The 72,089-nt window shown below is 38.2% G+C and overlaps 1 protein-coding gene across 1 annotated transcript; it reads left to right on the top strand.

Moving 5' to 3' along the window:
• The first annotated feature begins 20,250 nt into the window (after positions 1–20,250).
• Positions 20,251–22,838, top strand: nanos1 (nanos homolog 1). Its single transcript, XM_084429507.1, has one exon. The coding sequence runs from the start codon at positions 20,394–20,396 to the stop codon at positions 21,081–21,083; it is 690 nt and encodes a 229-aa protein (XP_084285633.1). The 5' UTR covers positions 20,251–20,393; the 3' UTR covers positions 21,084–22,838.
• Positions 22,839–72,089: the final 49,251 nt, after the last annotated feature.

Consider the following 72,089-nt stretch of genomic DNA (forward strand, 5'->3'; position numbering starts at 1 on the left):
GGCAGCCATACGGGTCGATATGAATTGACCACCTGTCTCTAATCAGGAAGAGCTCATCAGATAAAGCACGAAGAAATGAAAAGAGACAGTATTTCTCTGTTCCAAAACCTAGTGAACTGCGAAAGGATACGGCATTTTTTAGGCATCTCAAACTACATTTACTTCCAAACTGTAAATAAACTGAATATAGCAAAAAAAAAATAATAAAAAAAAATAATAATTAGGGTATAAAATAGAATAATATCTTCGAATTAGCAGATTCTAAGATATATTGCATGTATCCTTCATGGATTAGGGAATTACATAATGCATTGCATTGTCAATTATTTATCTATTTTATTAAATATGGAAAGTTTAGGGGGGAAAAAATTATTACTTAAATTTATTTAAATCATTCTGTGGTGCTGCCTACATAGACTGTTCCCTAAAGGTTGGGATGCTAAAAATGCAGCGAGGAAGCTCACTATTTTTTTGTGTGTGTGTGAGAGAGAAAGAGATGTAGGGAGGGAGAAAAAAAAGACCCTGAGGGGAAAGAACAGAACTGAATCAAGGACAGCGGGAAGGAATATCTGTGCAAATCAGACCCAAGTCACAGCAATGAAGGTCTAAAATGAGAGCCAGGGCAGTACACGCTGAACTACCTATGATGGATCACACCTGTCGTACTTTCCAGCTTTCGTGTCATTTCTTCGAGCACCTGACTGATGCATTGTGGTTATCCAACATGGTAAACTCATCTAGCAGAATCTAAAGAGCTCATTCGCAGATTTGGGTGGAACTAATGCATGTTTTGGAATCTGGTATACCTTCAGGAAATCAAACCAGCATTAATGAGCACATACTCAAAATATTTCCATTGGGGTTGGGGGGGAATCAAGGCCAGACAAGTGACTTGTCAATGACAAGGACATGCAGGTCTATAGGGATTGCATTAAAACAGGTGATTGCAAGCATATTGCAACATCACAGACACACAACAGAAAGATAATTCACAACTGAGATCACTTATAATCAAAAGTGGCTTTAATTTTTTTTATAATGTTACAAAAATTATACTTTAAATAAATGAAATCTGAATCAAAGAATAATAACATCAATAACACAATGCAGCACAACTATTTTCAACATTAACAATAATAATATGTTTCTTGAGCAGTAATGGCTGCTGAAAATTCAGCTTTGCGTCACAGAAATAAATTAAATTTTAAAGGTGAACTATGCAGGTTTTTTACCTTAACTGAACAGCTTTGGAGTCATTGGAATGGTTATATTACTTTTTTCGGGTTGAATGGTGGTCGTCTCTCACCCCCCTATCATCTGTGAGCGTCAGGAAGTATCGCGTGATATCAGGTCTCGCGATGTAACAAATTGCTTTATGGCAAAAAAAATCTGCTAAAATTCTGTCATTATTGCGCTCCTTCACGCTGTTCGAACCCGAATGATGAAGACGTCTTAAAGAATGTCCCATCTGCTTTGATGTCGTTGATCTACTAGCCTCTGAGAGTCGCCAACGAGTTTTTCGACAGTGTTGTCAAATATCTATTCCGAAGCTGTAGGGGGAGCTCTATAGAGAAACCTGCGAGAATACAGCGAAGAAATTCCCGAAACTGCATAGCCCTGCTTTAAAATGAATTCAAATAGAAACAACCATTTAAACCGTAATATACAGAGTCCTTAAAGGGACATGGTGAAAAAAAGAGGTGGGAGGAATATATTATTTGGCAATGCTTTTGCGTCCTCACACAAATGTTTTACATTCCCCCAAATTTTTTTGCATTCGCTTGCAAAGAACACAAACGTTTAACTTCTGAGCAATAACATTTTCTTCTAGTCTAGTTCTAAAGATGAGCGAGATACAAACTAATCTAAAATGCTCTTATCTAACATGGGAGAATATTCTCTTCAGCTCTAAGGCCACATTTACACTGCAGGTCTTGATCACCAATTCTGATTTATTGACTATAGCCGCTTTCCGACCGGAGGAACCTTTTCACAGTTCCTAGAACTATTGGCTAAAGTACCCGGATGTCGGCGTGTTCGCACCGCAGGAACTAGGAACGATTTTAGTTCTAGGAACTCCATTTGGAGGAACTAATTTAGGTCCTACTTCAGAGTAGGGTCTAAACCAGCACTATAGGAACTACCCGTGACGTTAGTGTACGCTGATGACCGAACGCACGCGGAACACCAGCACCCGCCATTTTTTAAAACAGCTAGAATGTAAACACACAGATTATAGCCTATATATTTACTCCAGAAACTAACTATACAAACATGGAAAACAGTGATAGATGGGCCTCTAAACCTTTATGCTGAAGAGAAAATCCAACGCAACTTTGAGGGGACCAAGCCAAACATGATTGTTTATCTGCCCAGCTAGCAACACTGGACATCAACCACACGGCATAGGCTAATAACCTTTTTTTCATATACTTGTCTACTTTCTATAACAGTTCTATCTAATAACATGTTAAACAGTACTGTTAGACAGATCGCTAACTAATAAACACAGAGAATGCGAGCATTGTTTGCTCTGAGTCTGGCGTTCTCAGCGCCGCCAAAATAAAGGTCTGTCGCGCCGTCAAAATAAAAGTCGCCGTGCTTGCGTCACGCCCTTACCCCTCCTACCAGTTCCTATGGCCACTTGGCCAGTGCGAACGCAAACAGCAAAACCGAGTTTGGGGGAGAGTAGTTCATAGAACTGTTTAGAAGTGGACAGTTCCTATAACTAAGTTCCTGTAACTATTTGGTCGGAAAGCGGCTTATGTCTGATTTTTTGAAAACCAGCTTACATCTTCTTTAAAAAATGACCCATACACAACCCAAGGTAGACATACTGACAGCTGAAAGGAAGTAAAAACAGTGCGATTTGCAACGGACACAGATCTTTAAAGGTCAGCAAAACATTGGGTTGAGCCTTCGTCCTCCATTGCACTATTGAGAGGCATGTGAGAGTCATGTGATCACAGTTGGTGTCCACCTGAGTTGACGTCATTCGCCATCATGGTTTTTTCAATGACGTACGACTCGCATTGACGGGAATATCTGATCTGTCGGCTTACATTGCAGATGCAAATGCACTTATCCGATTCATATCAGATTTATTTCCTTGAATGAATGACACCTGAAACTGATCTGAGAATATCGGAATTCATGTACTTGTTTTACTGCCTACACGTTCGTGGGTCATCATATCCGATCTGTGTCACATGGGAGTAAAAAAATCTGAATTAGGTCACTTTAAACATGTAATGTAAATGTGGCCTTTGATGCCAGCGGACAACATCTCATAGACTCAGGCTGTGTCCCTTTACGTTAGTTTCTGTCGTTCCGTTTGGACATACAGTATCCAGTACTACCTATGATAGTCTGAGAGTTAACACAGAGGTTACGTTTAATTATTAGCCACGGATCCCCACGCGTGGAATTTTCCTCCCCTCGTGAAAAGACAATTAATTGCATGAAGCTTAAAGCTCATTACGGGGTTTATTCTGCCCAAAGCCATGCTTATCACCATCTATGATAATGACGTATCCCATAATCCTTAGAATGATGGACATGGAGAATTCATTATGTTTTGCACAATGTTGACATGGGAGAGCCTCGTGTGAGGTGGGAACAGATCTATTTGTATGCCTAGATAATATTCTGTACGTGAAAATAAAGATCTGCACTGCTAAATTGCATTGATGTTTTGTCTGCGTCCAGGTTGAGTTGTTCTTTCATTTCCTTGTAATTTCCTTCGTATGCAGTGAAATAGACACATTTTGATGTTTATTTTGAAATCTTTATTAATGTTCTTTGTGTTGCCCTTGTTTGTACTGGCACATTGGGATATAAATAACTACTAATAAATCTTACTTCTTATTGTAAATAATTGATTCTTCATTGGCAAATGGTTCCATGAAGAACCTTTAACATTTACGGAACCTTTCCATTCCACAAAAAGGTTCTATATAGTGGGAAAAGGTTCTTTAGATTATTAAAATATTATTCACACTTAAAAAAAAAAAAAAAAAACATGGTTATTTTAAGAACTGTTCACTGAAAGATACTTTGGAATCCAAAATGGTTATTCTATTGCTGCATAGTAAAAGAAGACCTTTGGAAACTTAATTTCAAAGGGGCCATTCACACAAAATGTGTTTTTGCGGTTAAAATGCGAGATGCATGTCGCAAAAAACACATTTTAACTTCGTGTCATGCGCGAGATGCTGCAAAAGACGCGAGAAGCCAGCGCAAACGGCGAAACGTGTCCGTCTAGCGCATGCTTGCACAGAAAAACAATGGAAAAGTAGCGCAGTGGAATAGAAAAACATGTTCTGTTTGTTCTGAGAGTGTTTGAAAAAGAATGCTTACATATGTAGTTGCGATGACTTTATGTCCCACAGCTACAGTACTTGCATTTGCTCATTAAGCTGCAGTAACTGTCACTACATTTGGCAGATTTGTTTAAAATGGCTGAACTATAGCTGTTTAAAATGGTCTCACACCCCTCTGTTGAGTGGTCTATTTATGAAGTGATGCCACAAAAACGAACTGCTAAATATGTGGATTCCCTAACCTTTGACATTTGACCAATACAATCTCTATTACCGGGCCATTACACAAGCATTGACTGAAATTTTCTTAACAAGTATATCCACACTGCTCACTTTAATGTGGCTTATGCTAAGGTGATTGGATGTGACATGCACGCTGTGGTGGACTTTCAGGTTGACAGCTTTGGTTGCGGGGCGGACAGGAGGTTGAGGTGGCTCCAGACTCCCAGCGGGAGCAGAGCGCTTTGAAAAACCTTCACCTGGAAACAGCTGCTGTTTCCCACGACAACAACAACCTGTCCTTGAGAATCTCCGGTGGCTGAACGGATCGAGTTCTCCTCACAACAGCAACGGACCAAACCCGATACCCGGCGCTTTGTCCGCCGCAGTTCCGAGCTTTTAGCGCACAAGGTCGAAGGGTAAATTAGCTTTAGTCAAATGCTAAACGGAGGGGAGTTTTCTTTCACTCCCTGGGAACAACAACTTGTACAAAGGTGCGCAAGGAGTCAAATGTTACCTCGCCACTTAGGTGGTTACGCCGTCAGCCAACTGTGGCGAAAAACAGCAGCAAATAAAGCTATTCAGCCCAGTTGGAGCGAGGAGAAAGGGAGGATGTTTATGGAAACGGCAGCCGATTTAAATGGAGTGGAACAGGTGATGGACAGCGGTGGGATTTAGGTGGTGGGGGATGGACACAAAAACAGAGGAGAGAGAGAAAGAGACCAGACAGAAAGACGAATCCTGCAAAAAAAAAATGTCACCACACTCTCTAATAAGACTTTAATCAATTACCATACAACAGAAATCTTGGACTAAATCATTTCACCAAGAAGATGTCACATATTGGAAGATATTTATATTCACACACACAGGAGAACTTCTCACGAAAAACCTCAACCTAATTCACAAAGGGCTTTCCGCACACGCTTTCCTTACAGCCTTTCATCACTCTCGTCCAACTCGCAGCTTTCTCAAACAATGCCAAGTGTGGTTTCAGTTGTTCCTATATATTTCTTGAATTTAGAATACATTTTATTATGACATTTTTGGTGAATCGTGTTTTGTTCTCAAAATCATTGCACATTTCACGCACACATTTGTGCGTACGCATGCGTAGTGAGTGAGACCCATAGAGTGTAAAGTCTGATTCCCGCTGAAATAAAGTAATTTTACCGTGAAATATTTATTTAGCAAAATTTGATTAAAAATAATATATATATATATATATATATATATATATATATATATATATATATATTTAGCCAAAGTCATGGGATTGATTCCTAGGGTATGCATGAACTAGTAATGCATGGCTTGAATTCAATGCATGTTGCTTTGGATAAAAGCATCTGCCAAATGCATAAGTGTAAAATGTAAATATTTAAGATAGAACTGAATCCTGAACTGCAACCATCACACCGAGGGTAAAAATTCACCCTGTGACAAAGCAATGCTTTTTTTCTGGCCCACATCAGTCAAATAAATAAATAAAAGAAACTAAAAGAAAGAAAGACAAAATGGGAATGAGGCTGATGAAATTAGTCCCATGTTTGGTGTGAACAGAAATGTGACATCAACAATATTACAGGTTGGGGAATAAAAAAGATTAGAAAATCTATCCATCAAAGCTGTAAAATGGATTCCCAGCAAGTTCAAAATGTATCTTGACAAACTTTGCTGTTTTACTTCATACAAAGATTATATGTAATCATAATCTTTGGATATTATATGTATTGGTTTGAGTTTGTTTTAAGTTCTACTTCCTTACATTCAAATTTGAATTGCAATTCTGCATCCTATTTGCTATATCTCAATTGAACTGGAATTTAAAAGACACTGTCACTTCGGTTCTGAATGGTATGAGTATATGTACAAATTTCATGTGCATATAGTCATGTTTTGGGAAGCGGGTCTTGCTGTAGGGAATTGAAGAGGAAGATTGAAGGAATTGGGGAGTTGTGTGATTAAACTGGCAGAGCCCTGGAGAGGATTCAGTCGGCCTCGATTGGCAGCGAGAGAGGTAGAATGGGTTATGACAGGAACAGCAGCGGTAGCAGGGCTTTCATCTGGAAAAGGTCCTCATTAGAGAGGGAGACGAGTATGAGAGCGCAGCTGTGGTCTACCTACACATACATACACACACACACACACACTCGCAAGTTCCACTCAACTCTACTGCACACCAGCTCAAACTCAATAAAACACTTTCCTAAAGATGCAGGTTCCAAAAGAAACTGGCATATAGGACTTCATCACTCCTGATACACACACACAGACACACACACACAGGTAAATAGATTTCCTCTGGGGATAGAAATGGGGTGGTCAGAACACTAATGATGGTGAGATGGTGAAAGGTGAGCGGTCAGGTTTCTCTCCGCTAGATTACACAAGTCATTAGGAAAACGTCCAGTCACACACAACAAAAACCGTGTGTGTGTGTGTGCGCGCGCGTTTACTTAGCTATCTAAATAGGGACATTACATAGACTTCTATTGTTTTTATGTGCAGCTAGTTATACTATAACCTAACACTAACCCACACCCACTAACCTTTCTGCATTTTTATAATAAAAAAACTAAAACCTGTATTTACTTTATTGTTATTATGCCACTTTTTACAAATGAGAACTTCGCCAAAAAGAGGTTTTGGGAGTTTTTGTCATGTTTAGCTCAATTCTGAGTACAATTTTGTCCCCGAATTATGGTTATCCAGGTACAAGCGTGTGTGTTGCCCCGTGATCCCTACATTATGGGGACGTGTCCTCACAAAGATGGCTATATCTGAAATTCTTGTCCTGATGGGGACATTTGTTGGTCCCCGTGTGGAAAACAGCTAGTTAATCATACTAAGTGATGTTTTTTGAAAATGTAAAAGTGCAGAAAGTTGTCTGTGATGGGTTAGGTGATCAAATATACAGATTTCTTTCATTCACCTTTGAACTGCTCTGTTGCGAAACCTTCACTGGCATCATGTTAAGGTGTCATGCATGCTAGGATATGAAAGGTAAAGAAAAGAATGATAGGTAAAGAAACCCACAGTGACAAGACACAATCAGACCAAATGAGAGTGTGCCTGTCAAAATGTGTGCTGCATTCAGGGTGAATAGTTTTGGTGACATAGTGAGCCTCTTTGTAGGCAACATTTAAAGGCATCATATTTATGATTCTGACATAAAGGCAAAAGTATGATGCTTAAGAAACATGTATTATTATCCTACAGCATTTATTTGAAATATAAATCTTCTGTAACATTATAAATGTCACTTCTAATCAATTTAGTGCTATATATTTTATGCTTATTCAAAAATCAGCTCTAAATGCAATAATACTCAGTGGTGCGTAAACTCTCCTGTGCATTTTATGGGAATAGTGCTAGTTGTATGACGCACAGAGCATCCCAGATCGATCACTTTTGAGTTTCCATTTCAGTTAGGAGGCTGTCTATAAGTCAGCTGGTTTTTGAACAGAGCTTACATCATTGTCCCAGAGAATGACTGCATGTTAACATTTTATAATTCGCTTCATGACATTTTAGCAAGCAGATCAAATTTTAACAAGCAGACATTCCCTGAGACATTGCAGTCCATAATCCAGCTGTGTGCTGGCTGGACTGATTCTCTGAAGAAAGACTCATTGGATTGCCAGGCTCTGAGCTCAGGTGGTTCTGGGAGGAAGATGAAAGGATTGAGGGGGAAAGGTTAGCTGCCTTCCCTGTCTAATGCAAGGTAACAAAAGCACCATTGTGAGGGTGTCAGGTGCATTGTGGCAGCCCTGCGAGGCTTTAAGTGAAGCAAATTCAAACAATGCATTAAAGGACAGGAGAGCGAGAAGAAGGCAAGAGGGGAAAAAAAACAGCAGGGGCCATTTTAAACAGACTCGACAACAGAGCATTCGATGGGGAAAAAGCAAGGTTTTGAAGGATGTTAGATTACCTGGAGGAATGCCATCACTGGAATTAAACCACTTCCAGGATTTACATGCATATGACATTTTCTATTGAACCTCTTGGTGCACACTATGTGCAATTTCATGAACTGACAGCAATGCACATGCACATATATATGATATGCAGCAGATGCATGCGCCAAAGTGGGACAGAGTGACTGTCAGGCACGTCCGAAAGTGAGTTTTGATTGAGTAACTTGTAGATCTGTTCTGACTCAAGCCACACACTTTTCCAGATGATTCAGTCCAATTTGGTGAACTCATTCCTTTGCTACCTGGACATCACTAATTAACAGCAAGAAATGTCAGTTAAAGTTGATGTTTTTTAAGTGTTTTATGCAATTTAGTTACGTTTCAGCTATAGCATTTGGGATTTGGATTTAAAAAAAAAACACTATTTGCAAGTACTGTGAACGTATTCCTATTAAGGACATTTTTTTTATTTATTTTTTTAATGTTTTTTATGTTTTGGGATTTACAGTGTGGCATTGGCAAACAATTAAAATGATCTCCACTCAACATGCTGCATAATTTGATGCATCATTCATATCTGTAACACGACCAGGATAAGTTACACAGTGAAGTTCAAAAGGTTAAGGATTGCTCAAAGACCGAACTGTATACAAATATGAGCTATAATAGTGATCTTTGCCTGATCAAGCACTGCATAAAATCAGCTTACGTCACAGAGACACAACTGGGCCAATTAGGAGTTATTTTCAGGTGAAATGTGCAAACAGGTTTGAACACAGCGGGAAGGATTATGCTTCATTTTTCCCCACTGCTCCGAGAACACCTTAAGTGACTTGTGCTTTGTGACATGTAAGGAGTTCTTTGTGCTGGCGTTGAGGTGTTAAATGAATTCATCACGCTCGCTTGTGTAATTGCATATATGTGCCAGACAACACACACTCACACACACACAGGCAAAACGGAGTAAAAATGAGGATGAATGTTTTGCTGCTGTTTTTCTGCAGTTCTCTTCCCTCCACTGATCCCGGGTCTGTGATTCCAAACTCCCTGCCATATTGGAATATTAATAGCCTTCATTACATGAAATCTGATTTCATTGTGGTGCTGCAAAAGCTCGTAACATTTTAATTAACTTATTGAGCATATGGCCCAGCTCGCCGAGATGCAGCATTGCAGGTATTACAGACTCTCTGCTGCTCCTTTAAGAGACAAATAAACCGATTCAAAGGGTGAATATCAACAGAGCCCCATGTTCAAGATGTGATTTTTTTAATTTATTTTTTTATAGTACATCTGCAGCATAAACACGTCTCTGCAACAGCAGGCATGAGATCTGCGCTGGAGTCGTTAGGATTTTATGCACGAGTGGAGAACTAAATGTCCTGTGTATCTCTGAAAAAAAAACAAAAAAAACAACAACTGCATTTAAAACAATCACACACATCATCATCAGGTTTGAATTAGAAACAAACACGGCAGAATAAATCAACTCTTTCATGCGGGAACGGCAGCTCATTTTCACAGTTTTGTGAAATAATGCAGCCAATGTAGCTTCAGTTCAGCATGCAATAATGAAAGGGTGTGTGTGTGTGTGTGTGTGATCGACCCACTTGCTTTATTGGCTCTATTCAAAACTCACCCAGGCAGTTATGCTCACTCAGTCAGGACCTTGGATATGAACCAAACAAATGCATGCTATTATAAAGAGCTATCTGTGAGCTAATATGCAATTTTATGTGGCAAATTATTTTGGATATGATCATAAGAAACATCAGGGTTCTGCCATTACATATCCTTTATTTAATTGCATTCTGTTGAGAACAAACTCTATGGAAACATATTCTCATGTAAATGGCTAATCGGTAATGTAATAATAATAATAATAATAATAATAATAATGTAGCCTACACACATTATTAAATGTATGTATGTAGATTGTAAATTCTGTCATTTTTTTCCTATAATTTAATTATTTACCATTTACATATTTTCTATTTATCATACAAAATCTATATTTTGTTCCATAAAACAAAATGGGAATTTGAAGAATCTCCATGCATTTCTTTTTACAGCGACAGTTCATTGTGACCAAGTCTCCAAAAGAGACATAAAAATATACGACCACATCCTCCAGTGCATACACTGGTGTGCTATATTCCAAATGTTCAATACAAAATCAATGTGTGCCAACAGAAAAGACAGAATTTTAAAGTGCCCCTATTGTGCTTTTTCGGATGTTACATTTTATGTAGCTGTTTGTGAATGTAAAAGGTCTGCAAAGTTGATCAAAGTGAATGATATTTGGAGTTATTGTCTCCCAAAAGAAAGAACCAATTCTGAACTGCCTGAAACGAGTCATCAGTAATTCCAGTCCTGCTCGAACCCATGTAGATTTGTAACACATTTGCATAATGCCAGTCTATGGTCTTCATTGGCTGTCTAATCATGGCCCTCAAACACTGTAGTTTTAGCTGAGGCCTGGAAGAGTTTGGTTTGTGTTGTGGACGTGTCGAGAAGACGCTGTTTTCTGCTCTGCGAAAGCAAATCCACTTTGCATTTCTAAAGGATGAGGACTCGTGCTCGAAATGATACGGTAAAACCGACGCCAACATTACTGTTCGTATCACTGTGTATCAAGTGCTAGGAAGGCAATTCGTTTCCGACATGAACTGTAAGCAGTCGACCAATCACAACAGACTGGGCCATCTGACCAATCAGAGTAGAGGAAGCTCTCGGAAAGGAAGGGTTCAGAGAGACCGAATCCTTTATTGAACAGTTTCAGACACTTTAAGAAAAGAGGTAATTCTGCAATCTATATTATGAGAAAGCAAAAGTGTTTTTTGACCTTGAATCCATGTAAACCTATTGTAGGAGACTCCAGAACAAAATGAGGTATCTTTAAAATAGCACAATAGGGGCACTTTAAAGCATTTTTCACAGCAAAAATCTGTTTTTTAGTGTCTCACAACCAAACATCTTTAAAATAAAACCTGCTACCATATTTAATTTGAGGAAGCTTTTAAGTGAATAATATATATATATATAAATACACAGAAAAAAAAGAGAGTATATGGGTTTGGAAAGCCATATGAGGTAAAGTAAATAATGATTGAATTTTCATTTTCTTTTAACTGCTGCCTTAGGAAAATGTAATTATAGATTTGCAAACACGCAGCCCATTGTTTTTTGTTTTTTTTGTGTACCCACCTTTTGTATACTCTAAATTCTTGCTTCTGGTGTGGTTTGGGTTATTGTTTACAGTTTACTTTAGATGATAGCAAGACTCAGCAGGAATGCACTGAAGCACACAAAAGAGATGCTGAGAAGTGCCTGCAGAAACAGTTCTTTAGTTTCCAGAAACCAGACTGGAGATTGTCTGTGAGATGCATACAAAATAACACACTATGACATGCAGTTTAATAAATTAACCATCCCATGAACATCACACTGCTGGAAACACTTGAGCCAAGGTGGTTTTAACTGGTGGTCTGTTGCTAAAGCAAGGTGGTTGTTGCAAATTAACCATTGTAAATGTCACAAGATAGTGTTGGCCCGGAGACTTTAGCATCTTGTATGTGCTGATTTCCACAGACACTCATTCCTGCATGTCTGAAAGAAATTAAGCTGGCAGAGCCTGAGCGATTTGTCCTAAGCGTGAGAACCCAAAGGACGAGATCATGCAGAACGAATTTAGCTTCCTGATTAGATTAGCACATATGCCACACTGTTGGAAGTGAAGGCTATTTGTGTCATCAACACGGTGGAGAACTGGACAGATAGTGGAGGAGACCAGCCCAAATACATAGCAAGTGGTGAAAAATGACTTTTTTCCCCTTCAAATTGAGCCCATAATCATCCTCATGTTGGTAATCGATAATGTAACCAGCAGGGATTAGACTTAATCTGTACCGTCACACATATCAATAAAAGAACAAGCAGCATGACTTGAGAGCGCTGGGAGAAAGAGAGAGGAGAGGAAGAAAGGAATAGAGAGAGGAAGAAACAAGGAATAGAAATGCTACAGCCAGTTATAGTTTTTGAGGTTGACAATGCACCACTACATAACCTGACCAGACATCTCATTAACGGACCTAATCATCGGTGAACTCTCACTATACATATATATATATATAGTGTGTGTGGTTTGGGTTATATATATAAATCAGTAAACCAGTAAATGTATAAACATCCTTTAAATTAAACATATTTTCAGAATTTTCTATGTTAATGTAGGTTTACTTGCACATAGGTTTTATTCTTTGTTTTTTATTTATTTTTTCCTGAAAATGTATTATCTTCATAATTTGAGAACAGGCTGACACAAAATGGCCACTGATGATTAGGTCCATTAATGAGATGTCTGGTCAGGTGATGTAGTGGTGCATTGTCAACCTCAAAAACTAGAAGTGGCTGTAGTATTACTATTCCTCGTTTCTACATATAATATAGTGTAAATACAGCTGTAAACATTGTACAACATATTTAAATTTTACTACAGTGTAAATACATGTGTAAATGAGATGTGGAGTGTTTTGTGATCCAATCAAACCACATTTGGAGGTAGCCAGAAACACATGTGACCACAATGCATGTGTAATGTAAATGCTAAATCCTCCTTGATGTGTCCTGGACAGCTGTGAAGCACCGCCTACTTATCTGTCAATTAACCACTGTGCTAAAGCATGGGTTTTCAAAAATAATCATCTGCTCTAAAACGTTGGAAAAACCCATATGCACAAAACTTCTCCAGCTTGCCTGACATCAACATTCAGTGACACAGATCATGTGAAACGAATATAGGCGAGACTAAAATAACAATGAGCGTTCTGCTTGATTTGATTGTAAATATGGAAATGTGTTTGGAAAGCAACAGTGTCGACCATTGTGACATTAGACACTGTGTGCTTTGTCAATATGCAGTAACCAATTATATTATTGTTAACTAAAACTATTAAAATTGGTTCCCTTTTGAAGTGGAACTCTTCGCTGCGTCGTTATTCGACGCTATGAGAACACTCATAATAAGGCACGTGTGTTAAACGCCAATTTCTGATTGGCTACTGCAGTCATATGACGTCACAGGCGCACTGGCTGACTATAAAAGGGCGCCTAGAGAACATGTCATCAGCTTCATATTGTCTGAAGGAAGACGTAGGCATGCCGGATGTATGGCAACATGACGCAGCGTCTCAATACCCTTCTCAGGGAACTCGGGAAGACTTCTTGAAATCCACTTGAAATGAATGTCACCACCAGCGATCTGTCTATATGGTATGGTATGGTATGGTAACGCCATATGTAAACAGGGCCTACATCGTGCGCTTTAGCATTACCTCAGCAAACCCTGTTCAATATACAAGCTAAATGTGATGATTAAACTCAGAGAAAGATAGCACCAATTGCAAGTGCACAAAACTAGTATTTATAAAGTGCTTTAAATCCCATTTGTCAGCTTCTGTTGACTGGGCTGCAATTAGAACCAGAGCCGCATATGAAAGTCAGGTTATGCATCAAGCTAATGCGAGCATTACACTCCGAGTGATGGGCGCAACAATATATCTCATTAAAAGTAAATGTTTCCCTTGGTCAGCAACTGCTTGTGCACTCATCAGTTTGTCAGCTCAAACCACTAAATCAGTTTGCAGCCATAGACGCCATACCGGTGCCATAGATCATTCACAGGCTAATGTGATTCCCCGTACGGCGCGGGCAGGCTTTCTCCAGACAGGGGCTGAATTAGTGCCGTTTAATGGATGGATATTAATTCCTTTGAGTCACAACAAAATTAAGTAATAATGTGACCATTAATATTTCAGTCAGAGAAAAAGAAGCCTCCACCAAGATCTTCAATCATTTGTAATATTGGACATACTGTAGCTTGAGGGGAAGGAGAGAGATGCCAGGAACATATTACCCAACTCTGCAACTATTTAAACGATTCCATCAACTCAAGGGTAACAGCATAAAGGAGGAAACTCTGACGGAGCAGAAACTATCTCGATAAGAGTCTTCCCGCTCTGTCCTGCTATGTACTGCATCATTTGGTGCTATAGAGAGCAGTGTCCCGTGGAGACTCCCGGTTGGATATACCGCTGCATAATTGATGATGCCGATAAATCAGACAGTCATACCAAGGGAGAAACTGAGCCTGTACTAATTTCTCATCCTGTCTTATGATGTAATGTTGCAGCATTATGAATGTAGCGCGGTAATGACGCTGTTTTATTTCTGATACATGGATAAGCCGCTAAGAGTCACGCCACAGAGGACATTTAGCATTTTAATATCTACTGCTAATTTGTAAAATCACCTTCTGATACACTTTCAGTATAGGCTCCAAATTTAGACATTTTTCAAAAGAAATAGTGATTGTGAGGGAAAACTTAGCGGTGCGTATTAAGGCCAAGTGTGCTGCACAAGTTCTGAAAAGGTAAGCCAAAGAATTTTGATCGCCCCCTGGTGGCTGGCCGCAGTAATAGGTCTTAAACCCTGCCCTCTCCATGTAATCGAATGGGACGCGAGCCAAACTAAAAAAAATCCAATTACACTTCAAATATTTGTACCAGTAAGTTTGGTTTTAGATAGTTAGCCTATTTGATGCTATAAAACGGGGGTGTAACATCATGATTGACAGCTGTGCTTGTGATTGAGTCTGTGGGAGTGTGTACGGGACCTTGATGCCGCGGCTCCACCTCAGGATCACTACTTTGCAGATTCAGGCTCCGAATGACGTAATTACATGTTATTTTGCTTAGTTGTCTATCATCGTGGGAGAATCGTGATTTCCTTTTTTCAAATAAATCGTGCAGCTCTACATAACACCCAAAGAAACCACCTAGCAATGCCCAAGCAACCACCCAGCAATGACATATGAGGACCATTGTTTGGACAAGCAGCACTCATATGTTCTTCAAAAAATTCAAAGTATAGTTGACTTTAGATTTGAATTTTTACCTCATACTCAAAGGCCTAAATGTATACTTTCAACTTTCTGTATTCAAATAATAATAACCAAAAATAGCAATGCTGTACAAAAAAAAGAAAAAAAAAAAAGAAGAAGAAAAAATGATATAACTGTTCATTATAAACACTCAGAGTGCTTGTTTTAACTGTCTTGAGATCTCTTCACATACAACACACAACTCTGAAGTCAGCGGTGTGCAAACACCTAAAGGGTCTTTTTGAAACAAACGTTTGCACCTGTTGCCCTCCACATGCGACACAGCCCAAAACCTCAACCAGTACCAAAGTGGTCAAAAGTCCAGACAATGCAGTGCTCAATAAGAAAGAAAAGCCACTAAGCCGAGTGCAAATTTACACAAAGCACATCTTCTTCACCACTTTCCGCTCGGATAAGCAGCAAGGTATTCGGCATTCTATTGAATTCCCTCTTTAAATAGACTTAATCCTCCGCTCTGGCAGAGGTTCACAGAGCTCTCCTCCACTTTTAATTAGACGTACAGTGGCTGGCGATGGTAGCCGTGCTGGAGGAGCCCAGTGTCCACATTCCTGAAGGAATATAATTAATCAGAATAGAGGAAGGTCTTTTGTACTCCAGCATGGTTGAGTGTGGCCTCTGCCCACGCTGTGGCAGGAAACACTGCTATCGATAGAAATCTTACTCTTATGCTCCTCCCTGCAGGGAATACTAATGCTCTTTGTCATTACATAGATTCTTACTTCATTACTTAGAGTGTTCTTATGATGTTTCTTCTCTAAAAACTTTGAGTCATCAAACATAAATACTACAGCAACCTGAAATGCAGTTAGGTTCAGGTAATGAGTCACCACTGAAAAATGAGTGTTGCCATATAACAATCTTGGATAAGAATGATAATTATGCTTTTGAATCATAAATGGGTCATTCCTGTTATGCCGTACTATCTGAACTCTTTTTTTAACCTTTAAATAATGCTTGCATATTTTAAAGAGGCTATACTGGATGTAAGAATTTTTATGTATTGATCGCTTTTTTATTAGTAATGTGTGAACATCTTTTAACAAAACTTCCTACTGTAGGTTGTCTATGAAAGCCTGTAGATTGGGGTGGCCAATCCTGTTCCTTGAGATCTACTGTACCATTCCTGCAAAGTTCAGCTCCAACCCTGATCAAACACATCTGAACCAGCTAATTAAGGTCTTTAGGAGCACTTGATAATTACAGACAGGTGCAAATTTCAGGATAATTGCAGAGCTGGTGCAAACTTATCCACATAGCCATGATCAGATTCTTTCTTAACTGCTGTTTTCCCACGCTGTCATTTTGGTTTTGTGTTTATGTTGTTATTGAGAGGAAAACGCGCAGCACGTATTTACATATTACTCATCTAAATGTCCCTCTCTGCAGCGTGGAGTCTGGATGTTCATTAACAGTATATTGCAATTCCAACTTCTTTTTATAAGCAAAGAACAAAAAAAAGAACTTTGCCGTGGGTTTGCCTTTTATAATGTTCAGTCTCTTGAATGTTAGGTGTACACGAGCATGAGCAGTAAATTGCTAAACTGCAGTTAATTTAATGGCCACCGGTGTCGCTAATAACAAGGATTTCTGAATTCTACACGAAGTCCCTTTGATGCCTGCTACACAGTTTGTGATTTCGGCAATTCTATAAGATCATTAATACTTCAATAAACTTGGGTACGACATGTACGTATACTGTACGAGGATTAAACCTATTGAATCGTAGGCTACGACACAAGTTGGCATAGAAGATTGAAATGTCACCAGCAAGCGCTTGTGGTAAACAGATAGAGCAGTATGAATCGTACTTTGGCAGTTGTGGGTTTTATGTGTGCTGAAAAAAGAGGAGGAAGCGAAAGAGGAGAATATGGGCGCGGTCATGGCTAGGAAAAAGAGGCCAACTTGACAGACCAGGTTTTTTCATGATAAGCTAGTGCCACACATGGGGACGTGGCTAAAATGCAATGCGATGCAATGTAGTTGAATTTAAAATTCACCTCTTTGTTTACTTATGAGATAAAAGAAAAACAATAACTAATATGATTTCCATCTCACACACACACAATAAACCATTGTAAAGACATTGTAGATTACAAATATTGTTGGTTCTTTGACAAATTGCTTATTCTTCTTGGATAAAAGTGTTTGCTAAATGCATAAATGTAATATAAAATGAATACGTACCCCGATGACAAAGATGAAGACATGAAAACTGCATTGAAGGAATGACCCGTATATCGTCCTCAGTGATTATTGTAATTCACAGCTGTGCCCTGCTCTCTATTTCTGGCAGGGCCACAGCAAGTGTAAGTGTTTACTGTATTGTTCTTAGATCGTGTTATACAAGCTGCTGCACTCCAGCATAGGCCTACTCGATGACGTAATGCCAATTAGATGCTCCTCTGAGCTCACACAGACCCCCGGTGGTCGGACTGAGGTACTGCGTGTTTCAGGTGTCCTGTCTTAAAATAAGTTTATACCTAATTGCACGAGCACGTGAGTTGTGAACATAATTTCCTGTCTCTGGTAGGCAAGCTCTGAATCAATCATTTAATATAACCACACTTAATTTATTACAGTGATGTTCTGTGGCAGGCACACTAGGCTATTATTTATGTGTGGGGTGCAAAATCAGCTGCTGTGCACCTGTGTCCCCAAATCATGGGGTCTTGAACAAAACACAAAAATGCAAATTAGCCTTTTGTTTACCCAGAGATGAGTTAATTTGGCGAGACGCTCATTACATGTCTTTCTGGACCGTGTGGGCTGAGCCGGATCCAGGACAGCTCTGAGCCAAGAGCCTGTCGAATAATGACCCTCAACCATTGCAGCTTTTCACACAGAGTCAAGGCCACAGCAGGAGGAGCATAAAAGATCTGCAGGCTCCGAGCAAATATACTGACATCTGAGCTGGAGCCTTTCAGTTCGCACAAGATACACAATCCTGAGTCTCATTTATAGTTGCATTGGATGTGCTGTAGTTTTTTTTATATCTAAACCACTGGTGCAGTGGTCAGCCTACTTAGATTGTTTTACATCATATTATTCATGATAGAGTACAATCAGAAGAGAATGCATCATATTTTCTTCTTGTACTAAACCCCGTCCCTTCCCCATGTACATCCTATGTACTTATTATAGTAATAACTCTGTAATAACTAGGTACTAACCCTGAACCTTTACCTAAACCTAACCCATGTAGTTTAAGTACCTTCTATTACCCAGTACTTTCTTAGGTAAGTACACTGTAAGTACACATACTGTCAAATAAAGTGCAACCACTACTTCTAATCTTATGAAATAAGTTCAGCTGATAACATAAACTACAAAGCTTCAGTAATGTCTCTCAAATTGGTCAAAGAAACATATTAAAAGGGAAATAAACAATAATGGTAACACTTTACAATAAGTTTTGTTTTTGTTAACATAACATGAACTAACCATGAAAGACTACTACTTATCTTAGTGTAACTTCAACATTTACTTAAACATTGCTATTTATGAACTAACAATGAACAGTTGCATTTTTATTACATAACCGTAATAAAAGATGAATAATTACAGCAACAAATGTATTTCTCATTGTAAGTAATGGAACCTTATTTCGAAGTGTCACCTCTAGTATTCCTTAAAGTCAATCTGAAATTTGAATATCATTCAGACTGAATAAGTGTCTGAAATATGTAAGAAAAAACATGCTAATCGACAGTAAAATCGACTCTGGCCCGCAGGTGCGCACATGGCATGTTCTCAAAGAACAAAGAGCCCATGTGCGCCCAAGACCCTCTGTTTCTAATGACACACGTGTAATCTGATCCGGTCCCGTAATCCTGAACACATACAAACTGCAGCTCCTTTCGCTGCACTGTAAAGCCTCGGCACTGCACACAAAGCCCAGTATCTCACACCAAAGAAAGAAGCTACTGTGACTGTGAGATGTCACTGAGGCGAGAGAGGAAATCCCATGGAATAATGTATCATCTGTGAATAGACTGCAGTGGTCATTTTCCCTTCATATTTTGCCAGAGGAGCATTCAATATTTGAACGAGAGCTGAATCTGTTAAACCTTACATTATGCAACTATGCAGCATTAATACTTTTTTTTGTCCAGATTTTGTCCTAAGTTCAAAAACATACAAAAACAGATTCTATTTTTTTTTTTTATTTTTTTTTTTTTATTAAAACTCATTTTGGGTGGCGTAACTGCCTGAAGACTGTAAAAATACTCTTTTAAAAAAGTAAAAATATTTTGTATAATCCTTCATTATAGTGTATTTCAAAACTTAGAGATGAGTTTATTTTAGAATATTATTAATATTTTAAAATATTGTGTTAGTCACAAATCTTAGTCAGTATGGCATAATCAGTATACAGGAAGCCATTTTGTAGTCATGTGACCATAAAATAGAGAGAGAGGACCCCTTTAGACCCCTAAATACGTTTCACCACTGGGTCAAAACGTATTTAGTCCTTTATGCATGAAACCAACATGAATACAAAGGTTTCTTTCTTATAATTTGAAAAATATGTGTTTTGGGGCTTTTAAAAATTCTTTTTTATCATCTTGGACATGATGACCCACTGACCCCTTAAATTAAGAAAGAAAGAAAAAAACATGTGATATGAATGGTGTAATCTCTCTCTAACAAGCACTTATTGGGCTATTTTGCCATCACAAAGCAGTGCCTGGTGTCATTCCACTGCAGTGAACAGTCACTGGTCATGCAGGAAGAAAACACGCTGTGGATCTGCTGCTCAGAAACTTGGTTTGAAAAAGAGCCCCGCCCTCCTCCTGCCTCTCCTGGAGCCTTATAACCAGATGCCTGTTCTTCAGACGCACATACCCAAGAAACGCACTGGACTTGAGCACACTTACGATCCCGGAGAGCAGACAGAAAGAAACGAGACGGAATATACGCATATCGCATTTGTTTTACTCTGAGAGAAGCATTTTGGCTGAGCGAAGAAACATGGATTTTTTGAACCACAACTACTTGAGCGCGCGCACCTCCTACGATTACACCTTCAATTTTTGGAATGACTATCTCGGCCTCTCCACGCTGGTCACCAAGAACAACAAGCACAGCGTCCCCCAGAGTCCCAACTCCATCACGGAGTCCCTGAAAGCCACTCTGGGCTTGGACGACAGCCCTCCGTGCCCGTGCGTAATCGCGGCCGGCGGCGAAGGCGACAGCGGTGGACACCTGGACTCCTGCTGCTGCCCCCCGCCCACCTCCATCCTGGACCTGAAAGAGCGCTTCTCCATCCTGAGCCCCTTCCAGAACCAGGGCACAGGAGGGCTGCTGTCCTCCTCCCAGGAGCGGGAGATGGGCATCGGAGGAGGCTTCGCGGGATTTGATCTGTTCGGCGTGGAAAGGAAGATGAGGAAACCGGCCGCGCGCAACAAGCAGGAGCCAAAGATCTGCGTCTTCTGTCGGAATAACGGCGCGCCGGAGGAGGTGTACGGCTCGCACGTCCTGAAAACCCCGGACGGGAGGGTGGTGTGCCCGATCCTGCGGGCGTACACATGCCCCCTATGCAGTGCCAACGGGGACAACGCGCATACAATAAAATACTGCCCTCTCTCCAAAGACCAGCCTGCCCAGAGAGTGCTGAAGGGAGGCAGAGCTGTGGGTGGTAAGCGAGTGAAAATCTTCTAAAAAGACCCCTATAGACTTACATGTATTGCACTGAACATTTTCTTTCAGATGACTGTTCTGATTGACTGGCTTTCCGAGTCTTAACTACTAGGCAAACAAATAAGATGATATCAATGTTTTTGTTAAACGAAAAAAAAAAAAAATCTCTTATATTTTTATAGATACTTTATTTCCATAGTTTTATTGCATACTTTATTCATAAAAAGCTATTTTTTTCCTTTTCACGCATAGGTTTTAGATGTTTATTCACGATTCATAGTCACATTTTGTGTGAAATAAGATGTTATTTTTGTTTAAAATGGGGAAACGTGAATGTTGGCAGCAGAGGAGTTGCTCTTCTGTTCAACTCAAGTATTTTCTTTACTGTAAGCTAAGCTTGCACCTCGTTTTTGTCTTTAAACCAAAGTTTAGTTTGCCATTAAGCGATTTTAAAGAATGTTCCACATGTCTTCATTTATGAACTTGAGTCCCATTCCGCTCTCTCCTGAAAGTCCACTCCACAGTTTCCTGACATTTGCGAGCACGGACGCGCAGAGCAACACAATAGAGGCTCTGTTGCGCGTTCATGTTGTCAGCATAACTTCATAATCGGCCAAATTATTTCCAACCCCACTGACAGAGTCGGGCATTTTACATTGCAGAGTCCATGTTACAAGTGTTACATGTAACCATATTGATAACAATAAGTGAATTTCATGCAGCTTAAAAAGGCAGTGTTGCTCGTTAGTAAACATGAACGTTGTAATGTAAAGTGTGACCGCAGGCTATTCTTCTGTATGAGGTGCCCTTTCAATGTTTACACCCCGAGGAAGGGGAACACACACTGGAGGGAAAAAAATAAAAATCCTATGGGTGCCTCTCTTCAGCTCGATACAAAGTCCACCTTTCTCCAAAACATCCTGGGAGAGCAAAGGGGAAAGGGAGAGGTTTATGAAAAACAAACCAACAACAAATCAGTTCTCCATGGTCCATGGTGGAATAAAGCACGTATGAATGTTCTTAATAAAAAGCTTTTTTGTAAAAACAATGTATTTGCCCCTTTTTGCATTATGTACAAGAATAAACCCCCCCAAAAAACAAGAACAAAAAAAGGATGCAAACATGAATGTACAATTTGACACTTGCAGGACTGCACATTTCTGACAGTTGTGTTTACCAAAGGAATTCAATTTTAATGAAGTAAGGAACATAGATTTGCTGTACTGTAAATAATTACAGAAAAATGGAAAATAATTAAGTGATGTCTATTCAGTATTTTACTTTTAAAAAGTGACTTCAGAGGGAACTACCTCACCGAGATTTTGTACTTACATGTAAAATGTCAACAGCAGTTTATTAATATAGTGTACCATTTATAACAAGGGTTTATAATAATATTTTTGATCTTTGTATAACATAATTGTATTTTTTTTCCAGTGCATTCTACGGACGAAAGTGAAATCCCAATAAGCTCTAAGCATTGTTTGCTAATAGGTGACAGCTGTACATAATATTAATAATCATGATGATGACGTCATGCATTTTAAGTTGTTGTTCAATGTGACATTCTTGGTTTGTGAGACAGAGAGACTGAGAATCAAATGTTGAAGACATCAACAAATTTGCCACTTTTGTAATTAAATTAAAAGAGTTAAAAAAAAGAAACACTGTTGGATTTTCTTATTTATATTTTGTCACAATTTCCCTGTATGCTGCTGTGCAGAAATAAAAGAGATGAACTCACTAGACAAATAAACAGCTTGTGAAACGGTTTAACTGGTGCTTTCATGTTGTCGTCCCTACGGATTGTGTTTAGCAGGCCCATGTGAGCCTGTGTCATTGTCACAATAAGGGTCTTTGTGAATCCCACCTCATTCCCATCACCACTCAAGACCTCTCTTCACCTACACAGGCCTTTCCCCTCTTCATAAATGTTACAAAACAGAAACAAAGAAAAGGAGAACAAACGAGAAGTTTCTCTGATCGTTTTAAACAACCCATGAAACAAGCATCTCTACCCATTAAAGCATCTACTGTATATGCACGTGTAATTTTAAAAAACTAGGTATCATACAGTTGTAAAAATGGCAAAAAAAAATCATACACTAAACAACTGAGGATCACAGACTTACAGAAGTTCTTACAAACATAGAAACATGTGCCTTGTGGTGCATTACAAAGGAAAATGTGTTAAGTTCGACTCAAAATATTAAACATGTTTGATATCCTCCGACTGAATGGAATCAGTTTGAATAAATGGGCAAATGTCGCGTAGTGTATTCCAGCATTAAATCAAATAAAAATATACACTTTACAGCTTTTATCTTCTACCAAAACAGACCAAAAATGTTGATTTCTCATGTTGCACTGCACAGATTTGTGTCCTATCAGATGCTCTCTTGAATAACAATGGCTCTCCCACCATCACCTGCGACTAACTAACAATATCAAGACAACTCGTGATTTTTTACAAACATTTTCGATATTCCTTATCCTTACTTCCTGTTTCAAAAGGAAATACATCCACACGGGACAGAAAAGCAATTTCAGTGCATGGTTTGCTGATGGTGATGTCATCACACAACCTCAGGTCCTCTCAGAGAGGGGCGTCCGGGAGTGAACAGAGGGCGTCCAGATCTTTCCCTCCATCCCCTCTCTCATTTTCCCTTTCTCATCTCATTCAGAGACACACACAGCTGAGACACTTCATTAAAAATGGATAAATACAAAGTGCAATAGGGATTTTTTATTACGGCAGACAGTTGCAGAGAAGCCCGGTGGGTATCTCTCTCTCTCACACACACACACACACACACACACACACACACACACACACACGTACACGTCTGGATAACAGATTTTATTCCCCTGTTACTGCAGCCCATTTCCAATGCAGCAGGAGGATTTTCATAATTAAGTTAGTTCCACCATTTATACCGAGAGAGTCTCATATGATTTTAGCCAGAACAATGGAGAAGGAAAGATGGCTTTTATTACAACAGAGCCTTGAACTCACTCCCCTCTGATTTCTCTTCTAGACAGTTATGGATTAATGGAAGGTTTTGCACTCATGTAAGTTTCTAATCTCCTTTGTGTGTGTTTTTCGAGACTTGAGACCACATACTGATCATCTTATGGCATTTGAACAGCATTGAAATTATTAGAGAGTCTGTGATAACTGTATTAAATTTCACTAATCTAGAGGCACGTTTCATTCTTTCTATATTTCTTTAATTCAATCATCAAAACAAGGCCTGATCCATCTGTACTCTCTTGGCTTCTCAAAACATGCAGTGGCACCAAAAATTATTTGAACACCTTTACTGTAACTTATAGTCCCCATGTAGTCAATAATTGTATACATTAAAACTCATCTTTAATCACTAAAATTAAATACTGAACGTTTTTTTCTTATATACAAGGTTCTATGAATATGCAAATGAGCCCCGGCCCCACTCACTCACACCAGCCCTGATATCCACTCGTTGACGATCACATGTTGACATGATTGGTTATAAGGTAGTTTGTGACGTCAGAAACACTTTGAGACTGTCTTTGGTTCACTGCAGTTTTAAGGAGAATATAATCAGCAATGGTGTTGACTTATGAATTTGCACATGGTTTGTCTTAAAGGAGAACTCGGTAACTCTAGCGAACTCTAGTCACTTCTTCGCTGATTTTCCCTTTTGTTGTCGCATGTTTTCCCCACGAGATCCCCCTACAGCTGTGGGAGGGTGTATATTTCACAACACGGTCGTAAAAAACTCACTTGCGGCGGCCTCCTCCCCCTCTCTACCGCTGCTCATGTGTGTGTGTTTTGATCGGAGCAAGCCAACTGTATCGTGTGGAGCTAGGTCTACCGAGGTGGGTAATCTGGTAATACATCATACATGCGTGTTTGTTTATGTCGAATTGCCGTAAAGCAATTTGTGTTTCGCGCTCGTTCTCGTTCTAGTTCTCGCTTCTCACGAGACTTCCAATTTCTATCTTGCCGGGACGGTAGTGCCCAAATTGCAAGGTTGGTTTTCCGCCTTGGAACGCTGGGGGGAGCGGGGAAAGTCACCAATATCACCAGAACAGGTTGTTTAACCATCCAAATGATTTCTAGACAGTTTTATTAAGTTAAAAAAGTTACCAAGTTCTCCTTTAAAGCGTATTAAAAACACCACATATAAACAACATTAAAAGCTTGAGTTTCACCACAAGGGGACTTTAAAAAGTATAAATATCAATGCATTAAAGGCCAAACTATCAATGTGTCATTTATAAGCAAGCAAAATATATTATAAGCAAACTATGTTTGTATAGTACAAATAGTACAAGCAAAATATTTAGTAACAATGAAATGAAATTTGAGGATTTGGCTCTATACATTCATTGGTTGTTGATTGGATAAAGACGGATCTGAATGTGAGCTTGCAGGCATCTAAAAGTAAAGGGTTCAAGCTAACCAAATGGATTGGAGAAGTCCCGCATACCTCACGAGAGAGAAGTCTGTCATTTCACTGGAAGTTATTTTGATTAAAAATATTACGAGATAAGAAAAATCCATAAAAAATTAGACATGCATGGATGAGTCATTCACAATAAGATGAATAACATGCATTTAGAAAATAGATTTCATACCAAAAAAAAATAAAAAATCACATTGACACCAGTTGGTTAACTGTAATAGCAAAAATGGCTGAAGTTAAATTTGTTCTGAGAATGCTCTAGAATCATGTTGCTTTTGGAGCCATTGCAACTCAGATTCTGTATTTCTGAATGCAAAGTAGCCTAACAGATGGGACGATATCTATCACAGCAGTGTGTGAACCCTCAACCCATAGTAGAGTAAAAAGGAAGAGAGGTGACTCAATTCACAAGGAACAACTTTGAAAAAGTGAGGTGTATTTCACACAAATCTCGCTTTGATGGGACCTCCTAACCTGGTGAAAGTGCAAACGGTTGTACATGGAAATCAGGGGTGTGACCTCCGTGCTAACCGGGTCTGTCTGCATGGTATCCGGCCCTGCTTGAGCGTTTCGGGATCTCTTAGACTTGGCTGTGTGCCAGCCAGATGCACTCTGCCCCTGTACTGCACTTCTGTCTCCCGTCGAACGGAAACTTCCAGGGCTTTTTAACAGAATGGAAACATATGTCGGGCTCACATGATCGTGCATGCTTCTGAGGCCTACAGTGGCTGCGTATATTTGGCCAAATGTTTTGGATCAGGTTCGAGATCTCGCTCCAAGAATTTGTTGGGTGGGTGAGCTTGGTTTTAAAGCTCGGTTCGAGACAGTTTCTATAGGGCACGGGGGTTAACTAGACTTCCTCTGCATTCGTCTGAGATGAAAGCACATAGCTGTCATAACCTATTCCAGCAGCCACTGAGCTGACGTGTTTTGCTATACGGTACAACACAATAACAGGAATTCTTCTTCAGGAGGAAAGGGCTCTGCGGTCTTTAAGTCAGAATGCTTTAACTCGAACTCTTAAGTACTGTAACTAAAATGAGTTTTCCTCTCAGAGGCCTCCAAATGATTTCCCATGAGTCCAAGTTTCACTCTGCGGTCGCAAATACACAACAAACGAGCTGACCCGTGATCCATGATCCGTGGAGCCAAAGCATCTATTGCGAGAAACATTTCTTCTGCAACTTTCAAAATCGTTCTGTGTTTGTTGTCGTTTTTCTTAAAAGTTGTTATGAATGGCCAAAACACAAAAAGTTTTCTGTTTTTAGTTGAACATGGTTGTGTAAACGGCCCATTAGCACCGTTGTTTTACATTAACCGTTTCTCGTGTTGCAGGGACCAGGGGATCATGTGACCTCATCTACAGTCAGTCTTGTGGTCACTTACCCTTTAATTCAGAGGCTTGTCTGCTGGCTGATGGGGTGAAGGCATAGAAGGAAAGAAGAAAACAAACACCAGTGGACTTAATATGGAGGGTCTACACACACATGCAAAAATACATGTATGGATGCCTGTTTTCAACCTTCAGAAAAAAAAAGTTCATTAAAAGTTTTAAAAAAGAAGACACAATGCGAGATAAGAAGTCACAATTGTAAGACATTCGATAGCTTATAGACTTGCATGTACACCTCTGACGTGTTCAAGCATAATCTTACATCCAGGACCCAAAACATTTTTGGACACATAAGTCTCACTTACAAATATGAATGCAATTATATTAGATAAAACATACGAATGGAACTGACTTTAAAGAAAGTAGAAGTATATAGCAATAAATCATGTCATAAAAAGATGTTTGAATGTTCTGCACCAGCACTGAAAATCGTTCTTAAAAAAATAAAAAAAACCGACAAGCCCTTTAAAGATTTGAGAGAATAGGCTTTCATGTCAGAACAAACATTGTTTATTAAGATCTTTGCGCTGGGTTTGAATAGTTCAGTTCATAAATGATTCACACAAGCTTGGAAAGTTACTAAAACAGACAAAACAAAACTGTGTTTCTTTTCAGATTTATATTGCTCATGTAGCTCAAACAGCAACAAATGAATTGACAGAGCATACATCTTGAATGCAATTAAAAATATATATATATATATTTATCAAAATGTCTGCAAAATGTATATTAACATTTATTTTAACAGCAAACTAGTAACTTTTAATGCTATAATTACTTTATACTACAGTACATACAATACTGCCCAAAAATGTTGGGTCGGTTAGATTATTATATGTTTTTTTTTTCATGTTTTTTCCTCACCAAGGCTGCATTTATTTGATCAAAAACACAGTAAAAACAATAACACTGTGAAATATTACAATTTAAAATAACTGTTTTCTATTTTAATATATTTTAAAATGTAATTTATTCCTCTGATGGCAAAGCTGAAATGTCTTTACTGTCATTTTTTATCAGTTTGATGTCCTTTCTGAATACAAGTATTGATTTCATGTAATAAAAATCAATCAATCAATCAATCTGACCCCTAATGTTTTAACATTTCCTGTAACTCCAACAGTTGAGCACGGCACTAGCAATGCCAATGTAATGGGTTCGATACATTGTTTACCTTCAATGCAATGTAATTCTCTTTGGATAAAAGCATCTGCCAAATGCATGAATGTAAATGATAGGTAGTTTATATTATAAACAAATATGCAAGTAACTTTTTAAAACCATATTTGAATGCATTCTGAATAATAAAGATGAAAAAGTAACTTGGCCTAACTGATCTACAGTAACTAGTTTTGTCTGGCAGAAAGACTGAGCTGTCATACTCTACTCGTCCTACTGGGGGCGACCTGTATATTAGCACATTCAAATCCAGGAAAATTGTAGGAAAAAGGATTTATAATCCTTGGCTTTATCCTTATTTTTTCTTTTTATAAATGTATAATTATAATAATAATTTTTATTACTGTTGATTTATAATTTCAGTTTTAGGCAGTCAATGAAAGGGAATCAAGGGAATAGATGAGATGGATTTGGATATCAGAAGTGTGTACCATAGTAAACTCTTCCCTTCTGATTCCAATCAGCTGTGGCCTGCCATTGCCATGAGATCAGAGGAATCAGTGGTAAATACATATTTCTGCTTTGATGTTTGGGTACAAAGAGACCTGACTTGAACACGTTGTTCCAATGTTGTTCAGATGCTTTCCAGGTTCATTATCAAACAGAAAGCCCAAATATCAGGCGCACTAATGACGCTTGGCGGAGTGGGAATGACTGTGTCTCTATTGTCTGGTTTATATACACTATCTGGTTTGGGTCAAATCAGTAAATGCTAGATTTATCATCCAGCAGGCAAAAAGTCTGACCAAAGAGTAATAACACACTTCTTCTCAAAAAGCCACAGTATTTGAGTTCATGTCACAAACATTCTACTCACGGTTATGAGTTTTTGTCACAAGACATATATATATAATATACAACAATTATAAAATATTATTCTGTGTAAAATTACATCCAATCATTGTCATGACAATGAAAACCAAAAAAAACATCCCTACAATTAACAAAAACTTTACCGTACACAGAGGAATTAATGCTTTAAAACATTTCTGCTTTTGGGCCCCATTGAATCCCGCAGCAAGAACCTGACGAGGGCCGAGGCGAAATTATCTTCTGTGGTAATCAAATTGTATTGAAGCTTGTAACTTGTACTTATTAACTTGTATTGACTCCAGGATATTTCTTTAAATAGAATTTGAGGTTCTTTTGCTTGACTATACTTTATATTGGTCATTGGGTTCTGGAATGTTCCCACTGAGCGAACGAGAGCTATGATCCCATGTGGTTGTGGTTTGGGCTCTGGGTTGATGGCTGAGCGCTGGAGATGCAGGATGGAGGAAATTACTGCAGCTTCCTGCAATATGGTGCCACTAGGTACACTGAGCACACACACACACACACACACACACACACGGTAATAAATATAGTTCATGTGTAAGTTAAACGAAGTCTTCAAGTACAGCACACAAACCACACACACATCCAGCATAACTGCCTCAAAGTACTCACACTTCACAGTGCGGAAACACACATTTCCCACATAATTGCACCCTGTGCTGCATGAGCACAACACATGCCCTGATACACACACAACGTATGTCTTACTGTGCCATCAGTTAAACCAATACGCACACTTTTCTAGTATATATAAAGGTTTGGTAATTAGTTGTATGTTGTTCTACTTTGGTACTGCACATTGTGAATCTGTGTAAAGTTAGGCCTGATGTTCTTAGCAGACTTTTTTTTTTTTTATTATTATAATTTTTTTTAAAAGCTGATTACAATAAAATGCACAAATCATGTCTATACCACAACAGTAAGCTGACAATACGCCTACACAAAGAAAGCTTAAAGGGATTCACCCCAAATTAATAATAATAATAATAATAAACAATTGTCATCATTTACTCACCCTCATGTTGTTCCAAAACTGTATGAGTTTCTCCTGTTCAACACAAAAGAAGATACTTTGAAGAATCTTGGTAAGACAGTTGACGGTTGCCAAAAATTTCCAAACTATTTTTGTCCTACTTTAGAAGTCAATGGGTGCCGTCAACTGTCTGCTGAATGATGACACTGTTGGCCTGTTAGCTGCTTTTCAGGACGATTTTACTGTTTTTTTCAATTGCTTGAGCACAATTTTGAAAACAGGGCTGGGTTTTTCAAACCCCTTCACACAATTAGCACAACACTACACCAAAGTAGCACAACACCTCCGATCATTTGCAAAATGGAACACTTTCGTCAAAACTATACAATGTCTTATAAACCCTTATTTTGTTGTCATAACGCACAACCATCATATGGTCTAATTCTGTTGGAATCAGTTAAACACTCCTGTGCTCAACCTAAAACACTTTTAGCATTTACACAGCAACACAGTCTCACCCCAAAACGTCATATACTGACGGGTCTTGACCATACGTCAACATACGACGAAAAGGGTACCCCTTTAACGTCCATGAGTGACGGTTCGGGTTATGGTATAGGTTTAGGTATGCGTTAGGGTACCGCTAAAAGGCGCTGCTGGTGCGCTTATGTCTTCGTCTCATATTGACGTTATACTGTAGGGGTACCCTTTTCGTCGTTGTGCAGACTAATGAAAATATAAGTACTCAAGTCAGCCAATACTGAACATTTCAACAAAATTTTTTCCAGTTTTCATACAGTATTCCCGAACATACCCCTGTACTGTAAGCTTACAGTAATACTGTTACATAAAAATACAAATCCAGTTCAGTACTGAATAAAAAAAATAAAAAAAAAATAAACATCTCTCCGCCTAGCTGGATCTGGCCACAGGGCCTTGTCAACATCACAGGCTATATTTTCATTTGCAAGGCAACGTGGGAAGAATATTTTGGAGTGACGAATTCACCTCCCTCAGTATTAGTCCGTGGTTTATTACATGGTCCACAATTGTTTCCAAAAACGAAAAAGAATTTTGTTACACCGATTTGGTTGTCTTCCCTCTCCCTCTCCCTCTCCCTCTTCCTCTCCCTCTTCCTCTTCCTTTTCCTCTTCCTCCACCTTGTTCTCTCCGGATTCCCCCTCTCATCCGCACTCTCCATCTTCCTCTGACACCGTCCATTTTTGTTGAAGACAGGTGAACTTACCAGTTGCCTTTTTATAGTGCGTAAACCTGATTGGTGTGTCTACAATTACAGTTTTTCTCGATTGCTTAAACACATTTCTTGAAACTATGCCTCATATTCTCAAAACAGTAAACACAAATCCATAACGTCTCACCCAATTCCCCAAACATCCTATTTTCAGGTCAAAATGAAGCTCTACACTCAAAACCATTCACTCTTGCTGAAAAACCAAACTTTGCCCTCACACTGGACACACAAGCCCTCAAAATCACACACACTACAACATAGTCTAACACACTGGTGCAATAAATTCAAAACAACATTTCCAAAACTGGTAAGTTATGTTACTTGTGGTTCCCCCCCTCACAAACCTTTTCACATGATGAACACAAAAGACACAACCAATGGATACACTGGCACATTTTTATTCATTCATGTACTACACAGTACAACACACACACACACACACACACACACAAAAATATATATATTTTTTACTCTCTCCTCTATTTTTTTTTTACAGTATTTACTTACTTACAGTAAGATGTGTGTGACCATCATATGACAGTAAAAGAGCACACACAAAACCTTATTCTAATATGGAATTGTATTGGAATGGTAAAGAGTGTTAGTAGGTGACAGGAGGGCCTCGATCCACTCAAGGAGACAATATGATGAACACGTCTAAGAATGTTCCACATATGGTTGAAATACCATCATTTGCCTAGAAAGATAACATTCTGGGAGTCAAGACTATAAAGGATGAAAGGATGCCCTCCCTTCACTGTCACACTCTGCAACCACTCTGTGTGACTGTACGACTGCTGGCCTTTTCTTGCAAGAAAATACACCTCATCAAAGACTATTGGAAATGTTTGTCTTTTATTCAGTGATAGAATTTTGTTTGCCACCACACACCTCCCTGAAGGCTCTCGAGGCGACAGTAAAGCGACTCAAATTTGGCCTTACTCGTAGCCCAGCCTCCCTCATAGTCATACCATTGACAAAGACGTGCAACTGTGGCTTGAATTTCATCTGAGACTGCTTGTCTTCTTGCTCTTCGTCCTCCTCCTTATACCTCCTCGATCTCTTCCTTCATGTCTTTCTGGATCCATTGTTCCAAAACTCAATAAACTGATTTGGGCCCTTTTATCTATCTATTGAAGGATCTGATTGATGTGTGTTAAATTTTGACTCTTAGTGTTTCCACCTGGGTAATTGTGTGCTAACTGAGCTGAAGCTGTGCTGACTTGAGTGAACAATATTGAGTGCTAGTGCTTTATACATGACAACATGGTGTAGGCAATGAGAAATGAAGGGATTTGTGTGTAGAGATTTGCAGTGACAGTTCAACAAATTTGACTCATGTGTCAAAACAGGGAATAGTGTTTATAGTTTAGGGAAATGGGTGTGCTTTTTGATAAATGGCATTATGGTTTTGAAATTTTAGTTCAAAAGCCTGGTTATAGTGTTTAAGCAATCGAGAAAAACTGTAAGCACCAGTGTGTGTGTGCACTCCTGGTGGCTGTGCTTAACCAATTGGTTCATGTGTGTGTTCATTTGAAAGCCTTTGCTTTGAAATTGCAAGGAAATTACATCATGATACATTTCTGTGTCAAATGTAAACAAGTGTGTTAAGTGTTTTGCAAATCACTGTGTGTAATGTTTTGCAAAAAGTGTGAAGCTGACCATGTGCTTACAATCGTGCAAATCTAGGCCTGTGTTTTGCTCCGTGAGTGTAAGGTTTTGCTAATTGTGGGAAAGTTTTAATTTTAGTGTGTAAGCAATTGAAAAAAAAACTGTAATTTGTTAGTATATTGTGAAGCCGCTTTGAAACAATCTGTATCGTATAAAGTGCTGTAGAAATAGAGGTGACTTGAATTGTAAGCCAATTCAATATATTTAAAAAATAAACAGAAATGCAAGGGTGATTTTTTTTTAAAATCTAAATATTGAGGATCAAATTATGCATATTTACACTATAAACAGAAATGCAAGGGACTGTAAATAAATAGATTATTAATTTCTCAAAACAATGAGTTTTGAGATAGTTGGATGATTTTTTTTTATTTATTTTTTTTAATGCGTGTTTCCCAAATGAAACACAAAAGCCATTCATTTGAGTGATGTGTCAAAAGAACTGTGTATAGCATTTTGCAAAAAGTTTGTTTAACAATTGCATGCTTGCAATTTTGCAGATTTGGTCTAAAGATTGAGTGTCTCAAGTACCATGCACTTTTAGCGTGTAAGCAATAACAAAAAAAAGACTGTAATAGAACTGCATGAATTTACTGGATTTAAAGATAGAGCTCTTCTGCCCTCTAGTGTTACTTATGAGGGACATATAGTGAAGCAAAATCTGTATTTGTATTTCTGGAAATACAAAACAAAGAAAACTCATGGCGTGAAATTCAGCACTAGATCGCTAAACAAATGTATGACATTGATCATATTATCTGTTTTGCACAGTCAAACGGTCTTGCTTCCACTGAAACACAATATGCTCTTTGAAACATTTAAATTAAGCTAGACAACACGGATTTCGACTAAATTAACGCATAAAAACACCAGATAATCTGAAAAGTTCAAATGTAAAATCAATTAAACTTCACTCAAAGTGTTACACTGAGGGTTTTTTTTTTTTTTTTTTTTTTTTTTTTTTTTTTTTTGTGTGTGTGTGTGTGTGTTCTAAAAAAAAACTAAAAAAAAACATTCGAGTCAGTATTTGACTTGGTTCACTGCTATAGTAAAGACTGCCTGTGCGGCATCACATGTAACAGTAGATGTCACTGTTGCGCAAGTCATGGTAAAGCGTCTCAACAGACTCCCATATTTCAGACTGAAACACTTTTTCTCAGTCGGATTAACAGTCCTACATTAATTAATTAGGGGAGACTTAACCCTTGTGTGCTGTTCAAAACCCTATAACATTTTTGATGTTCCCGGTCAAAAATGACCTACCTATAAAAAAATAGCTTATAAATCACTTGGTATGCTTGTTGTAATCACTTGTTATATATCATGGGTTACATTTTTTTTTTTTTTTTTTGTCAACTTGTTCTCTTTCAATTAGGACTGGTTTTATATTTCTATTTGCATCTGATTAATCGTAGGCCTCATTTATCTGATAGTTTATCTAACAATTTTCACAATAAAAAAATAAAATAAAAGTGCACTGTTGATCACGCTAGTTTACTTTAATGTTTCACTATGAAGTTTGTTTTGAAAAACTTTTACTTTGTACAAAATGGCACAGAGTTACACTTGTGGTGTTTCAATGGGCCATTGAAAGTGAACGTGACAGACCTAAAATAAGAGACACATTTAGTTTTCAGGAGCATGTTCATTATGTTCATGTACACATATGTGCATGTGTGCTTGCAAACGTCGAGCCCCTGGACCTGTGCATATGTGGATACATGCATACACACGCTACCCAAACACACACACACACACACACACACACACACACACACACACACACACACACACACACACAAACAAACTATTTTGAGTAGGCTATTACACATTCTTTTTCACAAAGAGAAACTTGATCCCGCCCTGAACTGCATCTCATATCCATTCATCCATCTGACATTCATACACACACACACACACACACACAAACACACACGCTTATGCGCAAACTGGATATAGGGGAGCGCGGGGCACAACCTAACGCGGGGTTAGTTGTAACACGCTTGTTTTAAATACTTCCGCACATGCTTGGATGACGAAACTTTGTTTATTTACTAGTTGCCATATCAACACTATATATCAAAAAAAAAATCCGCCAACATTTTTTTTTTTTTTGGAAGATATCCATAGACATTTATTAAACCATAGCAAAAGTGAATTTCTTACTTAAAGGCAGGGTAGGTAGGAATTTTATAAAATACTTTTTTCCAAATTTGTTTAAACTTTCTATATATATCAATACATAATTAAAATGTAAGTACTCTGAAAAAAAAAGAGTATAAAAATCGCGTGACTCTAGACCGTTTAATCTGTGTTAAACACAGCTCATTATTTCCATTCGGGACGAAACAAAGGATTGGCTTAGGCAACTGTCACTCTCTCTCGCAACCATAGCAACCACCCTTTTGCCACGGGATCTGCCCACTTGCGCGCGCACGTTTGATTTGAGGAATTCAAAAGGCACGGAACCTAGGAGCAAAACAATGGCAGAGAAAGAGCAATCAAAATTCACATTACCAGCAAACAAGGCTAAAAAAGGAAGACAAAAGGACATTTTACAAACCTACGTTTTGCATGTGCTTCTGCATGCACTTTTCCAGTCACAACACCGCAATCAGAGGAGGACGCGCTGAAAACTGTAATGCTGTTCTCTTCCTTCATAACTCGTACTGAGAAGGTTTGAGTTGCAGAGGAATTTGTGACTGTTTCACATGTTCAACCACATCAAAGTTTCGTAATTAGTAAGTCCGTGCTTTTTCTCTTTTTTTTCTTATGTGCTGAAGGGCTGCTGTGCCTTGGTGAAACGGTGTTTGTAGCCTACGTGAAGAGCTCTTTTCCAAAACGCCATAAACCTAAAAAGCTGCCTCAAAGAACCAGCAAAAGTAATGATTATGAATATGTAAAATATTGCAATAAGACATTTTAATTGTTTATTAATTTCTGTGTCGGCTGCAAAGATGAAATTGACGATAGGCTATTGACTCGCGATCTTCGCAGTAGTGAACGCACCGGAGAAATGCACATTTATTACATAGTTTTATTTTATTTTTGGATGGTTTTGTTTAGAACCAGATTTCTGTAAAGATATTTCACATTTTTTAGGCCTGTGAGGCGAGGTGATGATATAATCTCCAGTTCAAGCACCTTATGTTGTGATTGATATATTTACTTTTATGTAATAAATCCAGGAAATTGGTTAATGAAAAAAATATTAAAATTAAGATACAATTAAAACAAAACGAAATTCGTTTTAAAGAAAGGCTTTGTGCTTTCTGTTTTGAGGTCTCTGTGAAAGTTTGAAAGTCTTTTAGTGCGCTTTCAGAGCGCTCGCGTCCATAATGGAGAACTGTCACATAATATTGTTTTTCCTCATAAATGCAAGACTTTTTTAAAAAGACAAACCATACATTTTTGAAAAAATAAAAAAGATGGATTTATAGCGTTTTGGGGAAAAAAATGGATGGATTTATAGCGTTTTGAAAATATATATTTTTTTTTTTACTTTGAATTGATCATCAACAATATTGTTGTTTGATTTAATAATCACTGTTGCAAGAGATACCTAGTTCCGTTTTTCTTTTCTTTAGTGAGTGGAAAAAGTAGGGGCTACCTCAGATTCTGTTTAGTTAGCTCGGATCCTTTATTGTTTTTTATTTTTCTAAAGCCTACAATAATAGGTCAAATGCAGCAAGTCAAAAGACCAACTGGACCTTCTTTGCCAGTTTGCACACATATCTTTGAAGGATGGCAAAAATATCGCCTGAATATCGATATCGAGATATTGGGAAAAAATATCGAGATATTCATTTTTGTCAATATCTCCCACCCCTACATGCAGAACACCATATATGTTATGAATCTTACACGAAATTCATCTTCATCACAATGTAACTGATGGTAATGGAAAAACGTGTATCAATGCAACCTGTTTTTAGCTTTGCCTTATAGATATAACTACCTCGTTAGCGAATCAAAAAATATATATTTTAAACTTTACCAATATCAATATGCTAGCTTGATAGTGAGTACTAAAATACATCTTATTTGTTTATATTCATAATGATAAAGTTAGATTTTTTTTATTACATGTGATTCGGACATGATGTCACTACATGCACTGTGCTCCTTCCTCTCCGCTCGTCTCAGGTAAATAATGCGTCTTCCAGCTCAGCGGTCGGAGTCGCACGTTCATGTGTTTTGGGGGCGTGGCTTTGGAAGGAGCCCAGAAGGGAGGGGGTGGAGTGAATGGAAATAATGAGCTGTCTTTAAAACAGTCGTGAGAGGTCTACAGACACTCGATTTTTATACTTTCTTTTTCAGAGTACTTACATTTTAATTATGTATTGATATATAAATAAAGTTTAAACAAATTTGGAAAAGAAGTTTTTTAGACAATTCCTACCTACCCTACCTTTAAGTTAATTTTTCATCTCTATTTTTTGTGTTTATTTAAAATAAGACAAATCTGATATTATTTTAATCTCCAATATGTTATTTAACAGCTGAGATAGTTATTTATTGCTTCGCTAACTAGCAGAAGACACTAGCAGGGTTTAAATCCCAGTTGTGCAGGTGGGGTCATGTTGTAACACTGCGTTACAATGTGCCCCTATTAGAAATATGCTATTATATTCTATACTTTTATTAATTTTATTGAGAAAACGTGAGAAAAAGGTGAATAAAGACTGAGTGTCAATGTTCAGAAATTACTAATTATTTATTTGTTTTGAACTATGTTGTATAGCTGTGTTTTCCTGTGTTCGTAGTCAAAACTCAAAAATTTGTTTATATTTAATTATAAAAAATTGCCATTATTTTATATGAAAAAGTTTTATAATTGTATTTTATTTAGAAAATATTTTAGTTTGTTTTGTATATTTTTTTTATTAGCTCAGATAACATTTTAAGCTGCCATATGTTATGTTACAATGTGCCCCTCACATGTTACAATGTACCCCACCTATGGGGCATGTAGTCACATTTCACTTCCATTCTTTCGGGGTATATCAAGAAAAAAGTATATACTGTATTAATGAAACAAAACCACATAATTGTACTAGACATGTGGGAAATTAATGTGGGAAAAAATAAATACTCTGAACCATAAGTAGATTTACACAAACTGAGAAAGTCAAAAAGCGTTACTTTGTGCCCCGCTCTCCCCTAGTCCGCAGTGACCCTGTTTCTCTTTTATGTTCTTTGTTTCATCACAGTTTTCAGACAAAATATTATGACATTTTGTTTTGGGATAAAAATGAACAAAAATAGATGTTATAGCACAGACACATATAAATGCTTCAAAGTGTCTTACATGTCATTAATTTTGTAGAAGCACAATGGAGAAGAAGCTCTGCGCATGATGTTCTTCATCAGATCATTGATCAAGACACTAGTGAGGAGGAGGCAATGCAGGATGAAAATTTCATTTTTTGACCGGGAACACCACAAGTGTGACTATGAGCCATTTTTTTTTTTTTTTACAAAATAAAAGCATTTCAAAACAAACACCCTGATTAAACATTAAAGCACACTAGAGTGATAAACTGAGCAAATTTTCTTCATATTTTATTTAATAATGTGAAAATTATTTATAAATAATGCTTTAAAAAAAAAAAAAAAGAGATGCCTACTCTCAGATAAATGAGGCCATAAAACCAGTCCTAATTGAAAGAAAACAAGTTGACAAAAAGATCGAATCCAATATTGGGTGATATAGTATAATGAGAGATTTATAAACTATTGTAGGCCAGTCATTTTTGACAGGGAACACTACAAGTGTAACAAGGTGACATACAAGATGACTGGAAAGCGTCCTCAGCGTCATGCACATGTTGAGAGTGAGACAGGTAAGCGAGCCATCTGAATAATATTCATTCTAGAGTGTGGTCTAACCTAGGTGAAAAAAAAATCATGAAATCATCGGTAAACCAATAACAATTACTCCCTAATATGCAGGTAAAACATTTAAAGGGACACTTTTATGCGGATGGTACAGCAGTTTTACTATAGCATCACAGCGCCGAATTAACGTTTCGATCATCTCGCGATAACCTTCTGACATCAGACACCTGACAGTTAGTTAACATATATGTTAAGTTAATTTAACTACAAACGAGACTAGAAATTGAGTATATCCTCAAGTCATCGAGTCAATCGTAAAAATTGAGTTAACTATAGTTTACCTATAGGTGAAAGACATGAATCCTGAGGCGATCAGCTGTGACGTCATTAAAACCAACCAAAGGCTGAAAACGTTATGACAACAATCTGTCTACTGTAACTTTCATCCAGTCGCTTCCACCACACCAACAAAAGGTAAACAAATAATCAGTCTTATTTATTACTGAAATGTGTCTAATTATTGTCGGATAGGCTACTGGATGAATCTCGGAAGGTTTTTTTTTTTAATATTTTTATTTTATTTTTTTTATGTAGCCTAAATGTAAGATAAAATAGGCCTATGTTCAATTTTATAATTTTGCTAACATTAGTACGGCTTACGGGAACATTACTTTTGAATGTTAAATGTTTATTGTGTAGCCTATCTGGAGACACAGTGTAGCTCTGCATTCACTGTCTGGAGAACCACTGTTGTTGAATGTTGGCCTAACTCTATATATATATATATGTGTGTGTGTGTGTGTGTGTGTGTGTGTGTGTGTTTGTGTGTGTGTGTATGTGTGTATGTGTGTGTGTGTGTGTATGTTTTATTTATTTATGAAACACACTGACTTGTTGCTTACAGTTGTTGAAGTATTGTATGTGGCATAAGGAGACGACACACTTTTATTTTTAGTGTTTTAGCTATATAATGTCCAGGGTGCAAATATTGCTCACTGGCACTGTCTGATAGCAACTTGCATTTCTTAATCTAATACTTGAAACGTGTTAAGTTCACTCACATGTCACTAAAAGAAGCTTGTTCAGTTTAATTCAAATCAGCCCAATTTAGCCCTATTCCTGAACACTTTGTTGCTCTTCTACAGTCATTGTTATGTTTAATTAATTGTGATATAATCACATGCATGTTTGCTATTGCTAGCTAATAGCTGTAAACAATTTATTTGAATTCATGTGCCTTCATTTTATTGGGTTTTAACAGTTACACAAAATTTGAGTAGATGTTAGTGTGAATATTGTTTGGTTTATTTTATCTTTTATCGTGAATGGTCAGTATAAAGGCAATCGTTCTTCTCAAATTATGTGTTAGCTTGTTAGGCTTTTACAGTGTTTGATTAGTGGAAATTAGACCAGTTTCAATAGTTCTAAGTGCTTACTGAAAGATCTGTTCTGTGTTTTGGAGAAATGACAAAATATTGGATATTTCAGGGATCTTGTGGATGCTTTCAGTTGCTCAAGGAAAAAATATGTAATTTTTATTAGGCACCTTTATTTATATAGTGTTTTTTACAATACAGATTGTTTCGAAGCAGCTTTACAGTAATAACAGGAAAATAATGCAACAAAGTTTGTTCAGATCTAGAAGAAAATAGTGTCATATACTTCAGATATTCATATTCATATGTTCATCAGTGTGCCGTTTATGGAGTACATTATGTGATAAATCTAAGACCAGATAAATGTGAGCATTTCATTTATAGTGTTTGTGTGTGTGTGTGTGTGTGTGTGTGTATATATATATATATATATATATATATATATATATATATATATTATGTATGTGTGTGTATATATTTCAAATTTTTAAATATATAAAATATGTATACATGAAAAACATAAAATACTATTTTTAATATAAATATTTGTATAATAAATTATACTGTATATATAAAAGAGCTTCAAATTTTATATTGTACTTTACAACAAAACCCAAAAGAATTCATATAAAAGTGACATGTATTTTTACTCATGATAACTTCTGAAGCCCAAAGTCAGTACTTGACCCAATAAAAGCGTTTTCTCCTGGAATTCTCCCTTCACGTTTCACAGAGGAATCCCAGTTGTTTTGTAGAGGGACCCCCATGAATGCAAACGCAATATGGTCACAGCATGCCGCGAGGTGGGGTGGGTTTGTTTTCACATGCTTAATTCAGTTTGTCACCTTCATTCAGGGGGCTTTGAGTGCCCTAATTTGTGTTAATGAGGGGTAATAAAGTCATAGTCCCTTATATTAGTGTTGGGGGGGGGGGGGGGGGCAGAGGCAGGAGAGAGAGAAAGCCAGGCTGACTGCTCTCCTTTCTCTTTTTCTCCCCACCTATCCATTGCTCCTTCCTTCCGTCAAAGCCAGAAAGCCTTGATCCGCTGTTCCGTCGTCCCGTGCGGCTCGCCTCCATTGTTCCTCTAATTAGATCTCTTTTGTTGGGTTAGTGGCGACGCCATCTGCTCTGCTGTCAGGAGCACGGTGGGTTTGGGACAGGGGCATTGTGAGGGTGCAGCCCATCTCCCCACTCCCCTCAACGAGCTACAAAAGAGCTGGCGTGTCCCCGGTGCACTCGCATAAGGGCCCTTTCACACTTGATGGAATTAGGAAGAGATTGATGTCCCCGTGCTCAGGGAAGACCATAAGATATTTGTAGAGCTGCAAGCGGGTTAAGCAACGCACGTCGCCTGATTGCACTGCTGTGTGTGTGTGTGTGAGGGGTTAAGGAAAGTTATTGTAAGCACTTAGCTGGTAATGTTAAAGAAAACAAGAGTTAGACCTTGCATAGCACGTGTCAGCTGTTGCACTGGATAAACTCTCAGTCTTTTGAGCTGCCTAAACATTGTTGTCAGAGCTGTCAAAACTCGCCTGTGTAAACGTGAGGCCAGAAATCTCGTTTGAGTACGTGGAATGTGTAGATGAGTGCTGTATGAAAAACCCCAGAGCTACTGTACATATTTGCCCCTTCTTCTTAGAATGGCATTACAATATAATGAAGATTATAAGTTTCTAAAGCTGTAAATAATAATGTTTCATCTAAACTTGTGGGCATATCAGTGAAGGTCTGAGAGTGGCGTGGGGATGTTCTTCTCTGGGTCTGTAGGTGGCAGTGTGGTTTTTCACACATCCGTTCCCAGCATACAGCTCATGCAACAGGAACTGACCACAGGTACTGATAGACCGAACATCTTTCTGTCTGACGCATGAGAGACATGCCTGAGAGAGAAACAGAAAACCAGAGAGATGGAATAAACCGATGTGAACCTGCGCTGTAGAGAGGATGATATAGCAGCGTCAGGTTTGATGTGTTTGCTAACGCATAAAGGCGTTGCGGCTTCTCTGTACTTCTAGTCTGAGATATACATGAAATCTTATTGAGAATATAGTCATCTAAATTGCTTTGTGATCATGACCCAACTACTGTGTGTGAAGCAGTTTTAATTTTAAAAGAGGCCAAATTGTGTGTGTTTTCTGTGGTTTTAAAATACACACCAAGGGGTGTTCCAACATAGTAGCAAAAATCTACATTAGTAAAAAAAAAAAAAAAAAAAAAAAAAAGACAATTTGTTATTATTATTACTATAATAGAGCCAATAATATGCACAATATAAATAATGCAGCCCTAATAGAAATAATGTTAACAGTTTTGCAGTTGATAAGCCTGTTTTATAGATGAGAGCAACATATCATGCAACCTGTCCATGTTGGCAGCTGTTTCATTTCTCTGGATTTTACTAAAGGACTGATACATTTTCAATAGAGTTTGACGGGATTCACAGCTTTTGACTTCAAAAGATATGTGAAGCGTTTTCCCTCCTCTTTTTTTCCTAGCTGTGCATTATATGGTTATTTGCTTTGTATTATTTTGTATTCAGACCTTTGAGCCATTTTTGGGTCATATCCCACTAGCTGGTTAGAGAACCACTGAGTTTTTATTACAGCACTTGTGAGGTGCTGTAATAAACATACAAAGGCAACGTTCGGTCTTTGCTTCTCTAAAAATGTCTGCAACTAATTCAGCTTCAACATAATATACAGAACTTTATGTAAATCATGAATGCACGTAGAAGAGCTATGTTTAGTTTTTTGCTAACATTATATATTTCTAAATAAATGTAAGATTAAAGTTTGACTTACATGTATAGAATGCAGAATGCATTTAAAATCTAACCAACAGCTTGAATTCTGATTGGTCTTGCTGAAATGGTTTAACCATTTATAGCCACCTTTACACTGTAAAACAGTGGCGTGTCATGTGATGATTCTCAGGTATCTAAAATATAAGCTTGCCTAAAACTTTCACGTTCTGTTTTTGTTGCCTTGTCCGCACAGGTATTTCCTTTAGGAAATGCAAACATAGTTTATTTTGCTATCTCAAAAGGCGTCGGACATTTAGGAGACCAGTTGCTTGACAAAATGCACAATAACAGAATATAGAACGATGAGGCTCTGATGTCTCTCTTTTTCACTTTCCCTCACATTCTCTATTGTCAATCAGTATAAGTTATTTTACTCACATTCTTCTTCCTCTCTGCACAGGCGTACAACACACTCCACGTCTGCATTCATTCCAGCCCGTTCTCCCTCCTCCATATTTCCCACCCTCAAAAAATCCACAGAATGCTCCTTGGACCCTGCCTAACAACAAACACACGTGAAATGAGTTACTTTAGCTGCAAACATTTGGCCTGGCATTAGTGATGGTGCTCCAGGCTCATGTTGAAGTTCTTATTGTCGGGGAGTCAAACCTGATTAGGTCGAGGGGCTGATCCGGGCAGTACGTTCGCATGTTCACAAAACCCATTCTGAAAATTTCAGAATATGAGAAAAAAAAAAGAAAGAAAAAAACACTCTGAACAAAATGTCAGAATATGTTAGACTAAAATTATTTAGTTTTGTTGTTATGTGGTGTTGAGTATTTTTGAACTAGCAATTTGACTTTTTATTTGACTTTTTGCTGATCATTTTTATATAAAACCTATTATTAAGTTGTGACTGAAATATCAATTGTTCACACTGCAAAAAATGCTTTTCTTACTTAGTATTTTTTGTCTTGCTTCCAGTTCAAATATCTAAAAATTCCTGAATCAAGATGTAGTAAAATGGCATAAGATATTATGACTTGTTTTCTGGTAAAAAAAAAATTAAGTGAGTTTTTTTGTTTAAAACAAAAATATAAAATAAAAATAATATTGTTTCTGTTTGAATTAAGATTATTTTTATTACCACATTGGCAAGCAAAAAGTCACTCACTTTATTTTTTTTTTGTTATTTGTTTCAGAAAACAAGACATAATATATTATTTTACTTGTCCAGTAAAAGCATCATGATTCAAGAATTTTTAGATATTTGGACTGGAAACAAGACAAAATTACTAAGTAAGTGCATTTATTTTCAATAGTTATTTTCAAGATTCTATTGTTAGATAAAATGCCAAACATAACAATGAATACATTTTAGATTTTAAACAACCATTGGTTTGAAGATTGGAAAGTGCATTCACACTCACACTTATACATATGCATAAAAGGCAGACGCACTTAACTCTATCCATTCTGCGCTGTGTTCAGAAAGGAAAGAGGGAAAAAAAGCTCTTTTCCCTGCAAACACACGGAATCTTTTACAGATTTCACCCTTGGTTGACCATCACTCTCTTTTTCTTTTTCTCTTTCTCTCTACTAGCCCCTCCTCCTCCTCCTTTCAGACCTTGGCGGTCCGCTGCTCGCAGGGTTAAAATAAACGCTAGCAGTGAACCATATTGCGTTCCCTCCTCTAATCTCTCCTTATTCACAGGCGCGTAATTGGTAGTCAATTTGCACTCCCCCTTCACCCATTGTGCTGTATTTCCCTCTGACAGAGTGCGGAAGATAAATGACCGAACCGTGCCAGAGGGACCGCAGCTCGCCCAACACAGGCACCCTAAATTCATTACACCAATTTCCTCTTGTCCTGCTCTCCAAAAGAGAATGAGAGGGAGAATAAAGGAATGAAGATGAAGAAAAACAGTCAGATGGTCTTTATAAATGAAGTGGAAAAGGGAAAAAGAAAGAACAGACGTGAGAAGGAGCATTTGGACTTGAGAGCATTCAAAAAAAGAAAAGCCGTTTTAACCATTTAGCTGGAATGAATACAGCTAAATGGTTTAAGCATTGTTATTATTGATGTGTAAACTGATGTATTGAAAAAAAGTTGTATTTAAAGTAGCATTTTTATTTTTTTTATTTAAATTTTTGGAAAAATAAACATGAAAACATCGGTGAAGACAACATGAAATCAAAATCGATCCTGTATTCATGGTCTCATTATGCATTATTAATCAATACCGGTGATTCTAAACAACAACAAAAAGATTTTTAAAATCAAAGTATAATACTTTCCTCAAACTGTGAAAAGACTTTGAATTATGAATAATGAGCATTTCTCTCTGAATATGTTCGCTTTATGTGGAAATGCGTCTCATAGAAATGTGTCTTTTGCATCAACCCTTAGCACTACATTTCTGAAATCATAACAAAGGCAGGATAATACGTCAGATTAACTTGATATTTTCGGTGTTATTCCGCTGACTCCCTTTGTTTTGCTTCGGACCCGCTCCGCAGTGAAAGCTTCTTCCAGACCTTCTCGTCCTCGTGAGTGAAGTGATTTATCTTCTGTCACTGGTTCCATTGCCTCAGATCCCAGAGCTTCCTGTCTTCCTCTGAGATCTGTATCGTTCTCTCTATCTATCATTCTGTACCTACCTAATATCTCACTATTGCTCATGCTAACTATAGCACATTTCCATTTACTCATTTAGCAGACACCTCTATCCAAATTGACCTACAAATTAAAAATACAAGCAATTAATCTGTATGATATTGTTTGTTCTCTTTAACTTGTTCTTTCCTCCATTTTTCTTCTTTTATTCTGTCTGTTCTGTTTGTTATTGTTTGTTATTTTTTCATTCATTCCAACTACCGTTCGTTCCGTCTTGTTTTATAGAGCAATTGTTCATTCTATTGTTTATTTAATAGCTTTCATTGGTTCTATCAGTTGTTCTTTCTGTATGTCGTTCATTTTACAGTATTGTTTTGTGTTGTACAGGACAGTTTTGTCATGTTTTGTTTGTATTGTTCTATACTGTAGCTATCTTTCATTTGTTCTATTGTCCGTTCTTTCTATTATTGTTTCTATTGTTTGTTAATTCTGTAATTATATCTGTTGATCTTTTGATCATTCATTTAATCTGTTGTACAGTATGAATTGTTAGTTGTATTGTTCTATCATAGAATCTATCTATTGCTTGATTCTGACTGTTGCTATGTATCATTTGTTCTATAGTTATTTATTTTTCTATCATAATTTCTGTTTATAATTTGTTCTATTATTTGCTGTAGTTTGTTCCATTCGATTTGTTATCGTTCATTCACTGTTCTATTAATTGTTAGTTTTATTTTTCTATCATAGAATTTTAAATGTTGTTTGTTCTATCATTCTGTATGTCAAATACTTATCATTCATTCTATAGTTCAATGTTTTCCATCGGTTCTATTGTTCTGTCTATCTATTTACTGTTCTATCTACGGTATCTTACGGTGAATCTACAGTTCTCTCCAAATTGGAAACACCAACGCTATCTCACGACCAATTCGTGATTAAAAGGTGTCTATTTCGTACGAATTCAATTCGTATGATTCGTCTAAACCCACGTGATGGGTAGGTTTAGGGGCGGGGTCAGGGGTAGGTAATTCATACGAATTCATACTAATTGGGCAAATCATAAAATATGTACGTTTTAGCAAAAAATCGTACTAATTCGTACGAGTGCGGTCGTATGAATTCATACGAATTAGCCACCTCGTAAAATTCGTACGAATTGCTGTAAGATCGGGTTGGAAACACCCATGGTTTTGAAAAAAATAATCATTGTTTCTTTGCCTAAATGCATTAACGTAACTTGCAATTATTATTTTAAAAAAAAAAAGAAGAAGAAAAAAAGGGATAGTTCCCCCAAAAATGAAAATTCAGTCATTAATGAAATCCGATGGCTCAGGGGGGCTCCATTGACAACTATTTAATTAACACTTTGAAGGCCCAGAAAGGTAGGAAAGACATTGTTAAAATAGTCCACGTGACTACAGTAGTTCAACCTTAATTTTATAAAGCGACGAGAATACTTTTTGTGCGCCCAAAAAAACACGCATGCGTGTATGGTGATGATGCAGGAGCTGGCGTTCTGATATGTGACAGGGCTGTGTTTACAAGCAGAGGAAGACAAACGCCCAACATAAAACAGTTCATAACTATGTCTGTAGATTTCGACACAGAGGATGAATTGCTTACTTATTCGAACCAGAATATACAGAGAACAACTAAAAGAGATAGAAGAGGCTGAAACACAACGACCGCCACAAGCTTCTGATAGACGGAGAGCAATGGAGAGCTGGTGGTGTAGATGTCATCAGTGCCAAGCGATGCCAACTGAACAGGAGAGTGTGTGTGCTGCATCCATTGTGATATTGTCATGCCACATCTTGAAAGTTTGGATAATTCAGACGATGAGACGACACATGTATCACACGAATGTGTCGTGGTGTGCTCTCGTGAACGCGCGTCAGAGACTGATACGGAAGAGAAGAAATGCATCCATCCATCTTTCTCTCATTCTGTCATCTGAATAGCTTTCCCATGGTTGAGTACATAGTGATACCATCAAAGTTGTGTGTATTGTTGTAAATCATGGATTTATAATATAGTTTTCTTTTCTTTTTACCATAAAATCCAAAAGAGCTTCAGATTATGTTTTTTATGTGCGTGTGCAATGCCTGTTTTTTTCCCCCTCTGTCTTCACAGGCTGTGCCGTTCATAACTCTTGTTTCAGCCTTCAAAGCCTTTGGCAGATTAACAGAGCCACAGAAGAGTGTGATTGAGCCGCTGTGGTAATTTATGTATCTTCCCTGGCTCTGCGATTCAGCTTCGCACCTGTTGAGCTTCCACAATCAGCTCTGTCTCCCTGCAAGGGCTGAAGCGTGTCAAACGGCCTGTAGAAAAGGGAATTGCCGCTGATGTACCTTATCTGAAGAGGGGTGGAGGACCGGGATGAACGGCGTTCTTGAGCGAAACAATAAAACTTTCACATCAATGCAGACAAGCTGACACACACCTTTATCGGCAAGCTACTTAGCAACATGCCCGCAGATGGGACGGTTCCGAAGACACCGCAAATGTTTCGCATTAAAGCCTCACGATGGGAGCGAGACAACAGAAATATGACAGAGGTGCAGGGATGGATGCTTTGAGCGTTAATAAAGATGTCATGTGAAAACATCAAGAGACACAAAGTCTCATTTTCGGCTAAGGTGCTGCCCTCCAGATGTGCGCGAGTCGAAGAGGAGATTGGGCCGTAACCGGGCCTGTCTGCCACGCCACTTCCAGCTAACAGGCACAACCTTGGTGCACGTTTGAAGTGAGGGCCAAGAAGTGTCCGGGCCCTTAACGACCAGCAATTTATTACAACACCGTCCTGCTGAGAGAAAAAGGTCAGAGGTCACCTGGTGAACCCCATAAAACCCCACTCTCTTGTTCTTTTTTCTTTTCTCTTACCCCAGCCAGTTTTCCCTTCACGCCAGCCTGTCTTTCTTGTGCCTTTAGCACCTGTTTAGCACCTTGGTTCCTTTATGGGGGTTGTCAGATTGCTTTTAAGTGTTTCATGGTTGTGGTTCAGGGGGCAAATAAGGGTTGGATATGGTGCCAAAGGTAAGACGTGTTGTTTGGTACGTTCCAATCCATCTGAACTGTCAAGGATTCTGGCATCTTGTTGGATCAAATCCATATACAATACAAATAAAACCATCATTCCACCTTTCAACTTCCTTGGGTGCTTGTTGGAAGCTCCTGTGTGATATATTACTTTTGGAATATGACCAGTTTAGCATTTCCCCTCTATATGAACAGACTTGCTCTGTTTCTCGTTCTCTAAAGCATTAACAGCATTAATTTGCAATGTTCAGTGATTACAATGTGGCAAGTTTTCAGAAATGTGAGATGGTAAAAATGTTTTTCAGAGACCGATATGATTTTCCCGAATCCTCTGACACAGCTGGCTCTGGCTTTAGCATGTGGTAATGTGAGAGATTCTGGTTAAAGGCCAGCGAATAATTTCAGCACAGCATGGACGGTAAAATTTGGCCCACACAGACTCCAAAATGAAATATGGGGGCGGGTGGGGGGGGGACGAGAGGAGTCCCTTCCGACTAGTACTACTAATATTACTGGCTTTGCTTTATACTGAGGGAAAACTGTGCCCAAAATCCCCAGCTTTGTCGAGAAAATGTTCATGTGCTGTACAGGTTCATTCAGCGTGGAAACGGGAGAGGGGAGGGCAAAGAAATCAAAGAACGTGTCCGCCAGAGAGATTTACTACATGGCTGAAAAACAATGCTTTCGCTTGTCTTATAACCAGAAGCTGAGAGAGAGAGAGAGAGGGAAACGAGAGAGAAAGAAAAGATTATGTAGAAAGAGTGAGAGAGAGTTCAAAGACTAGCTGTTCTTGTTATCTGGCTGAAGTGCAGCAATAAAATTCCAACTTCATATTTCGTACCTGCGGACCTGTGAGTTTGGAGAGTCTGACTGCATGTTTGGCCTTGTTATGCTTCCATTTATCAAATCCAGTTGCTTGTTCATTTTTGCTTGCATAAATAAAGACAAATTGTGCACTCAAAGATCATTGTGTCTCAAGGTAGAAACTGTCTTCTCTAATGCCTGTACAGACATTTCGGCAATCCTATAAGATCATTACATATCACGAGATGAAGAATGTGAAAGAGGAAAATATGGAGGGCCACTGCTTAGGAGCCGCGACCACAGAAATCGCCACGATTAGTAATCTTTCAATGTCATACAATGTGTACCGATCATAAGTCAGAATCAAGAGGCGAAGGATTGGTTGGTTAGCTTGACCTTGTTAGCCCCGGCTGGTAGATGTTGTAACTAGCCTACAAAATCTGGTTCTAAACAGCATCTTTCTCCATAGAATGCCATTAATAAAAATAAAAAAAATTCATAAGATCATAAAAGCATGGACATTATTGATGTTTTCCTGGAGGAATGTATTGCTGTGGAATTTATTTCTCAGCTGAAAGCATTGATATAAAAATAGAGCAAGAATAAAAGTAATAATTGACGACAACAACGGACAATGAGATCTACAAGTTTACGGCATTCAGATCAAAGGGAGAGTCATTATTAGACCTCAGACTATTCAACTGCCACATAGAGTCTGTCAGAGGTCTATATTTGTCCAGAGAAGTTGGCTCTTCCTCTCAGGAAATACCAGTGAAATTCACCTGTTGCCTGTTACAAACTGGTTTCATAACAGTTCCAGACAATTAGACTGTGTGTGTGTGTGTGTGTGTGTGATTGTGTTTATAGGCCGTTGTTTGTAAGAACTACATACAGCATATATGTAATTTGGCATGTCTGTGCAAGACAGTGGTGACAATGTTTTGCAAAATGTGATCATCCTATGTGGTTGCGTTTTTGTTAGACTGGTCCTTAGTTATTTAATGTTAAATGACAAGTTGCGCTGTACTGTTTGTTGACAAGCTGGTATGGACTATAATGTACACCACAACCTGTCAACAGATACACAAACACACAGCATTGCCGTCCACCTGCTGCATCCACGTCACTGAAGTGCTTGTAATATTGGCGAGCGGATGGATGTGAAATGAGAGTGGGGTAGATGTCAACCTCTAGTGTTTCTGAGTGGTAATAACCATCGTTTTCTGAGAAGGAGAGTGAATCTGACCGTGACCTCTGACCCTTAGAGAGTGATTACTCTCATGTTACCGTTTATCACAGGATGTTGATGAATGGCCTTTTTTTTTCAATAATGGGGAGTGATTTCAGAAGAAGAAAAAACAATTAAAGTCCTAAAAAAAAAAAAAAGCATTTGCTTTTCTGTTTACATCAACATAAGTTCAAAATATGGGAGAACTTGTAGACAAATAATTTCATACTCTGAAATTGGATTGGCCAAGTTTTAAGCTGTTGACCTGTGATAATTTGGAGGTAACACTTCATTTTACAATGTTCTTGATACACGTTACATGTAGTTACTGTAGTAATAACTATAAATAATGCATAATTACATGAAACTAACCTTAAATCAACCCCTATTCCTAACTCTAACCCTACAGTATGTAGTTAATTGTATTACTCAGTACTTAAAGGAATAATTGCACTGTAACACAGACAATGTTTGTGTTCTTATTATTGGTATTTTTTTTTTATATTCTTATATGTTATTGTAAAAACAATATAGTATATCATTTATAATTTTTTTTTTTTAATTGATTATATTTCTCATAGCATATTCATTCAGAATCTGGGTGAAAAATGTATACATTTTTAAATGCATTTCATTAAATGACTCAACTTCCCCATCTTTAATTACTCATGTGAGAATTCATTATAAATAATTAATCTTTAAGGAATTATTGAGCTCAAAAGTCCCAAAATGTCATTCCCGGTAACTGTCCCAGCTTAAAATCTGAAGACAAAAATGTAAAAAATATGATTAAAAGTATTTAAAATCTACTTGGGCATAATTATTTTTATGTTTTCTACGATACCTACAAATGGAGTGATAATACTAAGCTTATTTACATTTTTTATGACAGAAAGACTTTTTTTTCTCCAAATTGTGATTTCTCTAATGCCATTCCTGCATAACAGACAGCAATGACCATTTTGGATAACACTAATAAAACATTTATAATAACTAAATAAATATATATATATATATATATATATATATATATATATATATATATATATATATATAAACTATCTATTTAATCTAGAAGATTACCTTAAAGTGATGATATATAGCTAAGTTGTAGTTTGTCATAGGTGGTTAAGTTAGTGACTGGTTATAAAAAAATAAAAAAATAAATGTTTTGTTATTCCTGGAAAACAAAAAACCTCTGTTAGCAAGGACATGTCATCCGTTATCCAGAATGACGTATGCATAACAATCTAGTTGTTAATTAACATTTGTAAACTTTTAGGCATAGTTATTATAGTTATATTATTAACATTAACATAATTTACATAATTGTATGTTTTTTGCCAATGTAAATTCACCAGATTGTGTCTCTTACCCCTGGACGATTTAGGCACAGAGAGCTGAACTATACTGTGACTGCTTCAGTTCCAATGAAGTGGACATGAATTGCATAGATGTGTGTGAATTACCCACAGCAGCAACACCACATCTTACTATGACACCAGATATTGTAGGAAGGTTTGTGATTGTTAAATACGATGCTCAGCCATTTGTAGGCCAAGTCCTGAATCTAGTGGGTGATGATGAACTTGAAGTGAGCTGCTTGCGACAGACAATGCCTTTGTGTGGCCAGCCACACCAGATGTAATATTTTATTACATATCAGACATGCAAGCCATCCTATCGGAGCCTGAGCCATTAACAAACCGCTCGTCACAACTATGTATCCCAGACTGGGAGAATTTCCAAAACATGTGGTAGTCACATGCCCACACTCATTGTGGGTGTCACAGAACAAAAATGTCTGAAGTTCATATGGAGATGTTCAAAAGTGAGTGTATATATAATATAACGTTTTAAAAAGTTGCTTTTATATAGAACTATGGCCACTATTTAGTGTTTAGGCACATTTGGTGCATAAACTCATCAATTTGAGCCAAACAACAAACACCGCTTAACCCTAGTAAAATTCTTGTAACATACAGATTCTTGCAGACTATACTGTTTCAAAATAGCATTCAGTTTTCCTCTAATCATGTTGGCAGTATTTCTAGAGTTGTAATGGCTTTGCAAAGAGTTTCTGTAGCAGACAGAAGCAGAGACCTCCGTCACACCGCATCAGAGTCTAACCCAGACAACACTGTCAGCATCTTACTCGGTGTCTCCTCCGCTGGGTCGCCATGAATCATGGAAATTGATTATGCTGTCACGTCCCAAATCCTGCTGGCCAGGGCTTGACCGCACTTGTGTGTGACTATCCACGGTCAAGCCTGCTTAGGAGCTCCGCAGCCAGTGACCGTGGCGAGGGGCCAGCCCTTGAGGACCAACCTCCAGGGTCAGCAGGCCTGAGAGCGTGGAGAATGAAAGAAGATCTTTCACGTCCAATGCAGGGAATGAAGACGTGCTGCTTCACATACCAGAGCCAAACGCTTCTCTTGTTTCCTCTTTCTCTCTCTCTATCTCCTCTTGGCCTCTCCGTTTCCTCGCCGCTCTGTGACATCCATCTTAATCAGGTGCTGACGACATCATCTTTGAGAACGGATTCCGAGACTCCATGGAGACCAGACCAACTTTTTTTTCTTCTTTTTTTTTTCAGCAGCGTTCTTGTGGTCAGTTGATGACCACATATTTCAGTTATTCTGAAATATCTGCAAAAGATAGAAAAAGACCATGAGGTAATGTTTGTCTTAAGTTATTTATGAGTGTTTACATTCTGTCCACGTTACAAGAGATTTAACGAATGCTGGTTATTAGTGATGTGAAAACAAGAATACAGACTGCCCTGTCTGCTAGCTTAGCACTCTTCCCCTGCTCCCTCGCTAATGGCTTCTGCAGATTGTTGTTCTTTTTTATTGTAAATATAAATCTCCTGTAACAAGCTGAAAACACCCGTAAATCTTGTGCCGGTTTCACGTCGCAGGAGTTTTTAAGGGTCAGCGTCAATCCGAGCGGGCCGCTTGTTTTTTTGTTTTTTTTTGTGGCACTGGAACAAATGCAACTTTGTTTTTCCTGAAAGACACCAGCGATAATCAATTGGACTTTATGTAAGATTCTACATCATGCAAAGCATCTGCTTTTGATACCAAGATTGAGTTTCCACAGTGTTTCAATGCTAACCCAATAAAGAGCCGAGAGAGCGTAAAGGGTCTTGTTAAAAGCACCTGGTTCTCTCTGTCTTCCGTGTTCAACGCTAGCGACAAACTGTGAAAGAACCAGATGCAACCGACTCGCGCACACAAGGGGAAACGAGATCTGTGGCCTACGTTGAAAAATGGTTAACAGAAATGGAAGAGTAGCTAGAAGTCTAATTAGTCTAAAAAATGAGCGCAGCACATCTGTCAAAGCATTCCTCGTCGAATGTGTTGGCAAACATCACTGCATGATGATAATTTGTCCTTTTGTAAATTTTATCCAAGATTCCAGGGTTGACAAAATCTTATCTTTTAGGTTTTTGCGGGTTTTTTTGTGTGCATGAGAAATGATACATTCATATTACTCATATCAAGAACTTCTGGGAGTTCTGGCGTTGTTGGCTGTGGCGGAAACATTTTTGTCATTTTTTTTCTTTTTTTCTTTCGTAATTTCTCTTCTCTGAAATAAAACCGGTACTCTCAGTTGTAGCAATGGGTCCTATAGATGTCAGGTCGTCGAGCACAGACTCGTACTTTACCCTGGCCTGTGGTGGTCACTCTCCATAAGACTGTCATTAAAACGTCTTTGGTGATTAAAGGGACACTTCAGTCCAGGCTTTTTTGTCGTTAAGTCGTCTTACTTGGGTTACCTCAGCACAAAGAAAGCAAGATAATGTCCACAAAGAAAGCGCGCCATGTGTCTGTAATTTGACCTGTGAACTTTTCAGGTTATGATATCAAGTGTTGTCTGAAGAACGATATGGTCCTTTTCTATAAATACATGAAAGTACATACTTGTTGTTGTATTTTTTATTTTATTTTATTTAAAGGGATAGTTGATTGTTTTTCTTCCTTAAAGGAATAGTCCACCCAAAGAAAAAAAACATTTAATCTATTTATATTTTTATAATTAATTTTATTACAGTAATTTTACTTACAGTAATAATAATGAAGTCTTAATTTCATTTCGTTTTATTATGTATTTTTATTATTTATTTATTATGGAAAAGCACATACTCTCTTTCTCACACTCTCACAGCAATGTGTTGTCACTGCTGATCTGACCATTTTATCAGTAAAATAGTTTAACAACTTAAAAGCCACATGACATTTCTCACTGGCGAGGTAATAACGCAGCTGTTCTTGAAGCAGATAAACGTATAGTTTCGTTATTAGTAGAGACACTGTTGACTTGGGTAATTCATACAAGCTTAATCTCTCCCTCTCTCTTTCTCTCTCTCTCTTTCTCTCTCTAATAACTGCATCTAAAATTAGCAACAGAGGCTTGGGATTAGATGTGTAAGTCGTGTTTTAAGGACAAAAACCTGAAACGTCTTGAATTACATCATCAAATGATGACAGAATTGAAATTTTTGAGTGAACTAACCTTTTAAGATTAAGCATGATGCCTAAAAAGATGTTTATTTAAAGGAAATTAACCTGCGACGAATTCGCTTGACCCCTGTGTGAGGACATTTAAAATTATTCATAACATATCAGGCTTTCAAAATCTTATTCATACCTCAGCATATGATTTTTATATATATATATATATATATATATATATATATATATATATATATAATTTATAATTTTACAGCATTATAAATTTTGGCCCAGTCTCAAATTTACCAGCCGTCAAAATTGTTCCTCAACACACACTCGCAGGCACACACATACACAGTCCTATCGCCACTTTTCTTTTTTGATGCGAGTGTAGAGAGTAATGTTGTGGAAAAAAGAACGGAAGAAAGAAAGAGTGGGTGAAAGGGAGGAAAATCTCAACACTTGTATAAATTTGTCAGTCAAAGTTTTTTGGGCGGATCCAGCTGACAGTTTGGACTGGAGTGTGTTCTTGATAAAGGCAGTGGTGCCTGATGGGAACCATATGCCGGCTCTCTGAATCAATGAACCGTAAAGTTTAATGGAGAACCTCCAGGGTGACCCTGGCCATATCCAGGTGAAGTTCTCTGTATAATGATGTATAGGGAGGGTCTGGGAGTGTGTATCCTTTTCTAAGTGATTCATCTCTCCCACTGCCATTAGCGATAGGAGCTTAAAGTGGCCCACTGGAAAGGAAAATAGATGCTGTCCGTTGTTTGATGTGTGGAAGTGTCACTTAAAAATGTTGGTCCGTTATCTCTGAAGTCATTTTGTAATGTCGATTCAGAGGTCATGCCATGTTCAAGTGCTCCGATGTGCTGACGCTTATTTGACAGGAGGTGCTTTTGCACGTTTATCGCTGAAATGGATCTGGTGTTGTTCATGAAAAAGAATTTCACTGTGTAAAAGAGAATTCGTCTCCTGGCTCGGCCCTGAACACGCGTTCTTTGTGCCATCTTGGAAGATTTCCTCAAGTCAGTGATAAATGCTGAATCGATGCTACACTGCAGATGAATGTTTCTCCACAAACACTCTGAGGAGCAATCAGAAAGATTGAGCAATGTTTCTTCTCTCGGAGACGGCCAGCTTTCGGCCTATTTGTGATGCGATTGATCCGAAGCCAAAAGTGAAGTGCGTGATTGTGTAGCTCTGGATGTGCGGAGGAACAACTGGCAGTGATTAGCATGCGTTTGAGAGGATCTCCTCGTAGGACGAGCAGCCGGTCACAGAGAGCAATGGTCTCGCAGTGCCCGGATCTGGAGACGTCCCTCTTTCAGCACCTGATCTGTTTCGCTGCAGGGGCGCCTTGTTGGGAGTGCAGGATATATGGATGCTGTTTTCTAGCCCTCTGCAGGCTTGAGAAACACTAAACAGAATCCGAACCGGGGTTGAATGAGTTCTTTGATCTTCTCGTCTTTCTTCACTGAGAGGGATGCTGGTGTTCAGTTATTCTAAATGGAAATTTGACACTTAATGGAGTCGTTGTTGTCCGCCCACGTGATGCAAGTGAACAAATGGTCTTGTGGTTTGAAGGACTGTGGGATACAAACATTCCATCACATTTCGTTTTCAAGGGCAATGGTTTTCCCAACACTATTTTTGTCTAGAGATGCACTCCTGCAATGCTTGAATCAGTCTCCACACTGAAACTAATGCTTGGGTTTTCAGTTAGATGTGACTGGTCCAAATGTGATGATGTATGTTACTGGAAAGGTACTGCTGTTAAATTTTAAAAAGATTTTTTCCAATAATTGGTTTACAGCTCTATTTTTAAATTTTACAAGATTGACTAAAAATTTTTACTGGAATTACTGAAAATTTAGCTACTATATTATCCTGTAGCTTTTCTATTCCTTTTGAGACACATTTTGATTATGATTAATATATTTTGATTAATATCAGACTATTCTTGTCCACTGAAACGGCCACTGAAGAATAGATATTTCAATGCCTTGCATGAAAATGGGACATTGGTAGAAGACGCATCTTCTGCTTTCTAAATAGTTACTGAAATTAAAGGGTTAGTTCACCCAAAAATTGAAATGGTCATCATTTACTCACCCTCATTTTGTTCCAAACCTGTAAGACTTTTGTTCATCTTTGGTACACAAATGAAGATATTTGTAATGCGATTTCTGTCCCTCTATTGACAACCATGCAACAGGTTTAATTTAGACTTTTATTCACATATAAACATTCATCAATGCACAGCGAGAACCAATGAGCTTCTTTCTCGTGTTACGCAGAACGTTTTAGGTTCTTCAAGAACCAATGAGGTTCATTCTCGTGTTACGCAGCACGTTTGAGCTTCAGCAAGAACCAATGAGGTTCATTCTCGTGTTACGCAGCACGTTTGAGCTTCAGCAAGAACCAATGAGGTTCATTCTCGTGTTACGCAGCACGTTTGAGCTTCAGCAAGAACCAATGAGGTTCATTCTCGTGTTACGCAGCACATTTGAGCTTCAGCGAGAACCAATGAGGTTCATTCTCGTGTTACACAGCACGTTTGAGCTTCAGCGAGAACCAATGAGGTTCATTCTCGTGTTACGCAGCACGTTTGAGGTTCCGCAAGAACCAATGAGGTTCATTCTCGTGTTACGCAGCACGTTTGAGCTTCAGCAAGAACCAATGAGGTTCATTCTCGTGTTACGCAGCACGTTTGAGCTTCAGCAAGAACCAATGAGGTTCATTCTCGTGTTACGCAGCACGTTTGAGCTTCAGCAAGAACCAATGAGGTTCATTCTCGTGTTACGCAGCACGTTTGAGCTTCAGCAAGAACCAATGAGGTTCATTCTCGTGTTACGCAGCACGTTTGAGCTTCAGCAAGAACCAATGAGGTTCATTCTCGTGTTACGCAGCACGTTTGAGCTTCAGCAAGAACCAATGAGGTTCATTCTCGTGTTACGCAGCACGTTTGAGCTTCAGCAAGAGGTTTGTTCTTGTGCATCAATCAGGTTTGGTTGAGCTTCTGTTTATGTTCGCTGATCAATGTCTTTATGAATAAAAGCCTAAATTTAACCAGTTCGTCAAAGCAGTTGTGTCTTAAGAAATTTTTTACTAAACCGCTCAATTCATATGGATGAGTTTCACAATCTCTTTATGAACTTTTTGAAGCATCAAAGTGGTTGTTGCGTAGTTGTCAATGGAGGAACAGAAATCGCTCAGATTTCGTTAAAAATATCTTCATCTCTGTTCCGAAGATGAACGCGAGTCTAACAGTTTTGAAAAAACATGAGGGTGAGTAAATGATGAAAGAATTTATTTTTGGGTGAAAAGCCCTTTAAGCCCTAATTAAAAGGTTCTTCATTATCTTTTCTGAGCCATCGAGATGGCATTAAAGTTTGTTTTCCTTGTGCATTATTCATCCTGAGGGCCAGCGTAGCTACAATTCTGTCCTGCCAGAGACTCACTAAATGAAGCCCTAAGTGCTCTACAAATCCTGTTTCAGCATCTCAAGGCTGCTGACAGCCACGCCAAACATACATTTCTTCGGAGGAGGAAAGGGAAAAAAAGCTGTGGTTTTCAGGCTTTTGACCAAGAGCATCTGCTGCTGATCTGCTTTTATTTTCCTCATTAAACTTGCTGCTTGTCCACAGAAATGGCTGCCGCTGTACATTAGCTATTCCTGCCCGAGAGGCAGTGCCCACAAATCAGTCCGTGAGAGGATTCCGAGCCAGAGCTGGTTATCACCTCCATTAAACTTTCAGCAGCCATTTAAGAGCTTTTGGAAAAACTGTAGATCAAAATAAGACACAAAAATGACACATGCTGGTGATGATATTCATGCCCTCAGGCATTGGTGTGACTGTTTTTCACATGCTCTGATTTTCCATGCAGACAAGTAAATTGTGAATAACTCATAGCCATTGTGTATGAAGAGCATTCTGGGAAAAAGTAGTACTTGCTCAAAAACACTCTTCCTTCACGCACAGGGCCTTCCAAGCACCCAGCTGAGCCGAAGTCTTTAAGATTCTGCCCGAGTCTCACACGTCTTAATACATCTGTCAGGTCTTGTCAGGCTGTCTATGACAAGGTGGATCTTTCAGGCAGTAAAGTGCAATAATGTTCTGTAATTTCCCACATCCTCCTCTAATCTTAGCTAATGAAATTGTCATCCGACACCGTGTTTGAAGAGGACTCGGGAAAGCGGCGCTCTGTAATTGACTGGATGCAGCAGTCATCCCCAGACTCACATCTATCATCTAATCTAGTTATTGCACTCACAGAAAAAAAAGACAATGTTCCGCTGGTTCATTGCTTTTTTTTTTTTTTTTTTTTCTGAAAGCATCTCAGTAAATAAATTAGCCAAAGCAATATCGCAGCATTTATCTGTTCTGTGTGACGGATTTATGTGCATTACAGAATAATGTTTTTACTGCCGATAAGAGCGATGCGGAATTCTGCTGAAAGCTACAATGTTGTGCTTTCTGTGATACGCAAACAAAACTTTCTTAATATCGTATACTGAGATAATAGTATTTTCCAAATCTTAAATAAACGACACTGAGCAGAAGCCTGTCTTGCATCAAGCCATGATATAATTTATTAATATCAAAGACATTTTTAAGTTTAAGAGTCAATATTTCACTTTCAACTCATAAGATAAACTATAAAACGTTAATGGATGTGATTAACACTTGATTTTTTAACACTTGATAAATGGCCAAAGCTAAAATTATTTCATTTCAATCATTTTGTTTTCTTTTCATAAAAGCAAATCGCAAATTTTATGTGAAAGTATGCAATTAAATATTTGAATCAATTTACCGCCCTAGTCGGAAAAAATTTATCAAACCAACTTTGAGTGACTGTGGGTTAAAAGGTCACAGTCAATGTACAGTTATTGCTCAACCTTTTGGGGGAGTGCTTGAGATTGCTCTTTATTGAGAAAGTATGTTCTCGACGGACAGACTCGGAGAAAGACAGCGATTTATGCTATAAAGAGAGAGAAAGCACAGGCGTGCAGCAGCTCCACACACGTGCGCTACGCCGCCTGCTCGAAGCTGTTCTTACGGCATTTTGAACTGATTTTTGGGGATATCGTAAAGCAAAAGATACATTTGTACTCCTGTCAGGAGGAGCTCCGCTCCGACTGCCGCCTCGTGGGATCGAGCAGGAATGCTATATATCCCGAGCTGTTTGCAGCAAGAGCGCTGTACGCCACAAGCCCCGTGACATTATTAGGGTACCACAGGAAATCACTCTTCTGTACGCTCACCTGTTCCCCTGACGTCCCGCCGCACTATTTAGAGTCAGAAAGATCTATGTGGAGTGAAGGAAATTGAGCATGCGTCTTTTCAATGTACAACATGCTTTTAAATTTGTTAGTATTCATGCGGCTCACTTATCTATGTGCTTAGGGTTTGAACGGGCTCCAGAAAGATCTTGGCATGCGCATATAGCAGAACTGCCACGCCATATTGCTCGCCTACGATGGATGCCTCCAACACATGGGTCTCATGCATATCTCTGCACGTCGTGTTCCATTCAGATACGTATTTATTATTTAACTCTCTCAACGTTGGAATAGGTCAGCGCCGCCGAAACCTCCTGCCAAAAATAATGCAGCAATCCGTGCGCCGAAGAAGTGTGAAGCATGTGTTCCCACTGTAAATAGATCAATAAACTGTTTGCATTCCTCCGGGGGTGCAAATGTTGAGACGGGCCGGATTCTATTGTGCTTTGAGAGATTAGCCAAAGCAAGCATCGCCATGAAATTTCATGGCGTGAGAACGGGTTCTTCTGAGCGTCGGGAGGTTGAAGGTTGTTCTGTGTGGCGTGGGGTCCTCTTGTTTGGCCCCGGGCAATAAAACTGAGATTTCTACTGTACCTGCCAGCTGAGCTTCTTATGATATCCGAGGCGCACACAGAGCGTAACATTCCAGAGGAAGCGCTATCAAAGGCCCGGGCGCTCTGTAATGACATCAGAGCCCTCTGATGTAAACAGGCATGACGGCTCTCTGGACGCAAGTGCGGTTTCACAGAGCATAAGTAAATCGTACACAATTACAGTAACAACAGCTAGTCGGGCGGCCTGCGAGTGATCACTCACAATGCCTGCTACTGCGGCCTTCCCCTTGAAATCTAACAGTTTGTACTCACACACACACACACACACATGCTTTGTCCTGGTGATAGGAGCTGTAACTCTGACAGCAGAGATGGTTGTAAATGTTGTGTGGCATGTGGTATCAAATGTTTATGGCTGAAAATGAGAGTGGGCTGTAAATGGTACAGGCATTCGGTGGCTGATGTTATAGGAGATGGAAATATCTGATTGAAATGTTTCTTAGTTTATTAAATGCTCTGAAATATGATGCTGTTTTAAGATCTGCATAAGATTTTGTTGTACTAAATTGTTTCCATATCTTCTTATGAATCGTCTGTTTGCCTTTAAGACTTGCATGTATGGCAAAACATATTTGGACAGCGATAATCTGTCATTTTAAAAGACATCGACAAGCTATGTGTAAGTTAAAATCAATTGATAGCATCTGTTGCATGCTTTTGATAACTACAAAACTATGGTTTTAAAGTAAACAGGTTAAGCTTGTATTAAGTAAGCTTTTTAAATAAGTCTATGTTTTATTATGAGGTTAATATTTAGATTTTGAGAACATTGGCTGTTCTCACGTGACTTTTCACTTTATCTTTTGCGGTTACCCCTTTGCATTTGTGCTATACATAACTCCATCTGAACCTTCATGTTGTTTTCATACTGGATATTACACATCACCATTTGATCTCAAATTTCGTAGTATTTGTCTTTATTTTTGTTCTGTCAATTACTTTCGAGTCTAATTGATTTTGGAAGGCACTGTCTCACGTGCACCTGCAAACTGCAGAGATCATAAATTCATCAAAATCGAAATCTTTGTAATCATCTTCCTCTACAGAGATGGATATCACCTCCGCAGCCTGAAGATCGCTTTGTAATCTTCTTCCAGTGTTTTCAGTATGAAACCGAACCCTGGGAGCATTTCGACCTGCGCTTCAGAGAGCAGAGAGACTGATGTGCTTTTGTAGATGATGACAGATACAGGGCCTTGATTTCACTTGATTAAATAAAGCAAGAATCTCTGCATCATAGAAGGAGACCATCTTTCTTTCCTGAACTCTCTAAGGTTTGAGGTCATTTTGTTAATCACACACTCAGACCTTCTGAGTCACAGGTTAAAACATGTCACAGCAAATCCGTTTCTCCATTTTTGGGTTTGCTGCTGAAAAATATTAATCATTTTCAGCGATATCAAAGGAATGCGTTGTTCCTAATGAACACAATCTGTTGTCTTTTTGGTGGCTTTTTTCATTGCGAGAACAAGGAAGAGGCTTTTACTCTCCTGGCTTTAAACTTTACAGATATATATATATATTTTTTTTTACATATTTATTATTACATATATATATTTTTTTAAGAAAAATGATGCCATAAATTCATTCCTATTTTGTTGGATCTTACATGTGTAATAGGGGTGGGCAATATGACCAAATTCTTATTTCACGATACATTTTATTTCATGATAACAATATATATCACAATATTTATTTTCTGTCATTTTATCTAATTACTGTTATTAATAAGAAGAAAAAAATAAGCAAATTACAAACAATAGGACAAATACAAATTAGGTTTTTCAGGTACGCCTACAATAGGTTTATTTAACATATAATTAGAACAGAAATGTAATAATCAAATGTAAAATAAAACATTGCATAGTCTTCACTGTATGAATTAAATATAAATGAATTGTTATTAATGCTAAAGTTATTCAGTCAAGAACAGTTATTTTCTCTTTTGTTTGATTCACATTAATGAGGGAAGCAGCAGGGAAGTATATTAGGCTGCTGTTACTTTAAAACCAAACGCACAGATCCATTATACTGATACACAACCGGTTTACACCCAGCTGTTTACTTTCACTTGAGACATAATTGACTGTGTTTACATGAATATTACACTCGATGGGCATTTTGACATAATTATGTGTGTATTCGACCATTTATTCACAATCATGCTGAGAGACGTGTCTTTCTGTGCACACTCTTACGCTGTGTGTTAGCGCGTGCACCGCATTGAGTACTTTCTCCACTGCTTATTTTACTTAACACTTTTTAACGTCAGCACCAGCAATGCTCTTTATATGCATTTCATCACTCTGAAATGTCAATATATTTACATACCGCGATATACATGATATAGCAAAATCTCGAACGATAGACATTACAACGATATATATTACCGCCTAGCCCTATGTGGAGAGATATTACACAGAACTAAACCTGTACTTCATATTACAGAAGCAAGAGGAAGGAATTTTTTTAAAAGGTGAAAGGTTAAATTGTAAAGATGTGATATGCCGTTTCAGCTGTGTTAGCTTTAAGCATGTGTATTTTCCATTTAGAGGACCGTTCTGAGTGAGATCAAACCAGGCCAGGCCTGTTTTATAGTCTGTTATACTTGCATGCAAAACTCTAATTCTGAAGGAAAAACATCTTGAAATATGTCTTTTTGAAATATAAATTCTTATTAAATATTCCCAGATCAATGGAAATAAACGTCTCTGCTGGGGAAAGTTTCGGGGGAGAGGAACTGAAATGGAACACCACCTTTTTGCGGTATGTGTTTCTTGACAAATGGAGTTGTGTATTAGTCTGTTCTATCAACGCTGATTGAAAACTGCATTTCTGCAGTTTGTTCACATTAATTGTAGCCATATGTTAATGTTCTGCTTTCTTTGCTTCTTTTTAAGGAAGTATTGATCCAGGTTATGAAAGGGCCTCTCTGTCCACAGAAGAATTCTGTGTGATTATTACCACTGCTGGTTTGTGTTTAATCTGACCAAAAGGATGGGCTGTTGTGGAACCATCTTTTCTTCTTCAGATCCACTCTTTACTTCCACAAGAGTTTGACATCCTGATTCTACAGATGAACCTTTAAGTTTGAGGTTTCTTTGATGTTTCCAGGGATTCCCAAACTTTTTTCAGCTAAACAAAATATTTACTTGAAGCATGCCCTGTTTAATATATATATATATATATATATATATATATATACAGTCTTGCTCAGAATTAATCATACCCCTGGTAAATATGATTGAAAATGGCTGTAAAAAATAAACCTGCATTGTTTATCCTTTTGATCTTTCATTCAAAAAATTGCCAAAAATCTAACCTTTCATTTAAGTAAAAGAATTGAAAGTGGGGAGGAAATCACATTATGAAATAAATGTTTTTCTCCACAACATGTTGGCCACAATTATTGATACCCTTTTTTTAAATACCTTTTTGCAATCTCCTTTTGCCAAGATAACTGCTCTGAGTCTTCTCCTATAATGCCTGACGAGTTTGGAGAACACCTGACAAGAGATCAGAGACCGTTCCTCCATACAGAATCTCTCCAGATCCTTCAGATTCCCAGATCCATGTTGGCGCTTCTTCTCTTCAGTTCACTCCTCTCATCAGGTCAGGGAACTGGGACGGTCATGGCAGAAGCTTCATTTTGTGCTCCCTAACACATTTTTGTGTTGATTTTGATGTTTGTTTTGGACCATGGTCCTGATGGAAGATCCAACCACGGCCCATTATAAGATTTCTAGCAGAAGGCGTCAGGTTTAGATTTTTGAATATGAATATGCTGGAATTTGTTTTTGGATGAGCGAGGAGCATTTTTCTTGAAAACCTCCCAAACAACATGTGGGGATGTAGGGGTTGTTTGATTTTTTTTTTTTAAATAGGCTTTCTGACCCCCAAGACTCAACTAATCTCTGCAATTCTCCATCTGTGATCCTTGAAGAGTCTTTGGCCACTCAAACTTTCCTCCTCACCGTCCATTAAGACAGTATAGACACACGTCCTCTTCCTGGCAGATTCGTATAACATCTTTAGTTGATTGGAACTTCTTAATTATTGCCCTGATGGTCAAAATGGGGATTTTCAATTCTTTAGCTATTTTCTTACAGCCACTTTTTATTTTGTGATGCTCAACAATCTTTTGCTGCACATCAGAACTATATTCTTTGGTTTTACTCATTGTGATGGATGATTAAGGGAATTTGGCTTTTGTGTTTCCTCATATTTAAACTCCTGTGAAACAAGAAGTCATAGCTAGACAATTTCATGTTCCTATTCACCCTGGTGTGCTAAATAAAGGTAAATATTAATGGGAATATACTTCAGAGATATTTTATGGGTATGATTAATTCTGAGCACGACTGTATATATCATTTATTTATTTATTTATTTATTTATTTATTTATTTAATAGGGTCAATGCATATTAATGAACATCAGTATAAAATACTTAAATGTAAACATACCAGATTAAGGGCCAGATTTACTAACAGCTTGCACTACTGCAAACCTTCTTTTGGCGTTAAAAAACTACTGTCAAGATTTACTAAAGACACTGTAGTGGATTTTTCCCTAAACCCTGACTATCTAGCGTCTGCAAATCGACACTTAATAAATATAAATCTGGCGTCTTCCAATCGACACTTAATAACCTTTATACTCTAACTCTTTGCGTCTTCCGTCGACAACTGGCCGAGTCTCTTACTCTAACTTACTTGCTTCCCTAAACTGACCTGCCAGAATTTCATTATTCTGGTTGAAACTCTCTTCTGATAGCAATCAATAATAGAAGTGGTCTAAATATATTTTTTTTTAAAAATACATATCTATGTGGAAGTCTCGGGTCCAAAAAATGTTTCGTCCAATCGTTGCATTCGGTCCGAATGCACTGATAGGATGTCCTACCTGCCTCTCAACATGTCTTTCCATACCTCCGCACACCTGCCTGCGCAGACATCACACGTCTTCAGAGGTGTAGACAGACAGTCACCGATCGCCACAAACAAACAGACAGCAACCTTTTACAGTTCCTCCTGAACCAAAGCAACGAGCTTTTGCTGCGTTCATAACCAAAAATTACGAGATGGCAACCCATGACGTTCTACTGCTGTTCATGTCCTCAGACTTGGATTTATGCATTTCTATGTCAACACTATCAATGCTGAAATGAATCTGCAGCAGTCAGGTGGTACAACTAGAGCTCTGTAAGTTGTTTAATTGTTATTGTGCTTTGAGACATGAGGTAATTTAATGCCATCTTTGGTGACGCTTTGCAGACTCTACTCTGGCTGTGCGCGCTCATGTGTTTTGAAGGAGGCATGGCTTTGTAGAAGCTCTGAAGGGAGGGTGGGATCACATGCTTTCAAAGCTAAAATTTCGGCCTCTCCGAAATTGCCTACCCTACCTTTAAGTCAAGAGTGTCCGAACGCTCATCGGATGATCCAATAATGTAACATCAAGAACTTTTGTAATGTCTAGAGAACCTTGAATACTGTGTGAACTACACTTAAAGAGTGCAGATCATTCTAGAACATCTTGCCTTCTTGCTGTCTAACTCAGAAGAAGCTGTGCTTTTGGCCGATAAGCTTACTGGCAGAGGTATTCCGATACAGAGCCGATGTACTCGGGGCTGCACATCCTGTATGCGTCCAAGTGAGTGGGAGTAGAAATCCCTGCTGATGGATGGCTGGTATGGAGCCAGCGTTCCGGATGGGAATGGCTGCCCAGTGCTGGGATGCTCTCCCAAATCCCCCCTGTGAAACGGTCGCAGCTGCCACGTCAGTCACCTGAGCATTCCTGCTTTTTCATCGAACAAACTGCAATCAGGCCCTCAGCGGCTGACCTGACAAATTGATTTGGAATCCCTTCTGACGTTCCATCCCTGCCTCGCATTCCCTCTGCGGTCAACATCGAGCCGAGTGAGGCGGAGATGAAAAAATAACGGCCTGTACTATCGTTCCTGCTCATCGGGTAAAATGATCAAAGGATGAGTTGGAAAATGAACGATTAGACCTAGGAGGACAAAAAAAAAAAAAAATGAAAGATCTTTTTTTTTTTAAATGCATCCTTTATTGAAAGTGTAGTAGAAATGCTGGTGACATGGGAACTAATCATGGTTGGTAAAAAAAAAAAAAAAAAGATATGTTTTAAATAAAAGTGTAATGTTGCACTAAATTAGGCTTGCCACGATCATAAAAATTGGATGAGGAGTATTTTGTTATTTTATCATACAATTTAAGCTTAATACACATACACTTTAAATAAGTTTATTTTTAACTTGGAATTATACAATAAAATGTAACATTCCCTTTGTATAGGCTAGAAATATTTAACAAAGGTAGAATGACACGAATAATATTTTAAATATTCAAATATTAATAAATGTTTCGAATATTTATTTTGGGTACACTAAATTTTTATTTAAACCGAGTCAACCTGTATAATATATTATTATAATATTAATACAATTTACCATTGCTTTTTTGAAATATTTATTACAATAATAATAATACTATTATTACTACACTACTGCTAATAATACTATACTACTATACATATAATAGTAAATATGTATTACAACATCAATCAATATAATAATAATAATTGTGTTTGTATTGTTAAATAATTTTTTTTCTATATTTGCTTCCATTATTTGGATGGCAATATGTGACTGGAACTGCATAATAATTAGATTGTGATAAATAATTGTGACAAACCTCTGAATGTTGTCTGATTGTTTATGTTTGTTCATAAAAAAAAAGAAAAGAATAGCATTTTCCTTTAAGTTTCTCCCTTGTAATGCTCAAATTTACAGCTTAAAGCCCACCTTGAGGAAAGCTGTACAGCAGGAGAGCGTTAAAGAAAGAACATAATTCCGTGAGAATACAGCGCTTCTACACACTCATTTGGGAGACATTGTGCTGTCAGTGAGATTCACCATCTCTGACCAACTGCAGCTGATGAGCACGTATCAAATTCAGCTTCTGTGTCTTCCCTCTTTCTATCTCTCTCGCTCTACCACCTTCCTCTTCTCCCTTGAGGGATCGTTTCAGTGTCTTCCTTGACTTGCTAAATGATGATGTCTAAATCTCCACACAGCTGCCATGCCAGATCCGCTGCAGGACCCGGTAATGATTGAAAAAAGTAAAAACTCTGTCAGTCATCCAGATACACTACTGCTTTCCCACAACACACCAGTTCAGGGAGCGAGTGAGATTGAGAAAGAAAAAGCCGCAGTGCTAAACTCATTTTAATCTTTCTTTATGCCAACTAAAGCCAGTAAATACATAAGATCCATGCATAAACACACACACACATTTGCACTAAAGCTTAATTTGGTTTATTGGCTGGGTAGATGGCTCATCTCCAAGCATAACATGTTTCTGCTCAGGTTGGAGAGCTGGGAAATCGGAGATGCAGTTCCAGTATAAAAAGTGAGAACTGGTCCGGCCTCTACACCCTGTCATACCACAAAGCGCCTGTGTCCTTTACGCATTAGCAGAGGAAAGAAGGTGGGGTCTCCTGGACATGATATTTCATTTCTTCTGACCCTTAACTTGCCTTTTTTGAAGCTCTGTGCTTGAAAGTTGAGCCTGGAATTAAACGACAAGCTTCCGCTCATGCCTACACCATTGGCGACCTGTGGTCATATTAATGAGTATGCTTTCTGAAAGAGCATTAGATTGCTTAGGTCTTATAAGATCTATACGTTTATGTGGATGTATATTTTTCTCAACATTTTAATGGTCTCTCACTGCTTGCTTGCTGCCTTTACCACAATCCCTGACGTTTGCCTGTCGAGGATGAATTGAAAATGCCCGCTCACTCAGCGCCAGTGGCCTCATACGTACGCCAGCTTGTCATAAGCTGTTTGAATGTTAGAGTTATAAGCTCTTTGTCCTTGTGTCTTTTCTTGGCACCTTATTAACGCTGTAGCATCTCTCAAAAGTACATTCAGTCACGACTGCCACGTGTGGTACTTCTGGCCCACAGCCATGCACTTCACCAAAACCTATGTATAACCCGGCCAGGTCCAATTGGATCTCATGTTAAAAACCCGAGCTCTGTCGTGGGTGGAGGTCACAGCAGATGGACATAGCGAGATCCCTCAGCTCTCTGTTCCTCATCCACACTGACTTCAGCTGCTCCTGTAAAGCGGGGTGGAGGCGTCTTGCTCTGTGTGTTTTTTTTTTCCGTCTCTTCTGATGATATGGCTGCTTATGTGGCCCCTGCGGTTTATGAGGAGATAATGTTTTAGATGTAATGGCGTAAGGAAAGAGGTGTGTTCTTTAACCCATTGATGCCTGTATTATTCCCAGAGATGTCTTATGCAATTTTTAGTAGCATTTTATTTTACAGTATGTACATACTATGGACTTATTATAGTAATTAATAACTGGGTAATAACTATACTAACCCTGAACCTATCCCTAAACCTAACCTTAATACATACCTTATATTACCAAGTACTTTCTTAGGTAAGTACACTGTAAGTACACATACTGTCAAGTACACATACAATGCAACCCAAATTTTATATACATTTGTTGTTGTATTGCAAATTATTTGAATATGCCAACTTTAGTAGGCGGTTATGTAGCCAAAAGAATGTGGAAACCCAATCATGATGCGTGTTGCTTGTTGAATACTTTATTTCTAAGCATTGGCATTAATAGGGTGTCTCAACCTCAACCCTTCTGGAAACACTATTTATTAGGTAAATGTCTTTCCATGTGTCATCATAATGAATAAAAACTTTATCCATCTCAAGTGTGAGCATTTTAGATTTTTTTATTTGCATTTTGGTGTTTCCATCCAGCAATTTTATGCAATGTCTCAAAATTCACATAAAAATATGTGGATGTAAATCTAGTTATTAAATGCCACATCATGAATATTTTTCTTTCTTATAATTAAAGGACTTGCCAAACTCATCAATCAGAAACAGATGTCACATACTGGACAATAATAAAAGTTGTAGTGGTACAGTTTGGGGTTGTTAATAAAAAAAATGTATACGTTTATTCAGCACGGATGTATTAAATTGATCAAAAGTGACAGTAAAGACATTCATAATATTACAAAATATTTCCCTTTCAAATAAATACTGTTTTTGGAACTTTGTATTCATTAAAGTCAAAAAATTATTTCTAAAGGATCATGTGACACTGAAGACTGGAGTAATGATGCTGGAAATTCATCTTTGCCATGACATTTTAAAATACAATAAAAAGAAAATAGTTTTTTTTTTTTGACCTACCAACTTTTGAAAAGTAGAGCCTATGCTATTTTATTAAACATAGTCACTCAAAAATATTTGCAGGAGAAACAGTAGTGATACCTTAGCTATTTTAGTTTAACTTCAGCTTGAGTAAGTTTAAGCACTCTTCACTCTGTTGTGTTCCTCATTTGTAAGTCAATTCAGATAAAAGCTTCTAAATGAATAATAATGCAATTGTAATAGAGCAGTGGTGGTGTTTGTTTAAAGCTTCTGTGTTTAATTTCTGTGGCACTGGAACCAAACAGAATTGCAGAAGTAATGTAGGTTTCATTGAACTCTCACCTTAATTGTCTGCCATTGTTCTCTTTCGGGTCAAGAGCGACCCTTTTTACAAGAATCGTGCTGATTAAGGTGGATCTCCTAAACATATTTATAGCTTACTGCCTTACCACATTCGATTCATTGACACAGGCAAACAATGAAGGAAAACAATCGTCCCCTGGAGTACTGAGGTTTGTTCCCAACAAATACCTCAATCATGTATATGTTTGTTTCTGATCTTGTAGTTACGTATAAATTCGGGATAGGAGGACACATTTTACCATAGAAAAAGTGACTCGTATCACCCTTAAAGAATGGATGCATCCCTCTCGAGCTCAACCATGACCAAAAAACGGCACGTGATCAAGCACACATTAATGCTGCCAGGACCAAATCCTAAAGCAACTAAATACACACATCCTATACCAGATTAAACCCTAGCAACTAAACACATACACACTCACACTGCTGTGTTCAAGCCTCTCCTATTACTGTTTTAATAGGGAATTTGAGAGTGTGTGGAGGCCCAGGGGCGAAGGCTGTCTCTGCACATGATCGCCCGCAACTAATACATCCCACAACTGCACATGAGTGTGATGGAGCCCCTGCCCATATCACTGTGGAAACAGGTGCTCTCTGCAGCCCAGCAGATGTCCCATAATGCCGCTGTGGCAATATCTGTGCACAGAAACAATGTGTGATGCCCTGCCAAGGTTGTCCGACTTCTGTTTGACTGTATGTGTGATACAATCAGACTTGTATGTTTGTGGGTGGACTGTTCTGATTGGTTAAATACAGCAAGATCTGTGACCTGCTGTCAGTTTGTGTAATACACTTATGCCAAGCAGGCAAACAAGCTTCACCTTGAAGTCATAACCACACTTAAAGTCAAAGAGAGCTGTTCAAAATATATCTTATTTGCGTAATCTAATGTATTTCGGAGTGAAAATAGATGTTCAATTTGGGGATAATTCATTTTTATCCATCAGGGATTGATTGGAGTGTAGTGTTTGAATAACAAGAGTATTTATGACATCAGTGGAGAAATATATATAAATTAAAATTAAGATTATTATACACATTAGATTGGGGTCGGGTGAACCTGAAACCATCTTAATTTTCAATGTAACATTATAGCTTACCAAATAACAGACTGGTGTGTAAGTGTTATGTTGGTAATGCATAATTAAGTTCATAAAAGTATAGTAAAACTATTTAGGTTTTACATTTTTATTGTTGAAGGCTTTAACTAACTTATCTGCTTTTAAACTCTCTGGTCATCTTGTCTACCAGGCCTCCATTGTGAGTACATTACAGCTAACAAAATTCCATTCTTCACTAAACTAAAGGACTAGTCTAATTTGCAGTGGCAATTGTCCCTGTCCCAAATGGCACACTTTATTACGGTGCTGTGGACTTAAATGGCTGCCGTGTACGTGTGGTTTTGAAGCCCATGAGACCGTAGGGTGTCCCATTTGGTGCGAGCTCTTCAGACTTCTACCCCATAATCAAAGCAATGTTATGTCACGAATGTGCGGCCTCGTAGGAAGACCACAAGTGTTTAGGGTGCAATTTGGGACAGCAGTTGTGGTAAACGGAAGCTCAAGTATGTTCGCTTGACGTGCGAGAACCAATGATGTTCATTCTCGTGTTACGCAGCACGTTTGAGCTTCAGCGAGAACCAGTGAGGTTCATTCTCGTGTTACGCATCAC

The sequence above is a fragment of the Rutilus rutilus genome, assembly GCF_951802725.1.
Source record: "Rutilus rutilus genome assembly, chromosome: 14".
Classification (NCBI taxonomy): Eukaryota; Metazoa; Chordata; class Actinopteri; order Cypriniformes; family Leuciscidae; genus Rutilus; species Rutilus rutilus.

Bases quoted from the DNA above. Each gene is read 5' to 3' on its own strand.
- nanos1 (XM_084429507.1), top strand. From the start codon at position 20,394: ATGGATTTTTTGAACCACAACTACTTGAGCGCGCGCACCTCCTACGAT.